This window comes from Phalangium opilio, unplaced genomic scaffold (assembly GCF_054372755.1).
Source record: "Phalangium opilio isolate 3A_F unplaced genomic scaffold, DU_Popi_V2 ptg000038l_1, whole genome shotgun sequence".
Lineage (NCBI taxonomy): Eukaryota > Metazoa > Arthropoda > Arachnida > Opiliones > Phalangiidae > Phalangium > Phalangium opilio.
In genome coordinates, this window is record NW_028324161.1 from 2,411,200 (window position 1) to 2,474,551 (window position 63,352).

Consider the following 63,352-nt stretch of genomic DNA (forward strand, 5'->3'; position numbering starts at 1 on the left):
GTATTAAAAAATCCAGAAGTCGTCCAGCAGCGTCCGGTTTGGGGTATTTTGTAATGAAATTTTAAAAACGTTTATTTTTGAGATTCAGCAATTACCACATGAGAAACCTCTTAATATCATTTAAAAACATAATTGAATTATATCACTGGTCGCAATAACATATATAGAATTTTTAAACGCATTTTAAGCAAACTTGAGTTATCCTAGAAATAGTAAGCCTTGGCTCTAAAAAGACGTCACTGATTCCTGAAACCTGTCTCTTAGCCTCTCGTATACAAACTTGGTAAAGAAACTTTCACCACGTGACTGGTGCCGTCTGTAACTAAGCCCAACCCAAATCTTACCCAGATGTTAGAAAGGGTGTTACCATTGTATATTCATTACTGTATAGATTCAGGATATTACTCCTTAGTTTTCATACCTATGGTTTCTGACTCACGAAAGCCAGTTCTAATTTTCAAACAACAAGTTTTTTGACGAAAATTATGTTTTACTTAGTAACACACCTTCATTAACGTATCTAGTTGTATGCAACACTTATATTATATATTGGATTGTTGGCCAAATAAATTGTGATGAAACCACAAGATATTGAATTTTCGGAACGGAAAACGTACTTGAAAGAGAGAACTTGCGAGAGAGATTCTAAAATATTGAAGTCCCTTCCAGAAAATCGAAGATTCCCTTCGTTACCCGGAAATCTGAACGCCGAGTGCTTTGGTCAGTGTGATTAAATAATTTGAATTAATATTTGAACTGCGTATAGTACAACTTTCCTTTATTCTTAAACAATTTTAATGAAATAAATAAAAAGGTCGCTCCCATCTAAGACCATCTACAACCCCCGGGACTCGCAACACAATAAGATCCTAGTATTGAAATTTCCGCCTCTAGGAGTTACGGCTGTTTTCGCGACAAGGGTGCCACCAAGCGGCAACGGATAGAAACTTATAGGGTGTACAGAACTTCCGGTTCGGGATATCGCTTAAAAAGAAGATATAAGATCGTTTTCTTCTAAATTCGGTGGCCGAGGCCGCAACGGTTTAACTACAATAATGCCCAATGTACAGTTATGATAAAATAGACAAATAATATATCGCTAAATTTCAAAAACATACACATTAACATTTTCATTCTCATCTTCTTCGTCGTGATCCGCCATTTTTTAATAGCAAAGAGGAACCTGTAAACCGGAAATTCGGTACACCCTTAAAATTTCCCCAAAAAACCGCAAGGGTCGCTAGGATCGCGCGTAACAGAAAACCACGAAAAGTAGAAAGCTTGCGTTGCGAGTCCCGGGGATGGTTAATGGTCTTAGCTCCCATGAGGGTGGCAGGACGGAAGCTATTTTGAGTCGAAAAGGTTCAACGACATTTTGCCACAAAGCACAAACCCTAAGGATTCATGTAATTTTAACAGCAGGAGTAGAGAGCAGAGTAATCTGGGCACGCATCAAAGTCCACGTTCCCCTTCTTCGGGACCGGGGGGGGGGGGTATTAAAGAAGAGGCGGGTCATAGCGACAGAGATAAAAAGAACTACGTATTTTTCGCCGTCCCCGTCACCAACGCCATCAAAACGTAGTTTAAATGAGCCAATAATATAATTAAAAACTCTCGTTACATGTTGAAGGGAGGGGTTCTATGAGTCGGACTGAAGTAAAGACTAACCGTTCCTATTCCTGCTTCTAAAATTACATCGATCCCTGCCCTGGAAAAGTTATGATTAGTGTTTTATGGTTTACCCCATCATTAAATTAGAGTTGTCTTTCAGTTTCTTACTTAAATTAAAGGGTTCATCCGTAAAACACTGATGATAATTTGTTTAGGGGTTTTCCCTTGTGGCAAAATGTCATGGAGTATATTACAAAGACAATTCCCTTACGTGTATGGCCGCTACGGTAAATGTTTTGTTCTCACACATTTTAAAATTCTACGTTTGAACGTAAACGAAGGTTGAAATAGCAATTTGAATTAGCGTTCTCTTCGAAAATAAAATACCTATCGCAAATAAAACATCGTAAACTATATTCCCTGAGTTTTCAGTCATGCGAGGTTCTACCGTTCTATCGTTTTAACTGAACCGATGTTCCCAAAGCATAATAGTACATAATATAAAGGCCAGAGGATGTTGGCCAATGTATCTTTCTGTTGTGGGTGTTGCCCGGTAATTTTGCTTTCATAGAAAATTTCCAATATACATTTATAGTGTCAAATGTAAACAACATAATGGGAAATAAATAACGTATGATGGGTGAGAGTTCATAAGCGGAAAACTACGCCTGAAGTTTTTGTTTCACTTAATTCGGGTTATTAATTATTTACAGAAATTCATAAGGTGGGGCTCTTTCAATAGCACGAATGCAGCATGGGGTCAGTTTACGTTCAAGAAACGGACAAAGACAAGACCTAACCAATCCATAGTCGTGAGCGCTTTAGTTTCGCCGAGAAACGGCCATAGAAAAAATGGTTTTTTGAATTCCAATAGCAAGATGCTCATGTACTGGACAGTTTTAGAAAAACTTTTGAAACGCTACTTACAATAAGAAAGATACAGCACCATTTTTTCGGTAGTCAGGAGTCCATCATTGACTTTATTTTTTGTCAATTTATTCATAAAACGTCTGTACCTATTGGCTTCTAAAAACCACCATCTTCTGGCCTTTGTCCATCCCACATGGATACCAATTTTCGCACTGCCTTCTACTAATATTAATTGTGGTTAACATATTCGCGGCGATTGACTAGGGTTACGAGAAACGTCGACCCTCCCAATGGCGGGGCTTCTACCAAAGGTTCACGCGAATTTTAATTTTTATCACTTTTTCTTATCATCGGCTATCTAACACCCCCAATTATTAGTCAATTCCGATAGGCGTTAAACGCAATAAGGTTCAAATAATGTCAGGAAGAATTTTTTTAAAACGATTTAACTTAAATAATTACAAATTGGTGTGTACGTGGGATAGACAAAGACCAGAAGAGGGTGGTGTTAAAAGTCAATATACAGAATCGTGTCTACCTGGGAAAGACGAGGACAAAGACTAGCAGATGCTGATGTTAGAAGCCAAAAGACTAGTGGCTGTAGAGAGGGGTGTAGACCGTGTATCTCTTCATCTGGGCGCGGTCTGGTAAGAGGGGATAACACTGAGCTAAGAAATAGAAGGGTATGACGTTTTCCTACGTGGTACTGCCATTACTCTATAAGCACAGATTGGTGTCTATGTGGAATGGTCGACGAAACTAGGCATATTAAGGAATAGTGTTCAGTAAAACTGCACATTGGACTCAAGTGGAATAACTAACGTAGTGAAATACAATTTTGGAAGTTTCTGTAAACTGTCATAGCGGTCCGGAAATTGCAAAAACGTTTGCTTCAATTTATAAACCACGAACGCGCTACCCTGGTTTGTAACAACAGACACGCACAGAATCGAGGACAGAACCTCTGAAGGTTAAAATTTACTACTAAAATTGATGATAATATGGTGTTAACGATCACGTTGACAAACTTGATTACTATGATTAAATACGATTATTGGGCTATGAAACATGGCCTCAAATTTAATGTGGATAAGTGTACTGTACTGCACCTGGGTCACTCTAATTCAAAATTCACCTATTACCAGAAGTGAGATGAGACTAGAAGTGAAGGGCTCTAGCATCGATAGAAAATCCTGGCACTAGTGAACAAATTTGAGGATTTTATGCCGCTTCCCACGCGCTAAAACTAGAGAGAAAAAAATTAGTTGAGTTCCAAAAACATTTCCTACCCCCTTCCCCTCAACCTAAAGCCGCGAAACACGGACGCGGGTGCTTGAATCTAGTTCGGTCGTCTACCACCGCGAGCGTCTCACGTTTTGGAGGGGAAATTCTGAAACCGCCAGCAGAGGGCCAACCGTTGGTGTGTTATCAAGAATATTCACTTTCGCCGAGTGAAGAATTTGGTTAGCTCAGTACTTCTGGTCTCATCTCACTTCTGCTATTACCTGTATGGTCGACCGCTACGTACCACTCTCTCTGAACGTGACCTCGCAGTTCACATTGACCCTGATCTAAAATTTTGAAAAACACATTAACAATATTTGCAAAAAACTTCATTCCATCACTGGCCTGGTTAGACACAATTTCACGCGCCGCTCCCCACAACTACTACGTACCATATACAATGCCTTAGCTCTACCTAACATAGACTATTGTTCATCTATATGGACCCCCTCTAGTAAAGGAGCTCTGTCGTTACTACAAAAGGCTCAAAATCGCTTGACTAAACTTTCCCCACAACTAGAGAAATTTCCTGCCCTTATGAGATTAACCAAGCTAAACATCATCACCGTCCATCAGAGACGTCAAATCAACGATCTGTGCCTTGTTCACTTTTTTAACAACAAACTTGACACATTTTTTGAGTCCTCAAACTACACCAATACGCGCGGCCACTGCCATAAATTATCTAAACCGCGCGCTACCTCTACCGTTCGCCAAACCCATTTTACCCACAGTATTATTAACCTCTGAAACAATCTCCCAGCTGACATAGTAGCGATTCAAGATAAATCTTGTTTTCGCAAGGCCCTAATGTTACAGTACGACCCAAAATAACTCAAAATGTTCCCCAAATATTAAAAGTTCCTAATTATACCGCGTACTGTTTGTCCCTTTTTTATTTCTTTGTTAAATCTATTTAAATGAACTGTACTTGTTTAAGTATTATTCCCTTTCCACGCGTGATACTATATATTTTTATGGCTAAAACTGTGATTACTGTAAAAGTTTTTATTTTTCTCTCTCTCCAACGTATGTTTTTTTTCTGTATTACAAGGCGGTCCCCACAAGTCATTAGCTGACTTTCTGTACCAATAAACAACTAAATGAATTTCATTGAAATTAAATCAAGATTTGGAAATAATTATTAAACATTTCAACTTTTATTCGTAAATATGAACTAATGAAAAGTAGAAAATTACTTTGGTTTCCCAACTTGCTTTAATTAACAATAAATTTTGTTAAGATTTACCAATAGGAAATGAGTCAAAGCTTTTAGTTTCATCCAAAAATAAAAGCTAAGGGCTGTATTATTATGCGTTAGATTCTCCAATTAAAACGATTCAACTCTAGTGTTAAAAAAATTCCTATAGGCTAAAGCAAATATAATTCTTGAATACTTAACGCCTTACTATGAAACCCCTTATTTCTCATCCATCGCCAAATATAATAATACCGCCGAGGCAGAAAGGACGGAAATTTCCCTGACATTAAAGCAAATGTCGAGACTCGCTTCCAGTGGCACCTCTAACATGCTGGCTAATCTTCTACACACCAATTTTACCTTGCCAAAGTCAGGAAAAAACTCAGACTTTGTCCAAGTGGGCGAAGCTAAACTAGCGGGTCAGTCAAGTTAGTCAACTCCACTCCTTGACTGTACGAGCATCTAGTTGCATTTGTTTAAACAAACCACAGCCAAAACTTTCTTTAACGAGATTTGAGGACTCGTGTCCCATTGACAGTATCTAATTCGACCAAAAAAGAAAACAAATGTGTCCCAATGAGCAGGAATCCATAACGACCATTGAACATAAGTATGTACAAAAGTGGCACTCTCCCAATGAATAAAAATTAAATTATTAATTTACTATTGGAAGAACAAAAGTAGCACCAATTATTAATTTACTATTGGGAGAACAAAAGTAGCATCAACCCACTGCTATAAGAGAAAGTTTATTGTCCCATTATTATTTGGGCATATATTTTGAAAAGGATGTCAATTATTTATTAGGCATAATACTTCGGAAAAAGTGACAAATAATTATTAGGCCCAATATTTTTGGAAAAGGTGAAAACAAATTAACTGTCATATATTTTGGAAAGGGTGGCAACTCATAAGTAATAGGTCTACCGGAATGCAAGTTTACATATGTATATTTAATTTTAGTTCACAAACTTAACCTAACCTTACCTCATCTCTCCTGTCCTAATGATACAGGGTTCGTACGAAATTTTTATATTGAAAATCCCTGACATTTCCAAGTTATCCCTGACCAAATTTTGCCAATATCCCTAACCATTTTAAGGCGTTTACGAGGGCCCACTTTATGACACCTGACCCCTAACTAGAATGGCTCCAAGCATATGGTTTGATAAATCGAACGAAATCCCTGACGTTTTAGGAAATTCAATTAAATCTCTGGCTTTCACCCCCTTTTCCAAATCCCTGACTTATTCAGGTTATCCAAGTTCCGTACGAACCCTGCTGATAAATCGGAGCCTCCGAGAATCTAGGCCCGTGCGTGTCAATTTTATGTGGGAAGTATAGAGTTTCATATTTTTACCCAATAAGTGTATTAGATGGCGCTTTTATTTTAGTTGTGAAGGGGGTCTTCCATAAATTGTCGTTGATATTTTAGGGACCAATTATAAAACTTTTATGAAAGAGAAAGGTTTCACCCTTAAATTAACGTAATTGTTTTAGGGGCTATTTATTTTTTATGGAATCTTTCGGTTAGATTGTGTGCACAACAAAATAAATTATGATATTTTAACATTGTTTTTTAGTAAAACAAAACTTCTTGAAGTTGCTAATTCACAGTTTTATTTTACCATAAGAGGAATTTTTTACTCCTTCGTAACCATTCATTTTTTTAACCTTGCCTTTTCTATCCTTTACTTCTTTGGCATGATTGTTTAATAAAGGTCTTCGGAAATTTTCTAAAACATTTTCTTACTATCCGCGACCTCGGCTTCACCGCTTTAGGTCTATGCCTTGCCCTAATATTGTAGCAGTCGCGAGGCTGAACTTATTTTTATTTTACGGCACTAAAAGCGCCCCCAAGTGAGAAAACACGGCGAACTAAATTAGTTAAAAAATATTCTCGCTTCCCAATAGGCACGGGCCTAGATATCTCGGAGGCTCCGGATAAATAAATTAACATAATTACTTTTGGAAATTAACATATAATGACGCATCATTTGAAATATTTTCCTTTTGGTCGTTTGCAAATCTTACCTCCCCTGTCTTAATGTAAGTTGAATCTTTAATGTTACACATACTAGCTTAACTAAGATAATTAGGACACATTTATTTTCCCCGGGGTATAAAACCAGGTCTCTGAATTGGAAGCTTTACGCTTTACCACGGTACTGTGGTGATTAGAAATTCCAAACTAAAACTATTACAACAAATCCGGTTTCTGTCACTTAGGATCGAAGTTTCGTCCAAATGGATTAGTGTCCACTGGAACATTTCTTCTTAATGGATTCCTGTCCATTGGAAAATTTCGTCCTAATAGGATTTCTGTCAACTCGGAATTGCAGCGAATGGAATTTCTGTCAACTCGGAATTGCAGCGAATGGAATTTCTGTCGACTGGTAATTCTAGTGAATTGGATTTCTATCCAATGGGTTTCGGTTCAATACCGTTTGAGGATCTGATTAATCAAGGATGTATTAGAGGTTACAAGTACTAGTAGCCCCATTAGCTATATCTCTTGTGTTCTATAGAAAATTTACAACTTGCACATCATAAACGCGTGTAATTCCTCAAAGCACGGATGTGTATTGTAGAAGGGGTAGAGACTAGGCCTCTAGGGCCTAGACATAAGCGTACTAGTGCTCCGCGCACAATTTTCGCGCATACCGAGGCAATGTAAACAATCTCTGACGTCACGTGTATTAAAGAAGGCGTCCGTTTTCTTCTTTCCCGGCTTAATTCTTTGAATATTTTCCATATTATAATTAATATAAATATAAATAATAGTAAAAATAAAAATTTAAATATAATTTGCAAACCGTTCAGAAACTCCCGTCACTCGGACTCGATACACAAAAGACCGAGGCTTAACCCTCCTGAATGTTCGTAGCTCGCGCCCATCTTTATTGTTTACATTTGCTCGAATAGGTTTGGAGGGAGGGTCAAAATTCATACCCCCTTTTTATGGACAAATAAGGTCTAGCTTTTTTTTAATGAGAGGGGAAGCTACGAGTCTCTACTCCTTCTACAATACAGCTCCGTGCTCAAAGCATGTGTTTCTTCTTTATATGCTGCCTAAGGTTATGTGGTTGATTGTATTTCTTCCCGCAGCTAGGTTCAGGGCAAACAAAGACCTCGCTAGAGTGTGTTTGCTGATGCCTACCTAAAAGAGATCTCGTGATAAATGTTTTCCCACATGACTCAAAATCGCAAACATAAGGCCGCACTCCAGTATGAGTCGTGACATGGACATTGAGGTCCGTCTTACGGCTAAATGCTTGGTCACATCCAATATAGTAACACGAATAAGGCTTCTCGCCAGTGTGAATGCGTTGGTGAATTCTCAAAGGACCTTTGGTTTTAAATCTTTTTCCACAGAATGGAAAGGAACATTGAAAGAGCCTAACAGCCGAGTGCGTCAACATATGTTCTTCAAGAGACCCTTTATGTCCGTATGATTTGTCACATCCTGGAAACTCGCATCCGAAAGGGCGCGCGTTAAGGTGCGTTCTTTCGTGTATTATTTGTTTCGATTTATGAATAAAACCCTTCCCGCAAGACGGTTCTGAACACCTAAACTGTTTATATTCCTCGTGTTGAGCCTTGTAATGTTCCGCCAAATACTTGGCAGTTTTAAATATCCGTTGACAAACATTACATTTCGAACTTGAAGGGTTAGGAGTTTGAGTTGATTTGGTGCTCTGGTTCATCTTGAACCTTGAATCACCAACTCTGACAGTTTGGATTGACTTATTGATTCGACGGGGTTTAATTTGAGTGGCTTTGGTGACGCACTTTCCCCTATAACTTATTTTGCTTTCGAAACTATTTAGGAACCCTTCGTTATCATCAACAATGTTTGAATTCACAGAATTTGGAGTTATCTCAACATCTTCTGGTACGAGCACCGCATCACCATTTATTTTGGAAGATAAGTTATTGTCCGAATTAGGGGTAGCTTCTTGATAGTCCAGGCTAATGCCTAAGATTTCAGACGGGGAATTCGGGTCAAGTGTATAATTAAACAATGCCATCGATTGGTCCATCGTTGAAATTGTCGCACTACATATATTTTCGACACAACTTGTAATAGAAGATAACTGATTCATATGAAACATTGGGACTTCAGAGGATGTACTTGGCTCACTTTCCCAACTAGAAGTTAGAGACTTATCGGTGATGGTGACCTTATTTGCGTTTCCGTCAGACACTTTTAGTATTCGGGGGAGTTTGGACTTGTTAACTTATTCAAAGACGAATACTATGATACATCATCAAAGTGCTGAGTGATGTAGTGAGCATTTTGCGGATTTTCACGCGTTGTTCTTGAGTTAGTGCCACGGCAACAGTTTTTTGAGCTTGAACATCGCCTTCTTAACAGAAAATCGTTGGCAGATACTATAAATTTCACAATATGTAGTTCGCTATTTCCCGATTCTCCGCTGATTGAATCTGCGGAGAAATGAATTTACAGTAAGTAAAACGAATGCTCTTAATTATTTTTAAAGGCAGAACAATGAAAAATCAGTTTGAGTTACCAAACTCACTGACCTAACAAAACGTAAAATTGCATCTAGAAACCTAGACTAGCCAAGCCCAAGTCACGTGGCTCCCCTACAAGTTGACTTTAGTTACGAACTTCAGTTTAGGCTTGGCGAAAACCACGTGATCCGCGCTTCGGTTTAAAGCAAATTTATTTTTAACTGCGCCAGCTTTCACAAGCTGAGGCGTACTATGCGAGGTCCAACGCATACAAGGTTCAACGCGTAGTGAGATAAGTGAAATTCGTCTTGCGCAATGATAATCAGGCTCCTTCCATAAAACACAAGCATACAAATTGACAAAATGACAATGATTTAATGGTAGCCTCTAGAGAGCTGCATGGAAACGGTAAATTTCCATTTACCGTGTTTACCACAGAGTAATGGCAGCTTTGACTGTATTAGACTATATATGGCAATATAACATAAGTGCCACTACTACTCATCTCACTTAGTTACTAGCTAGCTAAGCTAACAGTACCGTCTTCTAGCTTATCCTCCTATTACTTTAGCAATCGAGATTTACGGCTATTATAGCTTAAGTCCATTGTAAGTTTTCAAGCCAAATTTTCGGAATAAATATTTTGGGATGTGACTCATGCTACTTGGCGACAGGCGATCCGAGCAAGAGGCCCTCAGTCCAGTCAGTTTTCCATAGTTGTTCAGCCCCCTATTTTTACTAAAATTCCTGATAAACTGGTATTGCAGTGGTAATTTTGGGCCAAACCAAGACGCTCAAGGGTTATATCAGAAGTTTATAATTATATCAATTATAATTATAAACTTCTGGTTATATTCTTTCGAACATTATGGTATGGAAATGGTTTTCTGCTATTGTTCATTTCGGTAATGGTTGGAAATGCAATAACATTTCTTTATTGGGAATGGTTGGTATTTGGAAACCACGGATCGGTAACGGAATGGGGAGGTTGATGAATTCTATGGGTGGTATTGGTAAACAAAAATACGAACAAAGATGGTATGGGAAACGTTTGAAACTGAAATGCAGCTCTCTAGTAGCCTCTCTTATTTTAAGTCTTTCTCAGTTGAGAAATAATATTTTAAAACTAAAGCTATTAAGAGTACTATATTTTACCAAAGAGAATATACCAAGAGGAGCAGAAAGTCTAGCCTTTCACAAGGCTTTTGAAAAGCCTGGCAACGGTTTTGGAGTAACTAGATCCGGTTTTTGTTGATTGGCTAAGCAGCGACGCCTTTTATTGGTTAAATTATGTCGACCGCTTATTTTTGGTGGTGGCAAAGCCTGGGTTGATCTCTGGGTTGAACGTTGATGTACGAAAGGTAATTTTTAAGCAGACAACACGGTCACGTGAACAACCGGAACTAGTTTTTCCAAATTCAGAGCCGGTCCCTATTTACAAAGTTTCTGCTCCTCTTGGTATATTCTCTTTGATTTTACCATGTTTGGCAAAAAAACACTATAAATTAGAAGGAGTTCATCGAGTAGCTTAGATACAAAATAATTATAAATTTGTTATTGCTTAAAAGTTAAAACTCATCCGAAACGCCATATCAATATTACATTAATAGAACATGGATTAACTAACGCTAGGGATTGTTCGTTCCCCCTAAAAGATTAAGCATGCATGTTCCAAACGCCCCCTAGCAGCAGCTACTATCCCTAACCGGAAGTTACAAGAAAATTGGACCAAATATCACGTGTCCTATGACGTCAAAATTAAAATCCCGCCTAAAATTGGGCACCGCCATCTTTAAAATCCGCAAATTCTATTTATTTTGCCTAGAGATGGCGCTATATCTACATCCGTTTTGGTCCAATAAATTGGGGGAATCAAGGAATAATTCGGAACACGTAGCTGGCGATATTAATACATGGGAAACACTGTTAGTAAACAATCCCTAGCATTAGTTAATCCATGAATAGAAACTGCCTTAGATATTTAAATATTTCAGTTTTAGAGACACGATTATAAAACTTTAAAGCACAGTGCGGCTCCAGTGGATCCCCTACAAGGGGACTTTACTCCTGAACTCCGGGTTTGGCTTGGCAAAGGCTAGTGGGCGGGATTTATAAGTGCACTTATAAATCCCTCTCAAAAATGCCTCCTGCCTTCGCCAAGCCAAAACTGGAATTCGCGAGGAAAGTAAACTTGTAGGGGAAACACGTGACCAGTGCTTTTCCTTAAAAGTGATAGCTATTCCAATGAGTATCCTATGTAGTTTCTTTTATTATCTGATTCAGAAGATTCTGATTTCAAAATTTTACGCGTTCAAATTTGTTTCTCAGATGATTGAGCCAACACTTGGCGTACGCAAGGGCTCATGAGTTGTGCGACAAAGCTTCAGGAGTGGAAAATATTACGTGACATAGTATATTGAGATCATAGAGATGTAAGAGGAACAGTTGAGAGTCAGTTTTGTGACGGCTTTAAGTCATTCGCCCCTTTGCATGTGTGACGGGGTGAAAGACTGGTGGCGACCCTACATGCGGCCAAGGTAAACAAAAGAATACGTTTTCAAAAATCCAGAAATTGCAACTTGGATTTCCCGCGCTTTAGTTTTTTATTTAATAACTCCTTCGCTCGTCCATAGGGGGGGGGGGGGCGCAGCCAGTCATTGACCCTGTCACACACGCAAAGGAGGAGAAGCGAAAAATCCGTCACAAAAACGTTCAAGGGCCGCTTTCCCCAATAGTTTGTCTAGGCTTTAATAGTGTGTTATAATGTCTATGATCAGGAATGTATGAATGGCTAAGGGGGCTCTCGTTGTACCCTTGACGGTGGAAACATAAGGCGAGTCCTTTTTTTTTTATTTTGAGAAGTGTAGCTCCACCCCCTAAGTCTGTTTAGCTGTCTACCAAAGGCGAAAAATGTCATGACTCGTTAAAAAGGGTTGACAGAAGTGACCTTTTCGATTTTTTAAAGTTAAATGCGCTGATTCGCCGACGTTCGCGTTCATATTCAGCCAGGGTTCGTACAAAATTTTTGGAATGAATTTCCCTGACTTTTCCAGGTTTTCCCTGACTAAATTCCACAAATTTCCCTGACCTTTTGGAATAACGTACATGGCGAACATATATGAAAATCAATCTAAAATCACTCGAATCATTTTTGAACGAGTTGTTATTGTTATAGTTATAAAAATAAGTCGACTACCTATTTGGTTTAAATTTAACTTAAACCAGAGCGAGCGAAGTGAGCTCCGCGAATTTGGGGCTCTGGTCAAATCTCAGACAACACATTCTCTGGTCACCCTGATACTGTTATCCAGACTTTCCCTCTAATATATTTTTCCCGGACTTTTCCCTAACCTTTGAAGTCCATTTCCAATTTCCCTGACTTTTCCCTGACCTTTGAAGTCCATTTTCAATTTCCCTGACCTTTGAAGTCCATTTTTAAAATTCACTGACTTTTCCTTGACCTTTTAGGCCTATTTTTAATTTCCCTGACTTTTCCCTGACCTTTGAAGTCCATTTTCAATTTCCCTGACCTTTGAAGTCCATTTTCAATTTCCCTGACCTTTGAAGTCCATTTTCAATTTCCCTGACCTTTGAAGTCCATTTTCAATTTCCCTGACCTTTGAAGTCCATTTTTAAAATTCCCTGACTTTTCCCTGACCTTTGAAGTCCATTTTTAAAATTCCCTGACTTTTCCCTGACCTTTGAAGTCCATTTTCAATTTCCTGGACTTTTCCCTGACCTTTGAAGTCCATTTTCAATTTCCCGGACTTTTCCCTAACCTTTTAGGCCTATTTTTAATTTGCCTGACTTTTCCAGGTTTTCCAGGATTTCCAGGTAGTGTACGAACCCTGTCAGCCTAGGCAGAGGACAGGACCTTGGGTAGAGGGTGGAGAATTATAACAAACAAGTTTTTTGGGCAGCCAATGAATGAATGAAAATAATTTAAGTGGTAAATACGATTTTTACGTCAGGCTATGACGCCACTAGCGTACATTAAGCCACGCCAGTTGTTTCCAAGATCATTTCACGCCGACTAGGATTTGACCTTAGCCATTCCAACCCCTCCATACATTCCTGCTACGATTGAGATAAACTGTGAGCGTGGGGCTACACCCAGATATGCTTCCAGTGAATGGTTGTGTCACTCAGGAATCCAAAAAATACAAACCTGTCACTCTGATAACCTCTTGGCTTTCGATCTCTTGTTGGCGCTGACACGTGAAAGCCAGAGACGTCCCCGACTCGGATATCAATCAATGGTACAATTTATGAAAACCTTCACCATGTGGCAATGGTGTTACTTTCATTTCCTGTATCGGGCTTCCAGATACTAGGGTGTGAAGCGCCCCTGATGAAATATTTGCAATGACTGCTGACTGCTGACGTAATTTACAAATTTTATAATATGTTTTAACTAAATTTCCAAAATAAAAATGTGAATTACTAAAAACACCTTTCGAGAAACGCAAGAGGCTCTGCCTTCTCATCCCACCACCACTACGGTTTTTAGTCTAGGTCTCAACTGTTAAAAGGGAATAAGAAGCGCAAATTAGTTAATTGTTAATTGGCAATCATTGAACATTGTAAACTGTTACTGTAAATATGATTAATAAAATTTCACACGTCAATGTTTGTGGTAATATGATAAATCAATGATCAATTCAGAAACAGTAGCAGACGACACATCTATTGAAAGATTTTGGACAGCATGGGAAATAAGGCGGTGGCAGACGGCAGTGTGGCACAGGGCAAAATGCAAATAATGAGCAGTGTGGGAAATAAAGAATTTTTTAAAACTGGACATGTGGCCAGTAGAACCTAGGTAATTTAATTAAAAAACTGGCCATGGTGCCACCCACCATTTTTAGCCTGAAAAATCAGGCTTTCGTAATTTATGGCCAAATTCTTCTTGACAATATGTGCTAGGGCATAGGATTAGTATGTTAGTTTTTATTAGGCCTGTGCGGGTAGTGATTTTTGGGTTTCGGGTCGTGTACGGGTAGTTGAAAAAACTTCCAATCGGGTATCGTGTCGGGTACCCGGATTTCTAACTGGTAATCGAATAATTAGGCCTAGCTAAACTACCATTAGTCGGGTGCTTTTCGGGTAGCAAAAAATCATATCGGGTACTTATCGAGATGAAATACTTTTATTTGTGAAAAAAATAAGTGTCATGAACGACTTGGATACCATTATGGAGAAAAGTACAAAAATAAGACGCTAAAGGTGGAATTCATAAACGTCGGACGCAACGCAATTTAGTACAGGCAAAGGCAGGGCGTCGTGCGCAAACTTCCGCCTTTTGCGCACGACGCCCTGCCTTTGCCTGTACTAAATTGCGTTGCGTCCGACGTTTATGAATTCCACCTTTAAGCTATTAGCGAGGATTGAAATAATGAATAATACTGAGCATTGTGGAAAAGTTTACTCAAACTTAAGTTCTTCTAAGTTCAAGAAACTTTGCCAAACCAATACCCGATTGTCCTAAGCCTTGTCACGGGTAATGAGCGGGAAAATCCAATATTCGAATAATTTCGGGTATTAAGAAATTAAGTTTTCGGGTACCGGGTACTCGCACAGGCCTAGTTTTTATGGGTATGGGTATTTCAAAATACTGGAGTCTTAAATTAAGAACTATATGTCTTTTATTGAGTAATTTCAATTTAAAAAATCTGCTTCGATCTGCAGATGTTGGATTTGTTACCAGTTAGACATTAAATATTTGAGATAATATTGGAAAACAATCTTGAAAGGAGTTGACAACTTTGATGAAAGGCTGCCTTTCCCTATAGGGAAACAGCACGAACAATTCAGTGACGTCACCGGTTTGTAATTTTTTACCGCCCGATTTGAATTTTGAATCGGCCGCCATATTGTATGTGTCGCCCTCTACAAAAATACATTGAACTCTCGAAAGATGGTGCTATACTGTTGCGTTTTTGAGTGTAAAAGCAAAGCTGTTGCTGAAAGTCGTGAGAAATTCTTTAGAATTCCAAGAATAATAAGAAATCAAGGTAAAAAAACCTTGGATTTATCAACTTTTGGGACGTTATGGCCGGGTAATCATTTAAGCCTTGGCTCCAATTTACCGTATTTTTACAGTAAGGATCCTCATAATTAACCAATGAAATTTTTTCTATATACCTTTTTTTAGTTGTTTCGGCTAAAGTTTCTAAATAATCTGATTTATCGAAATTAATTTGTTGATTTTCCATGTCTTCCACTATATTTATAAGGTGCTTTTTACCAATAATTCACATACAACATGGTGGCCATTAAATAAAAACAAATCCAGAGGTCGCGGCTTCCGGGCGTGACGTCACTAGAAGGTCAAAAACCGCTTCATGCTGTTTCCCTATAGACCAGACCCAAACATGACTACCGAGAGAGACTGTTTATCTTATCTTTAGTTAACTGCAAAAATCACTTCATCTACACTGTGTAGAGTGTAGAGACATACGAAACCCACCCATAATCCCACTCTCACATACAAAATTTAGGCCAAGCAAGCACACAGCATCAGACTTAGAAATAAGGATAATTTTTAAACTAGTCCTTGGGACCAGTGACCCCCCCTAGTGTCCTAAATAATAAACTGGTCTCCGGAGCGGTCCCAGTCTTAGTTCTCCTATAGATTTGCAATTAATAAACTGGTCCCGAGGACCAGTAACCCCCACTTTTTGAATTAAAAAAAATAGTCCAAGCAATTAATAAACTGGTTTTGGACCAGTGGACGTGTGCTATTTCTAAGTCTGCACAGCATATAAGCAAAGACGAGACAATTTTAGGGTTTAACATAGTATTTATTTAATGAAATCATGAGGGGGTAAACTTTGAATTAATTAAGTGGCCACCAGGGCCAGTAGACCCCAAAGCGTTTAATTTTCAAACTGGCTCAGGTAATTTTTAAACTGGCCACTGGCCTGTGATAGTGCCTTATTTCCCACACTGATAATGAGAGTGGCTAACTGGCTATTCCGTTCAGTAGGACACTGCCAACAGCGCTGACTCAGCGCTAAGCTCTGCTGAACGCAGCCATAGCCTCCTCGATCACGCGACTCGTGGACGCAGGCTGCTCGCGTTATAGAAGCCCGTCAAACAGGGTGGGAAATAAGGATTTTTTTAAAACTGGACATTGGGCCAGCAACCCCCCTGGCCTGGAATAAATAAACTGGTCCATGACCATTGACCAGGGCGCGTCGTCTGCTAAACTAAAGAAGTGGGTAATTAAAATAGTTCAGATATTGTCTGGACCCTGGTTACCCTAGAATTTTCTTAGTGGTCCCGTGGACCACTGACCCCCCTCCGATTTAATTTTTAAACTGGTCCAGGCAATTTTTAAACTGGTCATTTGCCCTGTGCCACCGCCTTATTTCCCACGCTGCTGTCAAATCGTACTAAAAGTATAGGTAGCGCACTGTCAATCATACTAATGGAAGCTATGGAACATATTTGATAAACTTATGGTGGTAGATGAGTATACTCAGGATTCAGGAATACATAGATTTACTACTTGGAATCTTCAAGAGGCCATTTTATTTGCCAGGGTGCTTGACTGAAAGAGGAGGTGGTGTGTAATCCCAGAGTCCCGACCAATGAGATAGAATATATATATAAACCTAGAGTCACAACGTGGGATCTCGAGATCGACGATTCGCGATACACTTTTTGTCGAGCATGAATCTTTATCAAATACGGGTGGCGCCGCCTATTAGTCACTTGAAGAACTTTTTTATTACCGTCTGCTGTCAAAATAGTTTTTTAAACGTGTTAAATAAAATAAGCAAGTTAAATAATAAAAACTCTAGTCCTTTTTAATCTAATAAATAGATGAAATAAAAATCATAACGATGTTTCTGATTGAAAATAAGCGAGTAAAAGTTGTAATTAGTTCCGCTAGAGGCTCACAGGTGGCGCTGTCATGTTTTGATAAACTTGCTTGATAAAAAAAATGTGTATCGCGGTAAGCCGATTTGAATTGGAACTCTATCTATCTCATTGGTCCCGACCATTTCCAAGTTAAATGATGCAGACGACAGTCGACAGCTTAAAAGGTCATGATCTCGATCCGTCCCACTCCCACACATCCGCATAACCAAAAGTTTTTGGCGCTTCCCCTCACAGTCAATCAGATATTTGTGAGGGGTCTATGGCCTCTTAAAGATTCCAATTAGTAAATCTATTTATTCCTGGTATACTGTATGAATTTGAAACTTCAAATAATAATGTATTGTCCTTTTAGAAGATAGTTCATACATGAATGGTTCGTGTCATTTTTACACAGAAACAAGTTACAACACACTCCTGAACTTCCTGAAGCCGAGTTCGATGCATGAAATTATATTGTCAAAGGATTTCTTTGTAAGCTTGATGTATTTTTAGTGTCACATTTGCCCAGTTTGGATATTTGGCTGAAACATACTTGAAAATTTTAGATTACTGAGAAGCTTTTAAGTCATTGGAAATAATTTATGGGTAGGATTATACTTTATCCAACCATAGCCCACTTGATCACGCTGGCTGCCATAGCTGTCCGCGCTCACCTCAATTTAGCGAGCCCGAGCGCGAATTGAGCGAGGCTCTTCGAAATAATTGATAAAGTCACGAGCCCGAGCCGAGCCCGAAAGTTTATGAAAAAGTTTTCTGAGCTTGAGCCCGAGCTCACAATACGTCACAAACAAAGTGAGCCTTGAGCTGAGCCCAGGTTCAACTGTAAAATCAACGAGAGCTTGCGCTGAGCTCTCTTACAAATGTTTTGGCTTTCCTGAGCTCGAGCGAGGCCAACTGAAAACTATGAGACCGCTCATTTTGAAAGGGCGCTCACTGTTTTGAGACTGCGCTCAGCTTGGCTCAGCGCCGTATTCAGTGCCAATAGAAACTAGCGTAACTCATTGGTAGATGAAGTTTTAAAAAAACATTTTAAAACAAATGTAGTGCGAGTCATTTCGATAGTAAATATGTATTGTAGTTTTGCATTTATCGCGTAAAAATAGCTGCAAAATTATTTATTTCAACATCTACACTGTTTGGAAGAAATATTCTCCGGAAATATGAGACCAAGCTCGAGCTTGAGCTTACTAAATTGAATGAGCCCGAGCTCGAGGTGAGCCTTAAATTCTATCGATTTTGAGCCCGAGCTGAGCCCGCGAAAGATATTAGAGAGAGCTTGAGCTCGAGCTTAGCCCATCAAAATTATGCGAATGAACCCGAGCCCGAGGCGAGCTCATTTATAAAAACTAACTGAGCTTGAGCTCACATTGAGCTCTAAGGAAACATTGTTTCAATTTTGAGCTTGAGGTGAGCTCGTTGTCAATTTCTATAAAGTAACGTGAGCTGAGCTGAGCCCAAGCGATGGTGGACAGGTATGCTGGCTGCACGCGCTATAGAAGCCCGCTCAATCGACCCTAAAAATGAGAATAACATAGGTTTGGTCTAAAATTCAAACCCGTCTGGTTTTAACATGGGCGTCTATGGGAGGGGACCAGTTTTTTTTTATAAAAAATAAAAATCATCACATAGTAGAGAAATTGAAGGATTTCTCTACTTTCAATTTCTCTACTATGTGATGATTTTTATTTTTTATAAAAAAAAATATTATAGATGAAGACTTCAAATTTTACAGGATAATATCAAACCTTTCAATACACGTCTCGTTAAAAATTCAAGAGATTTGAACCAGTGGATGCACTATTTGGGCCAAAAACGTTGAAAAAACTGGTCCCCTCCCATAGACGCCCATGTTAAAACCAGACGGGTTTGAAAGTTTAGACCGAACCTATTCAACGCGCCGCATTCGCGAGTTAACATGTAAAAAAATCGTTTGGACGGGCTTCTAGAGCGCGTGCAGCCAGCGTGCGTGATCAAGTGGGCTATGATCCAACTAACCCAACCAACACTTGATTCTGATTAATTAGACCACGGGGAGTTCGAAAAAAAAAAAAAAAATAGTGAAAAATTCTAAAACCGCCAAAATCCTATCAGTTGACCATAGGATTGCGAAAAGAAGGGGTTCAATTATTTAAGTTGTCAGCCAAAGAGGCATTTCAAATATTACACTGTCCGTAAGTCTTCGGGAATGAGGTACTTATTTAAAAATGAATATTGAAATAATCAAAATTACCTTAAATTTTAAGTTCTAAGATAACGTTATACGCTTCCAACTTTGCCCCATACTGTTTTACCCCAAAATTATTTTTGCCGAACTATTTCCGAATTACCCCAAATTCGAAAATAAAAAAAATTTCTATGCGTCGTCTGCTAAAACATACTAAATGACATTTGACTTGGGCATGGAGGAAGGATACGAGCTATGGGCTCTATAGGAGAGGCCAACTAATAGGCGCGCGAGAAGCCAAAAGGGGCCACTGTGGCGCCGCCAGACGGCGAGTAAAGTAACTAAAGTTTTAATGAAAATTCAAAACCATGTGGGGAACAACAAATCGAAACATGTGTTTAATAATTGATTGCAGCGCTCCTAACTGCAAAAATAATAAAGGAAATGCTAGAAATTTGTCTTTTTTCCGATTTCCCAAAAATACCTGTTTTTTACATGTTATAGAGCAATAATTTGTTTGAACTTTAGTTACTTTACTCGCAGTCTGGCGGCGCCACCGTGACGCTTTTTGGCTTCTCGCGCGCCTATTAGTTGGCCTCTCCTATAGAGCCCATAGCTCGTATCCTTCCTCCATGACTCGGGCTTCAGCTTGATGGGGTAAAATTGTATACGTTTCGGCGCAAAATTGTGGGGTGAAATTTAAAAATACATCACAATTAAACCAAGTTACTTATTTAAATCCCTTAATGAAACTAAATCACGTAACTGAACTACCCTCTCCCCTTTCAAATTAATTAAGTACAATTAACCGGAAATTAATCTAATATCGCATTTTTTAGTGAGAATCAAGATAATTCAGCCCAAGTCAAAAGTCATTTAGTATGCTTTAGCAGACGACGCATAGGAGATTTACTTCTAGTTTAGAATTTGGGGTAATTCGGCAAAAGTTCGGGTAATTCAATATTGGGATAAATAGTGTATCATTAAAGGTTTTAAATAAGTAACTTGCTTTAATTGGGGTGCATTTTTAAATTTTACCCCATAATTTTGTGCCGAATTGTACACAGTTTTACCCCAATCAAATCGAAGCCCGAGTCAAAAGCCATTTAGTATGTTTTAGCAGACGACGCATAGAAGATTTACTTCTATTTTAGAATTTGGGGCAATTCGGCAAAGTTCGGTCATCTCAATATTGCTGTTTATTAAAAGTCATTTAATATGTTTTAGCAGACGACGCATAGGAGATTTATCATGAACCGGTCAAAGCAAGGTTGCTACGGTTATTAGACGTCTGCTAGGGATGCGGTCAAATTAGAATTAACAAATTAAGGTGGGGTGGCGTAGCGGTTAGCGCTTTCGCCTCGCAGCAAGAGGATCCCGGGTTCGATCCTGGACTGTGGCATCGGGTGAAAATCTGGGAACAAATCCTTCTGCGTAGAGTTTGCAAGTTCTCTCCCCACTTGTTAAAAAAGGAGTTTTCCTCCGCGGTCTAACCCGGTTTCTCCTTTCCATCAAAACTTGCAGAGGTTAATGGTAATAGTTAGTATAGGGCGCTGTCGGTTAGCTGTGGCATAGGGGCTAGCCACCACCCCTCTATGCATTGTAAAGGGACCCACCTGTAAATAAGCCACAGGCTTAGTCTGGAAATCCCTTCGTAGACAAAGCTTAGATTATTATTATTATTAATTAGTCTATCAAGCGAGTCCCGGCTGTGGTTTAGATAAAACCAGTTCGACTAGATCCTGCCATAGTCGAAGGGTGGAGTTGACTGGCCCTCTAAGCTTAGCAAAGACTAGTTTTAGCTTGGCCCTCATTGACAAGCAAAGCGCAGGTCCAGTGGATCCCCTACAAGGTGACTTTCCTCCTTTATCTTGGCGAAGGCTAGTGGGCGGGATTTATAAGTGCACTGGACCCGCGCATTGCTTTAAATTTAAAGAGTCAGTAAACCTTAGAGTTAATATAAGAAATTGTGTAGCCATTTCCTCAATTCGTCTGCTTGAATACACCTCAGCTGTTGAAAGATATCAAAACATTCAAACCAAAATTAAAGGGTCTGTAAAGTTGTTATCGCTGGATGGGTTAAAATTATTTGAAATACGTCACATGCACGTGACTGAGGAAAGGCGTTCTTCAAAGAAGCTTAGTTGGTTTTCTTTCAGAGTAATTTTAACCCACCCGCCGATAGCTACTTTAAGAGTCCCTTTAACATGGGGGCTACGGTGGCACTATGATTCTTTTAGCTGAGTGGATTTGGTACAGTTAAAATTAGAGATGGCCGATACCAGGCTTAACCCGATACCGATCGATACCGGTACCAACATGAACCGATACCGATATTTACTCACTATGATCCAAAACCCGATACTTCAACCGATACCGATATGGTATCGGTTCATCCCTAGAGTAGTAGGCGCGTACTAAGAAAGATTTTCGCTTATTAGTTGTTAGACAAACTGAATTCAGGTACTTTTTATATAAATGAGAACTCGTCACGATTGAAATTCATAGAAATGAGATATTATCACCACCATTACGTTACTAAAAGACCTAAAAATGTCATGTAGCGCCATATAACGCATTTTAAACGAGTATCGGTTTAGTATCGGTATCGAATCAACCGATCCGATACTATCGGGAAACCCCGAGTATCGGTGCATATACCGATATGGTATCGGTACCGGTTCATCCCTAGTTAAAATTCATTTACTTTTACGTCGTGTATTTACGATTTCTTAGCTCAATGAGTTTGGTATCTGAAACTGACTTTCCATTGTTCAGTCTTAACAACAATTTAGAGCATTCCCTTTACTTACAATGAATTATTTCTTAGCAGCTTCCTTCAGCACATCATTCTAATATGAATACGGGAAAGATCGGACACCACAAGTTGTGAAAGTTACGTGTCCATTATAGTATCTGCCAAAGAAACTATTTTAAGAATCCAATTCTCAAGAGCAAAAAACTGTAGGTGTGGCTCACTACATCACTCAGCACTTTGATGATGTATCATAGTATTCGTATTTAAATAAGTTAACAAGTCAAAACTCCCCCGAATACTAAAAATGTCTGACGGAAACGCAAATAATGTCACCATCACTGATCAGTCTCAAAGTTCTAGTTGGGCGAATGAACCAAGCACCTCCTCTGAAAATCCAATGTTTCATATGAATGAGTTATCTTCTATTACAAGTTGTGACGGAAATATATGTAGTGAGACGATTTCAACGATGGACCAAGCAATGGCACTTTTTAATTACGCGGTTGACCCGGATGCCCCGTCTGAAATCTTAGGCATTAACCTGGACTATCCACAAGCTTCCCCGAATTCGGACAGTACCTCACCTTCAATAATAAATGATGATGCGAAGCTTTTATCAGAAGATGTGGATGATGTTAAGTTAGCTTGCTTTTCAGCTTCAGTGAATTCAAACAATGCTGATTGCGACATAGAGGTTCTAAACATCTTCGAAACCAAAGTAAGTTACAAGCCAACGTTGGTCACAAAAGCCACTCAAATTAAACCGCGTCGTGCCGATAAGTCAGTCCAAACCATCAGTGTTCGGTCCACAAGTTTCAAGATGAACCAGGGCACCAAATCAACTCAAACTTTTAAGCCTAAAAATTCGAAATGCAATGTTTGTCAACGGGTTTTTAAAACTGCCAAGTATTTGGCGGAACATTACAAAAAAGTTCATAAAGAATATAAACAGTTTATGTGTACTGAGCCATCTTGCGGGAAGGGTTTTATTCATAAATTTAAACTAAAACAACACGAAAAAGAACACCTAAACGCGCGCCCATACCGATGTGAGTTTCCAGGATGTGACAAATCATTCGGATACAAAGGAACTCTCGAGGAACATGTAATGAGACACTCGGCTGTTAGGCTTTTTGAATGTTCCTTTCCATATTGTGGAAAAAGATTTAAAACCAAAGGTCCTTTGAGAATTCACGAACGCATTCACACGGGCGTGAAGCCTTATTCTTGTCACTTTTTTGGATGTGACCAAGCATTTAGCCGTAAGTCGGACCTCAATGTCCATATCACGACTCATACTGGAGTGAGGCCTTTTGCTTGTGACTTCGAGTCATGCGGGAAAACGTTTATCACGAGATCTCTTTTAGGTAGGCATCAGCAAACACACTCTAGCGAGGTCTTTGTTTGCCCTGAACCTAGCTGTAGGAAGAAATACAATCAACCACATAACCTTAGGCAGCATATGAAGAAGAAACACATGCCTTGAGGGATTGCATGTACAACTTATAAATGTTCTGTAGTATTACTACTTATCTTCGACCGTACAAGAGTTGATCTTTATGAATAAAAAGCCAACGTATAATAGTTAATTAATTATTTAGCAATCACGATTTTTTGTTTTTGTTGTTTTTTATAATTATTCAGAATCATTTATCCATTTTTACCCGTTTGATCTTTACCCCAGATTAAATTCATTTATTATCCATTTTTATAGTTAATTTTTATCAGTTAGGACTGATAAAATATGCCATTAGCAAAATTGGAAGAAATTTAGATTATGGATTTAAATTTTGAACATTTTTTTTTGACGTGATTAATCGGTAAAATTATGAATTATTTGTTTTATCATTAACACCAGTTACATTCATTTAATATATAATTTAATCGTATTTTTACTTTTTAAACAATTTCAATTCGCCCAGGTTGCGAATTTTAATTTTTTTACGTGACTAATCAGGGAAATATTTGATGTTTTTACAAATGGTGACAAAATAAAAAACTTTTTTTTATATAATAATAAAAAATTTGTTGCTTTTATTTTTCAAACCTGTTTTTGAACTGGGTTGGTCCTTGGAGATTATTAACTGAAGAATTGCTTACAATCTACATCGTATCCTAACCTTTCTGTTTAAATTTTTTTTCTCGCAAAGGGTCAAGTGTACTAAAGCTAGTGGTTTGGGTGAATTAGATTATTATTAATAGTCATCAATTTAAAAATAAAAATATATTTGACATGGATATCGCCATTTTCCCCTGTCTCTAAACTTCACTGCGGTGTTCGGTTAGTCCCGAATGATTAACTGGTAGGCTTGTAAAGCTTACTAGGCCTTAGCTATAGACCATTCCTGTAATGCCATTGGAAAAGCAACCAGCACAGGGCCCAAGCTCCTAGAAGCACCGCAATAGGCAGTGTAAGTCGCCTAGTCTCCCGCGTGGAGCGAACGCGAGCTCCGTCTGGCGTTGTCTCTTGGCGAGATTGGGGAGACTGTTATGGCGCCTCGCCCCTGTGGTTGGCAAGTTGGAATGGTCTATACCCTTTATCACTGGTTTTTACCTAGGAGGCGGTACCGACGTAACGTGTCGTCATTCTAATGCTATATTAAACAGCTGTTTAGTAGAAGTATACGTTCTTTCCTGCGGGGAGGGATGTGTCATTTTTACTATCATGCTGGCAAACTAAGAATATTGTTGTGATATAACTATAGAAAATGTTTGTACGCCAACCGAGTTGTAAATACATAGTTTACAGACTAGGATCGATACTATCAAAAGTACGGGAGGGAGGTTTATTAGCTACATCGTATATGCGATGGGCTATTAGTTTGACCTGGTGTGTAGAAGAAGAAGAAGATGATGATGATGATGATGTTTTGTTCGGTATTTTTAAATAGTACTTCGAAAAATCACTACTAGGTGGCGCTGGCTCCATGTTTTTCATGTGAACAATTTTTAAATTTAAAATATTTATTTTTTTCTCCACCGCCACCGGGAATCGAACCGGTCCGAGCAGGCGAGAATTCTAGAAGCGCGCTTTGGAAATTTTTTGTTTTCTTCTTAGCTACAAGGTATCGATGGGACTAATAGTTTTACCTGAATAGTAGTGGTAGTAGTAGTAGTAGTAGTATTAGTAATTTAGTAACGGGCGTTGGCGATATTTGATTCTCTTTGCCAAGCAGCCATTGAAAAATTATCCCCTCTGACCTGTATATTAGGGGATATTTCACTAGAAGTATATTTATTGTAGTAGGGATAGCGAGAGTACGTAAACGATGTGGCTTAATTATGGGCTAGACCATCTTGTTAAATTACTTCTGATACTATTTACACCAGGAGTAGAGCTCGGCATTATCTATCCATTATTCACGTTATTTTACTTTTGTCCATACTCGAAAATTATCCACAGAACTTACATGTTAAAACGTATTATATCCACAACTTTGTTTATAGATAATCGGTTATCCACAACTTTGTTTATAGATAATCGGTTATCCACAACTTTGTTAATAGATAATCGGTTATCCACAACTTTGTTTATAGATAATCGGTTATCCAGTAATTTGTGGATAATGGATAAAAAATGCCGAGCTCTAACCAGGAGGCCAGGCTACTTGGTAGTTGGTACTCCAATTTATCCTTCAAGTAGCCTGGCCATCTGGTGTAAATGGTATCAATCCTCCTAGTCTGAAAACTATGTATAGAAATTAGCTTTCTAGAACGCTTGAATAATTTAGTACTATAATTTTAACGCATGCAATTGCTTATCAATAAAGAGCAATATTTTCACATTTAGTTAAGTAAGTGAGACTCGACGTAATATTTTGGTTTCGACGATGACGTCACGGAGATGTATTACCGCGGACGTATCTGTCACCGCATTCGCAGTTGGAAAAATGGAGCAAACCTATGTTCGAGATTTCCTGACCGCGTTCGTATTTCTTTGAAATTTGGAATATTGTATTCATTTCGTTAACTGTCTCGCTTAAGAGGCACTCATTAACTAGTCATTATACTTCCACTGGGTAGCTAACATCCAATTCTATCACCCAATAGTTATGGTGCATATCACTTTCACACTAATCTGCACCCTGCACGGATTGGTTTCTAACAACACCTCCATGCACTAGTCATTCGTCTATACCACATGGACACCAATCTGTACTTATTGGCGCAACAACACCACCTGCACCATCTACAGATCTTCCGTCTATACTACACCAATCTGCAACATTGGCTTCTACTCCATTATCATAATTAGCGTTAAGATGTAAGCGGCGATCGGCTACCGTTACAACTTACGAGAAACGTCAAGTCTACTAATTGCATTGCTTCCACCAAAGGTTCAGGCAATTGCGCTTTTTCTTATTCCTGATTGTGAATCAATCGCCTTATACCCTAAATTACCAAAAATTGTGAAAAAGGTGAACATTAGCAAAAGTATATAGATGTACTTCGTTGAAACATGCTGGCGCCGTGTAACCTTCGTCTTTATTCCAGAATAGTATCAACCCCCCTCTGCGTATGAATACCTTCCCGACTGTGGCACAGGGAACAAGCCGTGAATAGGCTCACAGAGTAGCAGATGCTAGTTCTAGTACCAAAAATTAACGATTGGATCAGGGATAAGGGAGTCAGATGGATTGGAAATGATGATGGGCGACCTGCGGCACCATATCTCTCCCAGTGTACCTCGCGCACGCCCCTACCTTTCCGTAGGCGATTGCTAAGTGCTGCCGCGTAGCGCCATTTTATTTGAATGAGAACTAGCTTCTATTTTTGAGATAGAGGGAGCGTCCTTTACAATTTCGTCCGGCACGACCCTACCTAACCGCTGGGGATGATGGGAGGACTATGGTGCCGTAGGTGGGGGTACAAAGGCAACGCTTAAGGTATGGGGGTTTCCACTCCATTACTCTCTCCTTCAAGATTGGATCGCCAGCATCGTGTACTATTTTTTTAAACCTATGACGTCAAGCAGCTCTTCCCTGATTGGTTAATTCGTGTAGGGGGTTGAGAGGAGGGTAGTTTGCTTCTCAGTTTACATTTCGTCTACCGCCAAAGGCAGGGGAATTGTTAATGAAGTATACTTTTTGTTTTTATATTTATACACTTTTGACAATAGCTCTGTTTCTTAAAACGACTTAACTGGATATATGAGTACAGTCGAAACACTGTACATGTACGCATTAGAGTAAATATAAAGCAAGCAATTAAGACAAGGATTCTAGATGTCCCTTATTAAGACAGTCATGACTACAATCAGTTCACCGCGGGTATAGATCTGATCGGGCAAACTTCCATTTTTTGTTGCATGTTCTCTTTATGAGCGGTTAGAGATAGTTTATCTTCAGTATGTTAAAACTTTAACAATTAGGGGGATAACTAAGAATATTGTTGAGTTGTAAGAGAATTGTAGTGTTTGCAGACTCATTGAATTGTCAATGGAAATCTTAATAACGCCTGAGTAATTCATTATTTAATATTTTAACGCCTGTATGCTTAACCATAAATAGCGATAGTCGCATATTCAGGTAATTAAATGGGTAGTACCCCTGTCTCAGTTCAGAGAGGTTTATTTCGGTTTCCCAACTTGTTCCTTCTACAGGTATATATTAACCATTCAGGTGCCTCCCTCGAGTCTTATCGTCGTCACACCATTGTTAAATATTGTTGAATTTAATTTTTTCTTACTGCTTGATTTTACGCTTCAGGACCTGCTTACTAGCCTACTGCTCCGCAAGCTCCAGGGTTCGAAAGAAGCTCACTATGAATAAATAATGATAGATCCAACAAATTGGGATTGAAAATTAAACTGTTGTTAAAAATTAAATTGAGGTTTAAAATAACTGTATTTAGTTCATTGATGCTGATTCCATATGAGCATAAATTCATAAGATATGTTCCATAAGTTTGTCACTGGTTACTGAGAGCTTGTCATGAAGTGACGTAGGTGAAACGTCATAGATTTTCGCAAAGTAACGCCTGGTGAGGCACTGTCAAAGGCTTAGTACAGACTAAATAAGAAGATGAACTGCATAACCGAGTGTAGTCAATTCTCGCTTGTCGTTCTCGAGCCAACTCTCACTAAATCTCAAGCACTTGGAAGTGTCATACTTATGGAACATATCTAATAAACTTACGATATGATGTAATAGTAATGAAATCGTAGTGAGAATTTTGTTAATAAAAGTGCATTACATTGCAGCTATGCTTCCGTAAATATTACTCCATGATGTCACATTGCTTAGGACAAAGAAAATATACGCTCCAGGAATGGAAGGTATGTCTGGGGGTTGGGTTAACCAAGGAACTTCCGGTCTATGTAATTTCAATGTAGCCGGAAATACCTCGGTCAACCGAGCCTGCCTTTGGAGTGTACTAGGAGGGGCCAGACAAAAATTTACACTAGAGGAAGCTACACTTTCCATTCCTGGGGCGTGTATCTTCTTTGCTTAGGAAGAGAGATATGCATTCTGCTTTTCCCAAATTGGTAATCTTTATATTTTTAAAAGTACTTCTCCTACAAACATGTTTTTGTTGTTGTTGGTTTGTTTTATTTTTTATTTTTATTTTTTTCGCATAAAAAGGAAGTATGTAAAGGAAAATTAAGTGATTTTTTTATCGATTATTCTACTAATTTTAAGGGCAATTTGTATAGTGAAACATACAGGAAATACCTCCGAATGATTTTAAAAATCAAATTAGTTCGAGATTTCATTGATAATTTTAAATAAGTACTGTACCTCCGACAAATCGCGTAACTCCCTGCCTTTTTGTTAACAAAATTCTCGTGGCACGCTCCATGTTTCGCGCCACGATGGTCATATCGCGCGCATTTTTTATCAAATCTCGCAATAAATTTCATTCGACATGGAGCGTGCTACGAGAATTTTGTTAATAAAAAGGCTAGACGTTATACGATTGGTCGGAGGTACTTATTTAAAATTATCCATCAAGTTTCAAACTAATTGTAATTTTAAAATCATTCGGTGTTATTTCTTGTATGTTTCACTGTGCAGATTGGTCTTATAATCAGAAGAATAATAGATAAAAATCACTTAATTTTCCATTTCACCGTCCCTTTAGGTTAAGTGGTTTTTTTATTGCTAGAGTAGTAAATCTCTTTGTAAACGGAACTGTTGAGCCTTCCGGTTCTAAGATGCTTTGCCGAAATATTTGTAAAAAAACCTTATCACTTACAGTCTTTGAGAGCCCGAGTTTTCTTAAAATACCGGTTGAAATATCGTTGTTTAAAATAAGTTTGTAAAATATTTGGACTCTTCATAAATTTAATAAAAAAAATAAAAAATGTCACAAAATTATTTTTTATTTTTCAGAAATTCCAATCATTGGCTAGTACAAATGATATAAAAAGAGGTCTTTCCTTGAGAATTGCATCATTGTGATTTAGTAATTATATCGTGATAGGAATTGAGTATCAGTGAATTTTCAACTTAATAAAATAAATACGATGGTATAAACAAGTCATCGCAGTGTGTCTTTTTGTTCTACTAATTCTTGGTTTCAACAGGAAAACGGGTCTGATAATCCTTCATCATTGCACTTGGCCATGAAGAATGCTGGTATGATCAAGAAAGTATTGCGTATTCCGGCTTACGATCTTGTTGCTCAGAACTCTCCTACATATGCTACTCCTGGTAGCCCGAAAGCGGCAAGTAAGTAGTTACAAACCTAGTACAATTTCTTTTTTGTTACATAACAAAGTGTAACTCTAGGTTATGTCTTATTTTAAACTTTGGTTCCATTGTCTAATTAACTAATCAATTGTTATTCAAAGAAAAAATTTCTCGAGAGTCTTTAGACATGCTCAAAATTTCCATGCCGTTCAATGGGAACGACAATGTCGAAGCTCGTGAGCCAATCAGGAAGAAGAGATCCAGATGCGTTCTCAGCAGGCCAATGAGTATTTGCCTTCTCCTTCTCGCTTGTGTCGTAGTCATTGGAATTGTTATTGCCATAGTCAGCGCTGAAATATTTCATCCACGTGGCTATTTCACTCCTGCACGGCCTACCGACTCCCCCATTCCGGTGGAAGATGGAATGTCTAAGCAATCCCCGATAGCTGTAAGTATATTTAACTTAAAACCGCCGACTCTCGAATATAGTCGGTGGTAAAATAGCCTAGTGTCTGGCTATAGTTTCTGTAACACAGGCCAGCTGGTATATGGATGCAACTTCGTTACATATAGTCTCAATTAATTGGACTTCCGTTTTAAAACCAATCTAACGTCTTTGGATCCTCATACCGATGTTCCTTCTTAACCCTATACGTAGCAGACGATACAGCCGCCCCGTTTTGATAGGGTCTGTTACCGATGTTTGAGACAGTTTAGTAGATGGGTTCAAGTGTAACAGTCAATTAAATATAACTTGGCCTTGTTTTTTGCATTGAACCTGTTAGTTTTAACTATGGATATATAGATAGTAGGTCATGAATTACTGTATCTTCCACAGGAACCTCAAGAACAACTTTCATCGGTTACTACGCCTATAACAGCTACTACCACACTACTTCCTCCTCTGCGACCAGCCACGGTGCCCGTCATTCAAAGTAGTCCACTACTTCCGGTTATCGCACATAGTAATTCCTTCCTCCCTGCCGTGAATGGGCCGCGTTCCAACTTGCAGGACGCTCTGAGTGTTAATGGACCTTTACAATTCTTTGGTCGATAAATTCATTTACTTATAGGCTTTTAATTTTTAGAATATATTTATGGTGATAAAGATTGTAATTTCATATAAAACATAACTTTCTAGTGCAATAAAATTTGGTTTTTATAATAAATGCCACAATATTTCTTTACGATGATGACTGTGAAAAAATGTTTATCCTAGCGTTTAGCGACTGTAAATTCAATACAGTTGTAGGTGTCAAGGCACTTTCGAGGATATTACTCCTTGTGAGTTGTTTCTCTAGTGCTACGTAATTTTAATAAATGGGTAGCATGGAGTGAACCAAATTAGCCAAGGAAAAGTTCCAGCAAGACAGGCCGAAAGTATTTATCCAGTGTATTATTTCTGGTAAAGATTCTCAATAAAATAAAACTTAATTAACTTAAATAGTTACTTTAGATTAGGGAATAAAATTGGGTGTTTTATAGATTCCACTCTTTTGGCGAAATATTCCTCTAGCTCTGAATAACTAGCAGGTAATAGCAAACGGAATACATTTTTTATCTAATACAAGACTTATGAGGACCAACAGAAAATTCAATGCTTCGTAAAATAATTAATACCCCATAAAATGCTTGTATACTAACGGCGTGTGTTCAGATTACGATGTTTGGGATGTTTTTTTAGTGGTCAGCCAGTCAGGCAAGGATCGCGTTGCTTCCGCGAGCATCTTGTTATTAAACTTGATATCGTTGCGTCAGTCTCACACGGTTATTTGTTTTGGCCGATTGAAACTTAACGGAGAAATATAGATATTGTACACGGATTTAAAATGAATAGAAATAAGTTTCATCAGGGATTCATGTAATTTTAAAAGAAGGAATAAAGAACGTAGTCATTTTGGCGCGCGCTAAAACTCCTTTTCCAGGGACGGGGGTTTGAAAGAAGAGGCGGGTCATAGTGACAGAGGTAAAAAGGAACAACGTATTTTTCGCCGTCCCCGTCAGCAACGTCATCAAAGCGTAGTGTAAGCGATCCAATAAGATAATTTAAATTTTCATTACGTGTTGAATGGAGGGGCTCTATACTGGGCTATGACTGAGTCGGACTGAAGTAAAGACTCTATTCCGGTTTCTAAAATTACACAGATCCCTGGTTTCAGTAACGTTCTAGAGATTTTTTTTATCATTCCAATCTCTATAAATTGAAATAGTTTCACCCCTTTATGCTATACCGGTGAAGGAATGGTTTTTATTATCACTGCATTTTCCTTTTCACTCTCTCATTCAATCTTTCTCAGATTATTAATAAATAAAATCGGTAAATTAAAATAACAATTATGTCACCGCATGAAGGTTGAAAATACAAACTCACCGTTCTCTGGCACTGGAAAAAGTTGTAATTCCAAGAAACAGCGTTTTTGTTAAAAGCAAAGGAGATGAACACTAAAGCTGCGTTTTCACGAGAGACTTTGAAACCTTTTTAGAAAGGTTGAAACGTAACATTTGGCTGTTAAAAGTATAGATCTTTCATAAAATGTAATTACTAATCTTGAATATGGATTAGGCCATTCCAAAACGGTTGAATAGTGTCTCTTCTGAACGCGGCTATAATAGTAGTGTTGACTTTTCATGCAAAGACATTGTCGAGCTGAATGAGCGTGATGATTCTAGGAGAAATATTAATGAACAAATTAGGAACACTTCACCCACAGAAGCGGGCATTCCAACAGAGAGGGAAAATACCCATCCAAGATAAGAGTTCTGCAATGCTTGTATTGCAATTTTTTGTTTAATAACATAAGCAACTTCGTAGCCATATTACAGTAAGATATTAAGTTCACGATTGCGGAAGTTAAATTGTTTAACGGACGGCGGTATCCTAATTTGAGATTACAGAAACTGAGCATCCCAGTCACGAGTACAGTGGTTTGGATTGCCCTTTAAAAATTAGATTAGCATACTCATAAAAGGGCTGCATGTAAAATGCTGGCAAATTTCTAAAGAACCACAAGGAAGATTGACCTATGGAAGCAAGATGTAGAATCGTACTATCTGTTGCTTTAAAAGTAACGCTTAAATTTTAAAATGTTACAATACTGCCATTTATTAAATTTATGCAGAAAGATAGATGGAATGGAACGAAAAACATCAAGGATGATTGGGGGAGGATGCGAAATCTGAGAGAAATCGGTGCATTAACTGTGGTACTTCTCAGGTTGGGTGGAACGCCAAAAATGGGGTAGAAATAATCGGACTCAATTGTAATTGGTGAAGAAGGGCTACAGACGAACCAATTACAAATGAGTCCGACTATTCCTTCCCTTTTTTGTCGTCCCACCCAACCTGAGCCTTTCCACTGCTAACTCGCCGATTTATCTAATATTTCTCATCCTCACCTTGGCCATTTAAAGGGCGTGAAAGCCCACATCAATATGAAGGACAGCCCAACGCCAAGATACTGCAAGGCGAGATCCATTCCCTACGCCCGGAAAGACGCGGTTGAGTCCGAACTCCGACGCATGGAGAAAGACGGAATTATAGAGCCTGTTCCCTTTTCTGAGTATGCTTCTCCGATCGTTTCAGTCCAGAAACCTAATGGGGGTATCCGCACATGCGCAGATTTCAAGTCAACGATAAACCCTCAGCTTCACATCGACCAATATCCCCTGCCAAAGGCGGAAGATATATTCGCCACCATGGCTGGTTGTCAATACTTCACGAAGCTCGATCTCAGAGAGGCATACAATCAGATCGAACTTGATGAGACGTCCAAGAAATACACGGTGATAAATACCACCCTTGGTTTATTCCGTTTCAACCGACTCCCTTTCGGTATTGCATCCGCGTCGGCCATATTCCAGCGCGTCATGGAGATGGTGCTAAGCCGAATCGACCGGGTGACTCCATTCCAAGATGATACGTTGGTAGGCGGCCGGACGAAAGAAGAGCACCTCCGTGTCTTGGACACGGACCACGGGCTTAAATTGAAGCTCGAAAAATGCAAGTTCCTGCAAACAGAAATAGAGTTTCTGGGGCTCACTCTGAACGCGGATGGAATACACCCACAGGAGGGCAAAATGAAGGCCATTATGGAAGCACCAGAGCCTACAAACGTTGAGACCCTACGTTCCTTCCTTGGGCTTTTAAATTATTACTCCCGCTTCCTCCCTGATAACGCTACCAGACTCGCGCCACTCTATCAGCTGTTACACCTCAATACGGACTGGGAATGGGGCACGCCCCAACAAGAAGCATTCCGCGCCGCCAAACACACGCTCCTTGCATCAAAACTGTTGGTCCACTACGACGTCACAAAGCCTATCTCGTTGGCATGTGACGCTTCTCCTGTAGGAGTAGGAGCCGTGATCTCCCACCTTATCGACGGTAAAGAACAGCCTATCGCGTTCGCCTCTCGGAGCCTCACACCAGCGGAGAAAAATTACTCGCAGCTTGAGGAGGGCCTCGCTATAATCTTTGCTGTTAAGAAATTCAAGGACTACCTTTACGGTACGATATTCAGGCTATATACGGATCACCAGCCTCTCGTTACGCTTCTGGCGGCTGACAAACCCGTACCTCCGATGGCTGCTGCCCGCATCCAGCGTTGGGCTCTAATCCTGGTGGCATATTCGTACGAGCTCAAATTCCGCAAAGGCTCCCAAAACGCTGACGCGGACGCTCTTAGCCGCCTGCCCTTACCCATCAAGACGACCAGGACTCCTGCACCTGCGGAGTATGTTTACGCGGTACAGGCTATAACAGCGACGGGCCCTGTAACCTTTCCGCAACTGGACGATGCATCAAACGCTGACACTACGCTCCAGAAACTGCGTACCGTCTTGCAAAAAGGTTGGCAACCGTCAAATATACCGTCCGAGTTAAAGGTCTACTACAAACGTCGGAATGACCTGTCCAGCTATCGCGATCTACTTATGATGGGTAATAGAGTCATAATACCAGAGCTGCTACGCCGGACCATGCTACAGGAACTCCATAGTTCCCATCAAGGGACTGTCAAAATGAAAGCGGTGGCCAGATCCAGGATTTGGTGGCCCAATATCGACGCCGATATTGAGCATTTATGCGAAACTTGTCAAACTTGCCAGCAACATACTCCGCTACCAACCAAAGCGTTCCTGCCCTGGCCCTCTATGTCCACACCGTGGATGCGTGTCCATATGGACTTCGCTGGGCCCATCGAAGGTGTTTACCTACTCATTGTGGTTGACAGTTATAGCAAATGGCTCGAAGTGTGCATCACTAAAACGCAGTCGTCCCATGCTGTAATAAAATTCCTTCGAGAACTGATCGCCCGTTACGGAATAATGCCTACACTGGTGACAGATAATGGCACCTGCTTTACCAGTACCGAATTTGTCACATTCGTAGCAGGAAATGGTATTCAACACCTACGTTCTGCTCCTTATCATCCTGCATCCAATGGCACGGCGGAACGCAACGTCCGCATGATAAAGGATAGCCTCAGTAGGGTCACATCTTCCACCCATGAGGCTTCCACCTTGCTAAACGCCGGCTTCCAAGTCCACACCTCCGAATCACTCGACGAACGTTTGCAACTCATATTAATGAATCACCGCCGTGCACCGACGGTTAACGGCAAATCTCCCGCGGAACTCATGTTCGGCCGTAACATTACATCCCGTATCGACCTATGTCACCCTGACCGTACTACACATCACGCGGCCACAGAACCAGCGGCCGCTCTACAGCCTTTCCCCGCTAGTCGCCTCTTCCAACTCCACGACAGCGTCTACGCTTTCATGTTGGAAAGGGAGAAAGGTGGTTCCCGGGCACCATAAACAGTGCACTGGGTGGCATGATGTACACTGTCATGACAGCACGAGGTGAACTCCGGCGCCATAGAAACCAAATAAGGCGTCGCACCGACACCACCGTGGAGCAGAAACAAACACTGACCCCGGAACTGGATCCCGCCATATGGGAATCTGCCTTCGGAGAGGCCCAACCGGCTGTTCGAACGCCTACGCGATCGATAATCACTACCAGGTCCACCCCGAAGCCTCCAACGACGCTAATCTACGATGCGGCGAACCTGGCACGAGTCAAACCCCACTTGATCTCATCGCTATCGCGCCTGTAACCCAAACCCCGGGCTCCATAGCAACATCCAAGACCCAACGACAGCGGCGACCGGCCGCTCGCTATCGGGACCCGTAACTTAATAGACCAAGAAAAAAAATCCGCCTGTAAGTTGTTTTTCCCTCAGTAGTACTGGATTTTGGTTTTGAAATCAGTTCGGTTCGGTTCATATTATTCTCGATTCTACTTGAAATCCTACAGCTACGAAGTTTTCATTTTATAATATTTAGTTGTCGTCTGCTTAGAGTCCTCGTTGTTATCAGCAACGCAGTTAAGGCTTAGCACCTTTTATATTGTTATTTAAGTTGTTGATTACTAGTTTCAAATAAGAGGCTATGCCTCGGTCACACCGGCCTACAGCTCTACAAGACTCACGAGTATTTTATCGTGACCCTTCTGCTTTATCCAGAAAAATACTTAAAACCTTATTTCCCTGCCTGGTCGGAAAACGTTATTTTTGACGGCCAACTTGTCATAGCGTTATTAGTATAAAATGCTCTACTAAGTTGCCCATATATTCTGACCAATCATGAAGGTCCACACTTTTGAGCCTCTGGAGACGGTGTGTATTGTGGTAAAAACAACAAATAGGCGAATATTTTTCTTGGTCTATTCACCGGCGCACGTCCTTCAACATCGCTGATCTCAACTGCGGAACTACTTCATCCCTTAGACAATCCTCTCACTGCTATCTCACACACACACATCAAAAACACACACAACAAAAAAAAAGAAAAAAAGAGGTATTGTTAGTACTCATTAATAACGATACCAGAAATCGTATTTCCCGCCTAAAACAACAATATGTATTTCCGACCACAACTAGAAGATGGCGCCACTGCACCACCTCTAGGGATTAAGACTTAGCTAAGGGGCACGAGGAGTTTCGCCATTCTTGTTCCGGACGTAAGCCAGTAAAGACATTCAATCATTTTGTAACTTGTACCTCACTTTAATTAACCAGTATTAAACTCAGTTTTATGTTCTAAACTAAATTGTTATTACTCACATACATAACAATGTCCGATTTGGTCGGCCATCCGTCTCATCTCAAGTGGTATAATAATTGTATAGTCTAAACAGAGGCGGAGCGCATTCGCTGCAGAGTAACCCGGCATTGAACATTTTTTCCTCCTTCAAAGATTTCTCACGACAGCTCTTCGTGATTTTTACTAAGCGCGAATTTACCTCTTGTGTCTGAGAGAGCTGGGGGGTTCTGGAAATTCTCTTACTTATTTTTACCTCTCCGAGTGACGATGACGTCACGGAGAGGTATTACACTGGACGTGTCTGTCTGTCAGACCTCACGTGACCGCGTTCGCAGTTTACAAATCGGAGCAAACGAATACCCGATTTCCGGACCGCGTTCGCGGTTCACGGAAATTTGGCCATTGATCTGCCAACACCAGTCTTACTAACTGGCTTCTAAGGACCACAATCTGCTAGTCTTTGTCCAACCCACATGAACACTAGCCTGTGCTTGCTGGCTCGTAAGCACCACCATCTTCTGTTCTTTGTCAATCCCACATTGACACCACCATCTTCTGTTCTTCGTCAATCCCACATTGACACCACCATCTTCTGTTCTTCGTCAATCCCACATTGACACCACCATCTTCTGTTCTTCGTCAATCCCACATTGACACCACCATCTTCTGTTCTTCGTCAATCCCACATTGACACCATCATCTTCAGTTCTTTGTCCATACCGGCTTCTTCTCCATCGTTATCGTTTGGTTTTAAGATATACGCGGCGATCGGCTAGGGTTACGAGAAACGTCTAGCCTCCCAATGGCAGGGCTTCCACCATCGGTTCACGCGAATGCGTTTTTCTCTATTATTATAATGGAAACGAATCGTATATATACCCCAAAATTTGAAGAAAGCGGGCAAGAGGGGTACCCTTCACTTTAAACGTCAATATTAGCAAAGTTTCGAAAGATAATAGGAACAACTTTATTTTAAACGATTTAACTATTATTAAAGTTATTTACTGGCGATTAAAATAATTAATATCATTTATATTTAATTAATTATTTAAGATAAACTTATTTCTATGTAATGACACAAGTGAGAGTTTAAATAAAACGAGTAATGAAGATTGCATCCGAATCGAAACACTACGCGCACATCAAAGTTAATATAAAACGAGTAGGAGGATAAGATCTCTTACAAAACGATAACATTTCCTTTTTGCAGAATATTAAATGGAAATATTGTAAATATTTTTCGCCATTACGATTCTTTAAGTAGTTGTGTAGCTATAAAGCTCTGTTTCATTTTAATATTCCAAGAACGTCTTTTGATATTAACATTTCAAATTTGGTGTTTACTTTTTAATTCAGCTTTACTACATTTATATATAAGGTAATCGCATTTTTTATATTCATTTGACAAAATGGATGTTAATTCTTCATCTATTCACAAGTGTTGAGACGATTGGGTCTGTGAAATAGGAAACCCTAGATTTAAACTAGAAATAACCTTGTTTCGCCTCCTCTTATAGGAGGTGTTAACGGTTCAGAGTGAGCCGAAAGTTAAATACACCCTTCAGTGATACATTTTAGGTCCTCATTAGAATTATTGAGGATACAAAGGAAATTGTTAAACGCTTAAGCCTTTGCTAAAGACCTTGGCAATATTTCGCCAATTTGAGTTATGAATTTCCGGTTTTTCTCATTGGCTGGTGGACCTGTGTTTAGAAAGTAAATTCGTCTCGGCTCGGAGAGGTTTATTTTGGTTTCCCAACTTGTTTCCCCTCAGTCCTTCCTCTCTAGCCTACCCGCCTGTTTTAGTTTGATTCCCAACCGTTTGGGAGCGTTATCTCAGAGCTCGCGTCTAGACCACGACCGGCTTAGGATATCGGTCGTATCTGATTTTGAAAATTATTTTTCTCTCCCACGAATTTGACGAAAAATTCGGAAGGAGCCCCTATACAAAATCTACGTCACATCTAGCAGAACTAGATGTTTTTGCTAACAGATGCGCTTGGGCCCTTAGAGAGATGATGTCCTTATGGCTTTGGTGTTATTTAACGTTAACAATCATGTTGGCAAAATAAGAATATTGATGAAGTGAGACTAGACGATAGTGTTTACACTGCAAACCAGTTGGGAATGTAGCTATGAGTATATAGGGTAAATAGCTGAAGCGTAGACAATTGGGCCTTTACAAACACATAAAGGTTATATCTCTCCAAAATTTATACACTTCATTTCCTATTCTTTTCCTCATTGACTGATTTCCATGTGTCCAAGATTTATCCTTATTGGATGTAAAATGTCGTCCGCTTTACTGTATGTTCGCAATGCTTGGAATACTGCTTCAATAATTCGTAAATTTTTACTTCAAAAAAGAGAAATAATTCCATATATAGGTAAATAAGTTTGTAGTAGTAGACCTCTTGACTCGGAGAGCTAATATTTTGGTTTTTCCAACTTGTTTCTTCAAATATCTAAACTTTAAGCAAAGCATTCAGGAAACACAACAAAAGCTAGGCTGTAGTCGAATGAGCAAGAAATTTTCAAGAGTAGAGCTTATCAGTGTTGAGGTCTACCACTGAATTAAAAACTATTTTTGGAATAATATAACTGTATTTTGTGTCATTTATGGTACATGGTAACAAGTTCAATAAATAACTATCGTCGCAAAACCTTCACTGTGGAGTTTTTAGCCACATACACGAGAGAGATTTCTTTTGTAAAATCCAGGCCATTATCAGGAGGCAAAAATTGAAATTTTTGTATCAAGGTTGTAAGTGTGATAAATCCTTGCACCAAAGCTAATTTCTCACCCGGACATTTTCTTTGACCTGAAAACCATGAAAGAAAAAAATCAATCATAACGTATTGTCTGGTGAAAGAATGGCTCCAAGGGAATCTAGTTAATAAAGATCCAAGTAATCGGAATTTTGTGTCTCGCAATGTAAGGAGTCAACCAGTCGATATAAGCTTTTGTCTTTTGGGTTAATAGTATATCTTGTATTGTGGGCAAATTCATATAACTATTTCAGAGAAACATGCACATAGGACAAAGGTATGAAAACCCTGGGAAGATTTATCACAGTCCTTATTTATGCTTAAGAAATACCAAGGGACACTCCTAAATGCAGAGCTAATTGGGATTCATCCTGCTCATCTAGAGTTGCCTTTTGGCATTTCTTTTATGGCCCACATATCTTTATGCACTTGTTTGACAGAATATAATATTGTTGAAATAAATCCGTTCTCAGATATTTAAACTGTGAGGTCACTGACCTAGACTGATAAAGGTTCTTTTGTTCCCACCCCATGTGGTGATAAGATAATCAGCTGATAGCCAGTTTTGGTTTGTATAAGATTGTTGAAATGTTGGCATCAAAGAAATGTAGTGTTGGAATTATGAGAGACGAAATTTGATTGAATCCTACCCTATAGGTGCCAACTGCCACGCGTCCGCCGGATGTGACTTAACTCCACCACCTCCTCCGTCACCTCCCAAGTAAATCTCATTCCTTCCCTGATTAATCACGTCCTGAAACCTGACAAATCGCATCCTTGCCGCGGACTAAATGGACCAAATTAAATTATGATTGTAATTTTGATAAAAGTATTTAAGTAATAAATATAACCCAAGGCAATATATATTTATATTAATAAAGTTACAAATTTTATATGAAATATTGAGTACACGTTATGCAACCGTTTACACCATAAATATTTCAACATACAGTAGCAGAGCGTGGTTGCCAACAAGAATAGACAAGTTCAACGAAATGTCGGATTCTTAGAAACAAAGGACTGGCGAACTGGTTATTAGTGAGTGAGCCCTAACGTGGGTTAACTGTATTATTAAGAATAGACCAAGGCTTATGTAGATCACGTAATAAATGATGTGCAGAGATAGACCTAGGCTTATACATAATAAGAGTCATACCATGAGTTAATAATATGTTAGCTCCCTATAAGTTGCTCAGGCTCCATAGGCGTAATGTATCCAGCGATTTCTTCTCATTTCGCCCGCGCCTGATGAGGCACTGTCAAATTCTTAGTACAAACTAAATCGACAGCAAAACCGAGAGTAGTCAATTCTCAAGTCGTTCTCGAACTAGCTCTCAGTAAGTCTCTAGCATTACGAAGTATAGGATGTGTAATACCATGAGTTAATAATATGTTAGCTCCCTATAAGTTGCTCAGGCTCCATAGGCGTAATGTATCCAGCGATTTCTTCTCATTTCGCCCGCGTGGGAAAAAAATCCGAATGTTGCGCTCTCTCTTGACGAAAAAAAACCCCGCTCGTTCGGCTCCTCGACCTCGAGTCGTCGGCTGCTTTTTCCCAAGGGAGTGTTTTAGTCGTGAATGTTTATGTTTTAAAAATTTAACATTAAATCATGGCGTTGTGTCAGTACTGAGACAAAAAAATGCAGGAACTCAATGCAATTTACCGATATTGATAAAGAATTCTAAAGCTAAGAGTTGTTATTGTGACTTGAAACCAGAAAATTATACAACTGAGCTGAATCCAATACACTGATCTGTTAACTGTTTCCTTAACCGAGGCTACTGAGCGAAATATTTGGCTGCTTAAATAGCTCCGATATCATTGGCCAGCTTGCACTACACGCGCTTCCGGGGAAAAACCGGAATGAAGAGTAAATAAGATTTTCGTTCACGTGGCGGCCGCAGAGCGTCGCATATAATTGGGAAGCCGGCGGCGCGGGAGAAAACGCTGGAGTATAAAAATGAATTGCCTGAGTAACTTATAGGGAGCTAACATATTATTAACTCATGGTCATACTCATAAGAAAGAATAACCATAGCATGACCATAGTTTCAAACTAGGATTAGCAATAACATTGTGTATAAGCAGAAGGGGATAATAGAAGAAGGATGACACTCTGTATCCTCTTAATGCTTTAGTTATGTAACGTCATTCTTCCCAGGCTCACCATTTTAGTTTGCTTTCCCGCTCATCAAACTACAAATGGGCATCGCACCGTAAGGTGAATTTTATAATTGTTTGGCACTAAATCCCCAGAAGTCATCCCATAAACCTCGTCTTGACGTGGGACAAAAATGCACAAGCACGTCTTGCCAAATAATTCAATGCTAATAGAGTAATGACGAGGGAACTATTTATCGTGTATGTGATTCGGTTTAGTAACCTTGCTCTAAATGTTCCGATGTTGGGAAGAGTGACGTTACACTTACCCCGCTTGGTGGTACACTTCTCTCGAAGAGAAGTATTATATACTTCTGGTATAAGTCATATTTCTATTCATTGAAGCTCGATTGAAGCCCATGGGGTAATTAATAGGACTTTTTTGGTTTATTTCAATATATTAAGGGCATAGTGGACGAGATTTACGCCTATTTTTACATTTCTCATCAACTCACCGTAAGAAAATGGTATGAAGCTCTCAACATTTTTGATACTTTTTCCATCGGGACTAAGAAATCTTTCAGGATTGAACATTTTGGGTTCGGGCCAGACTTCGGGATTCATATGCACGCTCCATAGATTTGTCATTACATAGGTGTTTTTTGGTAGATCAAAGTCGAATATTTTCGTCTCCTTTTGAACTCTGTGTAAGAAAGATATTTTTCTTACATTATATCAGAAGCCGATTAGGCTTTACACATGAAGTACGTAACAGGTGCCTGGGAGAGCTACACGATATTCTCTAAGCTCCTAGGAAAGAACCTCCCCTTACGCGGAGGAACAAAATTCGGTAACGCGGCTCTTTCGGATCCTTCGATCCTTCCGCCTTAAGAACCAATTTACCTGGTACGTAAATTAGGGAACTACTATAAAGACTGAATAGGGTGTCTAAAATATTCTTTAGATAAAACTATTCACAATACCAAAGATTATTTGGGAGTAAGGAACAAAGATCTTATCAATCTGGGTAGCTTTTGCTTGGACTATTTAAGACGCCGTGTATCTGTTTTTTACGAGGAATTTTTTCTGTTCTCGCGGTTACGGCGAGCTCAGCCGCCGGCGGCTCGGGAATCGGGATAGCGCTGTTACCTAGCCAAGGCTTAGTGTAGTTTTCGTCGAGTCTACTATAATTCGCAGAGCTATTTTTCTGTTGAAATTAGGGTATCACTATAAATATTTTGTAGAGTGTCTGAAATATTCTTTAGTTAAAACTATTCACAATACGAAAGATTATTTGGGAGTAAGGCACGAAGATCATATCAATCTGGGTAGCTTTTTCTTGGACTTTTAAGACGCCGTGTATCTGTTTTTTACGAGGAATGTTTTCTATTCCCGCGGCTACGGCGAGCTCAGCCGCCGGCGGCTCGGAAATCGGGATACCGCTGATCAAGGTCCGTAAAATCGCAAAAGCTCGACCGCTGATATCTAGCCAAGGCTTAATTTAGGGTAGTTTTCGAGTCTACTATTATTCGCAGAGCTATTTTTATGTTGAAATTAAAAAAAATCTTATAATATTTAGTTGAAGACTTAATTAAATTACTCAAAATTTTCGAAACTTGAGCTTTAAAACGTTGAATATAATATAACAACTAACGAACGATTACGGTATTTTGCCTTCCGAGCTTTCCGGTTATGTCGACGGCGAGGTCGAGTCGAGGTCCCATGCAAGAAAATAGTAATAGCCGTCGCCGATTGGTCTGGCATTAAAGCGGTTATCTACGGTTAGGGCTTATGATTGGTTAAAACCTTTTTGTTTTCGTCTGCTTAGTTTTACTTCGGGAATGTCATGAAATCCATGGCCAAAGCTATGGAAAAGTGGGACTTACGTACTTTATGTGTGAAGCATAATCCGCTTTTGATTATATTCATTATTAATAACAATGCTAGTACGTAACAAAAATACCAGATCGACTAAATTTTCCAAAGATTGAACCTAATTTTAAATTGGGTTAGAAGACAGCAATTTCACATTGTGACAAACTTATCCCCAGCCTAGCAAAAATTAAAATAAAGCCAAACAAAATCCAAACCTTACTATAGCCTAAACCTAAACCTAACATAAACCTAGCGAGTGCTAACCAAATCTAACCTGGATTAACCCAGCCTAACCTAACCTAAATTAAACTAGCCTATACTAAACGAGTCTGGACTAACCTAACTTAGGTTAAACTAACCTGGACTAATCAAACCTAACCTGACCCAACTCAAATACCGAATAAATTTCCTTCCAGACAAAAAAATTTGATTTACTTCCGTTCCTTGTCTCACCGTAAACATTGGCAATGTTCAAAAGGGAAAATGCTTTACATTCGGATCATTGCGATTTTAAACAAGTTAGGAAAACAAAATAAATCTCTCCAAGTCGAGACGCAATTAAGAGGTTTTCTTAAATAATTAAATAAATTTAATTGATATTAATAATTTTAATCATCATTAATTTACTTTCATTCTAGTTGAATCGTTTTAGGAAACGTTATTCCTAAAATCATTTTCAACATAGCTATTGTTGATGTTTGAATTCAAGAGTATGCCTCTGGAAAAATAGGGTATATAAGGCAATTGATCCGCAATAAATGATACGAAAACCCGCAATTGCGTGAACCTTTGGTGGAAGCCCTGCCATTGGGACTTTTCTCATCAACATAACCGATCACCGCGTACATCTTAACCCTAACGGTGATATTGGAGTGCTCCGATTTGCACACTATGAACGCAGTGACCGACACACATTGACACGTCAAATGTAATACCTCTCCGTGACGTCATAGTCACTCGGAGAAGTTTTAAAAAAACCATTGATACTTCATTGGGACGATTACACGAATTTTATGTTTCTAAACATTTATACCTTCTAGCTATGGATAATGGACCAGTTGATTTCCTTCGCAATGTTTCCATTAAAACAGCATAGTTGTAAGGCAGTGAATCCCTGTCTTTCCATGATATTTCCTTTTCTGGTCCGATGGTGTTTACTATTTCCTTGTAAGCTCTATCTTGACAATCTTGGTGCTTTGCCAATAACATTATACTCCACTCGATGTTACTTCTACCTGTCTCGCTTCCACCCAATAGAAAAAATTGCGAATGACCATTTAGCACCTCGCCTGTGATAAAAAGAAACATTTAAATGAAATTACATTCCACGAAATAAAGAAAATCAAATCGGCCTCCAGGCAGCTTCGAAGGTTATTGGGAAGCCAAAGCCGAGCCCTGTAGCTCCGTGCGTGCACCTTTTGATTCATTTCAAAGATAGTAAGGATTTGTTATTCTGCAGGGCCGGTAGGCGCTTGTAGATATGACTTGATACCGTTTTGTAACGTTGAAGAAAAATTCACATGCTTTTGCTAAATTTGCTATGGAGATTAACATGGGGTTTTTCGTGATTTTTCCTCACCGCTAACTTAAAAACTACAGCGAAGTTACTTTTCGGAATAGTCTTAAATTAACAATTAAGTATTCAGGGTGTGCTAACGGCTAGTTTCATCAAAACAATTAAGTCTAAGTATGTTAATTTTAGTTATTTACAGAAGTACGGCTCTTGAGCTAAACGTCAGGTTAACCTGTTAGCGCGCTGATACCCATTTGTTCAATTTTCAAACAGAACGTGAACAAGGGAGGGCCTATCTTTGTACCTGATAACAAGTTAAATTGACATTTTCAGTTTGTCTTAATTCTGTGGATGTTGAACTTGTTTTTGAGCAGTCGACGCTTGTTTAGTATTTTACCGCCTTAAAGTGTTTATTTCATTTTATAAATTTACTGTAACACTCTTGCTAAGAAACACTTTGCTATCAGGTCGAAATTTGTTGAAAAAAGCAATCCAGTTATAAAACTAAAGGTAATTGATTCATTATATTATTTGATACTGGTTTTTGGATGTTCTTTAAGACCAAGGCTTAGATTTCTTGGGTATTTTATCTTGATTTTCGGGCTTTTGGCCCTCTCGGGAGAACCTAGCTCCAGAGCCTCCCGTTTCGTCTAGTTTGGCTTAAGCTCTCATTTCTTAAGTTGAAGGAATATTCCATTTCCAACATTTTTGGTTTTCAGACTTGGATAATTTAATAATACTGATGCTTTTTGATGTTTACTCTTCAGGATAGTGACAGTATGCTGTAGAAAAATAGCTGCACCTTGAAGGACTTATCTTTATTTTATTCTAAAAGTATTATTAAAATTTCAGAAGATCCACAGCCGTTACAATAACTGTCTCTAGAGTAGTTAATTCAACATTCCCTTTGATGTTTACAGGGTTTTATTGTTTGTTAATCTCACTAAAATGCTACTAATTGTGAAGGTGTGTGGTATAATTCCTGAGACTCAACAAATGTAGAGGACCACATCATTCGTTAAAACAATTTTTTTCCTTTTGAAACACTCCGTATATGATATTACGTTTTATAAATTATTTGTTACCAAAAGTGGATTGTTTAATTCAGAAATAAAAGTAACAGGAGAAAATTGTATTTACGTAATCAAAATAGTCGAATATATTCCATGCGGAGATTTTTTCAACGTAACCACGTGGGAAGCCGAGGGTTACGTTCGCTATTTCCATAGTCCTCATTGCCGTTTGTTTATTTGTCAGAATTGCTATGAATTGTTTAGGTATTTTTTTTTAATTACTGGTATTTAAGCCAAACTATGGAATCACATCATTCATTAACATATTTTATTGTTAATCTTTACCACAAATTTAGCACGGAGCATGATAAATATTTAACGCAATGTGTTGGAACTAATCAAAAACTCATCTAAACATTACAATTAAAATGAATTATTTATTGAAGCTCATTTTATAAGCTAAATCAATACTGCCAAACCACAATCGTTCATTAATTTCAACTTAATTAAGTATAATTAGGGTGAATTTAAACATAAAATATACATATTTTGGGAAAAACTCGAATAACTTTTAAATGAACTACTTAATTAAGATTAAAACGGTATAAGCTGTTGATAAAGCCCCATATTTCTATTTCACACATAAGTTAATTTCAATTATCTTTGAAGTACATTAATAGGCCCGAAATTCAAAAGTTTAGGGTAAAATAGGAATCAAAAACTCCACTAAAAATGCAATTAAGGTGAATTATATATTAAACCTCATTTTATAGCCTAAACGAACACTGCCCAAACACAATCCTATTTCAACTAAACTAACTGTAATTAACGTAAAATTAAACCAAAAATTACATTTTTTTGGATAAAAACTGAAATATCTTTTAAATTTAATTAAGATTAAAACTACCCAAGCCGTTGGTAAAGCCCCATGCTTTCTATTGCACACTTAAATTTAATTTAAAGTACATTAATAGGCGCGAAATTCAAAAGTGTAGCTTTAAATATGAATCAAAAACTCCATCAAAAATTGCCAGTTTGAGGAATTATATATTGAAACTCATTTTATAACCTAAATGAACACTGTCGAAACCCAAAACACGAATTTTTTGGTTAAATTCATGGATACCTTATAATTAAACTAAGAAATTAAAAATAAAACTACACTTATCACTCACCCGAGCATTTTTTTTTCATATTGAAAAGAGAGCCATTGAAGAGGCTCAAAGTTTAGAATTTAGGGTTGTTCCGTAAGAATCAAACAATTTTTTTGTTGAAGCTCGTATAATAAACTGAATTAACACTGGTAAAAGAAGATAAACCTTCAATTCCAACTTAATAACTAAGCAGCTAATTAATAGAATTACAGAAGTTAGTCTGGTTTCCTAGCAAAATGCCAACCTATTCCAACCAAGACTAATTGGAGGATGTTTATTTTGGGTGAAGGTCGCGGTATCGTTCAACTAGCGGCAGTGCTCTATGCCAAACGGTTTCGGCACCGACGACATCCGGTGCGAAGCACCTTTACCGACATTGGCGATCACCTTCGTGATTTCGATATTGAAAGATCGTGAACGTAGAACAGACTGTATAGCCTGTAATGAACCAATCTCATTCTAGTAGTAGAGCGGTGGAACATGAAGCTGCACTAAGCCATTCTACTGTTCTTGTTAGTTCACAAGGGCATCATTAACGTCATTATCATACCCCCTACATCAAGCCTTAGCGGCCGAGGATTACCTAAGACGGCAATTACATTAGTCTTACCACGCGTCATGAGTTTAGTGCTTGCAAATGTATTGAAAGACAAAGACAGTCGTCTGGAAGAGTGGCTCCATCACAATGGTAGACGCGTCGAATATTTACGTTGAGGTGTTTACCAGACAGTTTAGAGGTTGTAATTTAAGTTCTAAGACTAATCGTAGGACTGTGCTTCAAAATATTTTGTTGCATTCAGGCATATTCTCCAGTATTCTTTTGGTACCTTGTCACTCGTTGTCACTAAAACATGAATTCCAAACATTTATTTACACCCTGTATAATTTAGTATGATGTCACCCGTTGGCAGTATTGGTGGTTTTACATAACGGAAGGTGTTGGTCTGATCTCGACCACACTGTATATGTATAGAGTGCACGAAACATAAACATTTTTATTCTATATTTCAAATACTGTAATTTTAAACTTATTTCCTAAATAAAGTTCAACATTATATGCTTATCGAAATCGATGTTATTGGATAAGTTAAATGTAATTAACGATACTTAAGTACTTCTTTAAGCTATTATAAATAAATCAACCCCACACTCAAAAAAATTATAGTACGTAAATAGTGTCGTAGTGGTGTAATATTTGTTCTGCACTATTTGTACACCTTGACAGGGTGTTGAAATGGTATGAAAAGAGTGCGATATTTTATTAACACCATTAGCTAAAATGAATGGTGTAAAAAAGGGTTAAAAAATATTCGATAAAAGTGCTCAAATTATGCCTAAATGGGTTAAAATAACACCTTCGATCGTACCATTAAATGGTGTTAAAATAATTTGAAAACGGAGCTAATTTTTTAAAAATAATTTGATTCCATAAATTTGTAAAAAAGGGAAAAAACTCCATTCGTTAAATCGTACTCAAATGATACCTAAATGAAATAATATAACACCTTCGTATACCACAATAAAACGTCTTAAACTATGTAGAAAATGAAGCACCATTTGTTAAATGAAATTGCAACAACGCATCAATCAATTCACGCCATTTACAAATATTAATGCAAGTAACAGGAATTTAAGGAAAATTTTTACCATATTTTTCAGGCAATCTGCCGAACTGTTTAATCTTGTTGAAGATGGGAAAAATTGAGCCCAGTATGTCGCATTGCTAAACCAAATGGAGTGAAATAGGTGTTAAATATTTAATTTTCCTATAATTAGCACAGTTTTTTGGAGTAAAACAAACCCATTTATACACCATTTCAAGTCCATATTTACACCATTGCAAACCCCTATTTACCCCATTTCAAGTCTATATTTACCCCATTTCAAGCCCCTATACACTATTTCAAATCTCTATTTACACCATTGCAAATCTCTATTTACACCATTTCAAACTCTAATTACAACATTTCAAACCATCATTTATCCCATTTCAAACCATCATTTATCCCATTTAAAGTCCCTATTTAGACATTTCAAACTCCTATTTACACCATTTTTCAAATCCCTATTTATCCCATTTCTAGCCCCTATTTATCCCCGTTTGAAGTCCATATTTAACCGCATTTCAATTCCATATTTACCCGCATTTCAAGTCCATATGTACCCGCATTTCAAGTCCATATTTTGGCGCATTTCAAGTCCATATTTACCCGCATTTCAGGTCCATATTTACCCGCATTTCAAGTCCATATTTACCCGCATTTCAAGTCCATATTTCCCCGCATTTCAAGTCCATATTTACCCGTATTTCATGTCCATATTTTCCCGCATTTCAAGTCCACATTTACCCGCATTTCAAGTCCATATTTACCCCCATTTCAAGTCCATATTTACCCGCATTTCAAGTCCATATTTTCCCGCATTTCAAGTCCATATTTACCCGCATTTCAAGTCCATATTTTCCCGCATTTCAAGTCCATATTTACCCCCATTTCAAGTCCATATTTACCCCCATTTCAAGTCCATATTTACCCGCATTTCAAGTCCATATTTACCCCCATTTCAAATCCATATTTACCCCCATTTCAAGTCTGAAATGGTCTTTACACTTGCTAAAATGATTACGCGTAATACGTAACCGGTGTACAAGTAGCGCCAACTATGTGGAAAGGGGTGGTGACGTTTCAAATGAAGACTGAGCTATGACCAAGAAATTCTTATGTACGGAAATGGAAGTTCCAGTACAACTTTTCCTTCATAGAGGGGGCAATAGAAATGTGCTGCGTTCAGTAACCGGCATCAAAAACATCGATGACTAAAAGATGACATCGATGTCTTACTGAACGGTTTTTCGCGTCTTTGGGCGTGAAGTCATGATGCTCATCGGATGCCCATCAGAAAAATCGGCTGTGAGAGGAGGTTTTTTTGATGAGCATCGGATTCATGCGTAAATTTCGTCATTTTGCGCCGCGATAATTAAAATAATGTAGAATTGACAAATATTATCCTTATCGATAATAATACTAAAAAGCAATATATTATTTCGGTAAAAAATGTATTCTGACAGAATTTTGATTTAATTGATAAATTGAAGTACAATATCTTTGTAAATATTTCGGATTTATTATTTAAGCCTCTGCAGTAACGTTATCATAATATCGTCGCCATTTTGAAAAGCATCGATTACACAAAAATGTGCCGTTCAACAACTGCAACGTCATCATGACGTCAAAAGAACACCGATTTCATTTTCCCAAACATCGATGTTTTTCCTGATGAGTGTTACTGAACGCAGCCGTAGCATTTCGATATACGAAATTAAATGTATAAATTCGCGCAACACCCTGGTTTGGCATCTATAAAATATTTACTTTTTCCTTTCGAGTTATGATATAGTTCGCTTGCTGTTTTTAGACATCCAGTAGAATATTTCGAATATTCAATACTGATCCCTCAGCACGTTCTGCCTTCAAAATAATTAATTTCATGATAAAATGTTTTCGGAAAATGTAATTGTTCTTGAAAAAGCGTAGATATGTAATTTTTTCAATTAATTTGGAGGGTCTAGATCGATTAACAGTAAAATCAGTTGATTGAATTAAATATTGATTAAGGATTGAGTGGATAAAAATCGTTTGTTTTTTCGGCCTTGGTCCAAACCAAGACTTTTTTATAAGCCTCTGTGATATTGCAGATCGAACAAGTTGGGAAAACCAAAATATTACCTCTCCGAGTCAAGACGACTACTTACCAACTTATTTACCCAGATATGGAAATGTTTCTTAAGTTAAAATTTATGAAATATTAAAGCAGTGTACAAAGCATAGCAAATATACTGTAAATCAGACGACATTTTACATCCAATAATGATATACTTGTACACATTAAAATCATCCGATGGGGGAAAAACGGGAAATGAAGAGATAAAACTTTGGAGGGATATTACCTTTACGTGTTTGTAAAGGCCCAATTTTCTACTCCTTAAAGGAATGGTTCACCCATAAACTTTTTTTGTCTCTTAGCGTCAATAGTACTTTTATAAATATAGTGGCACTACTGAAATTAAATTATTAGAGATAGTTTTCATTTTATAATTAAAAAAAAATTTTATATGGACAAAACCCTTAACCCCTATCTCTAAACTTCACTGTCGTGCTTTTCCAGACCTGCCAGATGACTGGCTGGTTTAAATAGCGTTTAGCCAATGAGATTTTAACACTCCAAGCAGAAGAATTTAGGTCGGGTTTTTTTTTAAGTCTGACAATTTCGTCTTCAAGTATGTTTAGCTCTCGTTAGTCGTTTCGTTGATCAATTTGAATCAAAATTAATTGCCGAAATGCCGAGTTGTATTATAAAAGACTGTCAGATTGTTAACTCTAGGTGTGCGGTTAGTTTTTATACTGTTCCCGATCACTGTAAGTACCCTTATAGTGCATCAAAATCACGATTCGCTAGCGTACTAGCTAGGCCTTTGCTACGGCGGTCTCTACGGGCAGGCTTGACTACGGCTCTACCGGCGCTACCAAAGTACCTTGTCGCCGGTCTAGCGCTCAACCGCGTAATAGTCGAGTTTACTTTTTAGTAGAAGCTTGTCCTATAGATACCTCGGCCAATAAGATGGAGGACTGAATTAATATATGAGAGTGACGTATCGCAGTCTCTCTGGCTTTGCGGAAAAGCACCATACAGGCGCTATAAGGTCCTCAATGCAATTAGTTTTTCTGATTTAATTTAAAATATACTTTATGGAAAATTTTTTCAACTCTCGAAATCTTAGTTTTGGGTGTAATTAAAGGGATTACAGCAAAAAAAGTTTATGGGTGAACCATTCCTTTAACTGTATGCCCTCTATGTTCAAAGCCATATTCACAACAGGGTTGCCATGTAAACACTATCCTCTCGTTTCATCTCAACGATTTTCTTAGCTTGTCAACATGACTGTTAACGTTACATAACACCAAAGCTTATTTGTGGCTACACACACTGAAAGTAAATGCGTACCATAAAAAGCATGAAAACATGAAGCTATTATCCGATTACGATCAGACCTTTCACTGGTCTGGGCTGCGTTCAGCAGAGCTCACCAAAAAAGACAGCGGATTTTGGAAATGTTTACCGGTGAGGTCTGTCGTCATAGCTTTTCTCCGGTCATCGGCGATTTATAAATGACGCTAGCGCAATAAAGCGTGCAAGGTACCAAGGTTTAACAAAAATTGTATGATAACATATTTATAGAGATAGATAACAACTTTTATAATTAAAATTAGAAACTAACATATCTCTTAAAATTCTCGCGTGATCAACTGGTTTCACGCCAATTAAATAGCTATAGTCCCATAGAGCTATTTGAATTAATTCCTCCATGGTTTTTTCGCCAAGCTGAGAACTACGCGTTTTACGTCACGTTATTCAAAAAGCCGACTATTTTCTTTGAAGACCGCGCTAGCTCAGCGCGAACCACCGTGACGTCAAAATGTAGGACACTGCTATCAGCGCTGGGCTCTGCTGAACGCGGCCCACATTTCCACCATGATTATAAAATCTAAGCCTAATTATTTAAAAGTGTATTTAACTTTCGGCTCACTCTGAACCGTTAATGTTTCTGCATTACAGAAACGAAAACCATACCCAAGCGTTTACTTTTTGGTTCACTAGGCCTATTGACAAATAAAAGTTCATTCGACCAACATAGTAGCGTTGTGCTTGTATTCACTTTAGAAAGGATTATGCTATAAAGAGATGTAGTATAGCTTAAGTAATATATAAACATCCATTTTAAATAATAATATTAAAAACAATCTTAGGAATATCAAAATGAAATAGAGCTTTAAAGCTACAAAAGTACTAAATGCATCATAATTACGAAAAATATTTCCACATATTCACTTTATATTAAGGATAAAGGGAATATTATGGTTCTGTAGGATTTCTTTACACATCAAAACAAAACGAACTTCTAACGCAGCGCACTACTGTAACAACGGACGGACACACACAGACAAAAACATAGACTGCTTTTTAACTCTTTCCGTATTAATTTTGAATTGAGAAACAAGATTATCTTAAATATTAAAATAAATATAATTAATATTTAATATTTTCTTCGTTAGTTATTCGCCTTATTGAACGTTACATCGTTTTTAAAAAGAACAATTAAACATTCTTGAGAGACTTGACTAATGTTGGCGTTTGAAATGAAGCATACGCCAGTTGCTTCGCTTTACTCAAATAGGTAGTATATAAGGGTGTCGAACTACAGCTAAAAGCAAGAATAACCGCAATTGCGAAAACCTATCGTGGACAACCCACCCTAGGGAGGCTAGACGTTTCTCGTAACCCTAGCTGATCGCCGCGAATGTCTTAAACCCAACGATGACGATGGAGTAGAAGCCAGGTGTGCAGACTGGTGTCCATGTGGGATGGACAAAAACAAAGACCAGAAGATGGTGGTGTAGAAGCCAGGTGTACAGACTGGTGTCCATGTGGGATGGACAAAAACAAAGACCAGAAGATGGTGGTGTAGAAGCCAGATGTACAGACTGGTGTCCATGTGGGATGGACAATGACCAGAAGATGGTGGTGTTAGAAGCCAGTATGTACAGACTGGTGTCCAAGTGGAATGGACCAAAACAAAGACCAGAAGATGGTGGTGATTAGAAGCCAGTATGTACAGACTGGTGTCCAAGTGGGATGGACAAAGACCAGAAGATGGTGGTGATTAGAAGCCAGTATGTACAGACTGGTGTCCAAGTGGAATGGACGTTGAGCAGAAGATGGTGGTGATTAGAAGCCAGTAAGTACAGACTGGTGTCCGTGTGGGATGGACAAAGACCAGAAGATGGTGGTGTGAGAACTCAAGTAGAGGAGCCATTTCCGAACCTGTGAAAGCAGTTCGGAAATGGCGAACACGTTTGCTCCGATTTGGAAACTGCGAACGCGGTCACGTGGGTCTAACAACAGACACACACACAAACACACACACACAAACAGACACACACACAAACACACACACACAAACAGACACACACGATCGTTACAGAACCTCTCCGTGACATACGTCACTCGGAGAGGTAAAAAGTAGCAGAAAACAAGTTGGGAAACCAAAATAAACCTCTCCGAGTCGAGACTAGGGCTATCTCCCTACTTAACTCTCTGAATATGCAACTATCGCTATATATTGATAAAAATTTTACAATGAATACTTCAAGACTAATTAAGAGTTCCATTGACAATTTGATTGGCCTGTAAACACTACCCACTACTAAAAATATTCTTAGTTATATTGCATGTTTGTTAACATTTCTATAAAACGAGAACATACATCAAAGAATGGTAGCTTGGACGATAAGACCAATAACCGCGGCGAATTTATTGTGGTCACGACTCATGGTTCTATACTTCGTGAAAAGAATAGCTACATGTTGAAAACGTGGTTAGCATTGTCTTAATAACACTGTCCGGCTAGGAAAGCAGACGACGCTTACAACCAATAATTTCATCTCTTACGAAGGAGAATAAACCGGAAGTGAATAGAAAAAATTTGTTGTACTATTGCCATAAGTGTTGATAATGGTTAGAGGGGTTCTACTCTTCTTTTAAAGACCTTATACTATTTACTTATATGTGTATTTAACTTTCGGCTCACTCTGAACCGTTAGGGTCTCCTCAAAAAAGACACGAAACAACGCCAATACTGGCTTTGGCGTCTTTCTCTTCAGTAATAGATCCAATTTGAACCGATACGATACCTGAGCAATTGCAGGATTGTAATACAGCATAACTTTCAATTACTATATATAAATGTAGTAAAGCTAAATCAAATATAACAACTCATTTGAAATATTAATATCAAGAGATATTCTTTGAATTTCGAAATGAAACAGAGCTTTTCAGCTACACAACTTCTGAATGAATCGTAATGCCGAAACATATTAAACATTTTTCCACTTAATATTTTGCAAAATAGAAAATATTATGGTTTTGTAAGCATTATTTTCTTGCCAGCACAAAATAAAAACAAGAAGGGAGTATGAACCAAGGAGTAGAAACTGTAAACTTTTAAAAAATTATAAAATGTTATAGCTTAAGCATATGCTTTGCATGTCATCAGTACCTTAAATAAGCTCTAAGTGTATCCCAATATAGCTTTCGTTGTTGATTTAATTTGTCCAACCGTCTCTATCCTTTATAAACATTGCTACACTGTTTTTTTTAACGTTTCGTGTCAACAATGTCATTACTCGTCCTTTACTAACTTTGAATAGTTCTCATGGTTTGTATTAGAATGGGAGACATCATAATTACTCGCTTTATATTAACTATGAAAATATTACAAATTATAAGTGAAAATTACATTGATAGAATCTAAATTAAAGTTCTGATAATTCAATATTTCTTTACCTGAAGAAACTCGTGGTCACCTATCATTTTCCGAAATAGATTTTTGAAATGCCCATTACATTAACTAAACGTTAAATTTAGCCTATTAGGCTATTGTCATTATTTATTTGGTTTAGGTTTTCCATTTTTAAGCAGCAAGAAAATAATTAGGCTTAACGTGAAAGAAAATCTCGCGCGCGATCTCCTCGAAATTCGCGCTAAATGGGAACGCCGACTTTGGCGAATAAATAATCGTCAAGAAGCTGCAGCCGGCGAATACATATTTCGCGTGTTTTTTTTCGCCAAGTGGGAACCAGGCTTTAGAATACAATGAATATTAGCTATCATTGGGCGTATTTGGGTTTATCTTCATGTATTGTAATAGAAGTATTACAGCTTGTCCATTCCAGGTCTAAATAGTGTTCCTTTTCTTTCTGTTATAGTTTCGTTTATAATCCTACGCCTTTGAAATTTAGTCATTCGGAAACATTACATGATAAAGAGATAATGGCATAAGCCAATTAGAAGCGTCGTGATTGCTCTGACCAATTTGGGATGGAAAAAAGCCAGAACAGGGGTTTTTATCGGTTATAACCGGCTAATTAAAAACAACCCATTTTTCTAAGGTCGTTCACATTTTCAATGTGAAAATGGTGGCACATAATGGGTCGTAAAGAAAACTAACATTCCAAAGCAACGGAAGAGTTGGGCCACTTAGTTTCGTAGCTTCTAACGTGTCATGCTAGTTCAGCTGGTCAGGAGAGAATTTTTTCAACATATGCACTAGTGTGGACTAAATTCAATTAGGGTGGCCGAATTGGTTATGAAAAGGCTGAGAAGCTAGTACAGATTACTCGCTGCTTAAAGATGAGGAATAAACGAGAAAATATTCCTCTATTATAGAAAACCAGAAGTAGGATGAGACTAGAAGTAAAGAGCTCTAGCATTGGTAGTAGATCCTGGCACTAGTGAACAAATTTGAGGATTTTATGCCACTTCCCATAGAGAGACGATTCCGGCCACGGACCCCTAAAATGTAACGATCTTTTTAGGTATCGTTGACATTTACTACTACTACTAATTAATAAGGTAGCCTGGTTTTATCCCTTTCTTGAAACTCTGAATATTTGGGAGCCAATCCTTGGTGGTTACCTTTTCCACTCTGATTCCAAAGGTCCAATCAGGTGGTGTCCATTGGGTCATTGCCCCAAAAGCTGGGAAAGATTTTACTGTCCGGTGACGTAGGCACGATTGCGATATTTCCCCGGCAACGATGTTGGGGACGGCGCGAAAACCCGTGACGTACGCGCGCATTGTTTGAGAGATTCGAGATCTAGGCATTGGCCGGTTATAAATTTGCCATGGTCGAGTTTTAAGTAAAAATAGCATGCACACTCGCGATATTCAATTGTTACAATTTGTCATTCTTTAAAACTTTCAATGGATTATTTTCAATGGGTTCAGGTGGTTTCTATAGAATAGTTTTGCTCACTAGAGCTTTTATACTTATAACATTATTCTTGGCATGGCAAAATGCTTTTTTATAAAAAGATAAAAAGGGGTTTAAAGGTCAGTGACGGGGTCAGCCTTATGCTAAACTGTAATGGGCATTTCCAAAACGATTGAAAGCTGGTTTCTATATCAAACTAAAAACCCTAATAACAGCCATAATTTCGATTGATGCTATAATGGTGTGAAAATATTTACTAACTATAAAAATATTTCGCTACAACACTTGAGAGAAAAAAATTGGTCGAGTTCCTATAAAATTTCCTACCCCCTTCCCCTCAACCCTAAAGCCGCGGAACACGGACGCGGGTGTTTGAATCTAGTTCGGCCGCCTACCACCACGAGCATCTCACGTTTTGGAGGGCAAATTCAGAAACCGCTACCAGAGGGCCAACCGTTGGTGGCTTATCAAGAATATTCACTTTCGCCAAGTGAAGAAATTCGTTACCTCAATACTTCTAGTCCCTCATCCTACTTCTGAGAAAACCAAAGACAATACACCAAGAGGAGCCTACACTTTGGAAATAGAGAGCGGCTCTGAATTAGGAGAAACTATAGTTCCGGTTAAAAATTACCATTTGTAACGGTCAACCCAGAGTACTACCCTTTGCCACAACCACAAATAAGCAGTCGACCTAATTTAACCACTTTACCGGATCTAGTTACTCCGAAATCGTAGCCGTGCTTTTCAAAAGCCTTGTGAAAGGCTAAAATTTCTACTCCTCTTGGTATATTCTCTTTGAGAAAACAACTTTGTAGACAATTTCAATAAATGCTTTAAAAAACAAGTTGGGAAAACCAAAATATTACCTCTCCGTGTCGAGAAGATTATATAAACAAAATTATCCAATGAAAACACTTTTGCCCTCATCCTTTATATATATAGGAGGCAATGAATGAAATATATCACAATGCACGGGCCTTGATAGATACAGGAGGCAATGAAGGAAATATATCGCATGCACGGGCCTTGGTAGATATAGGAGGCAATGAAGGAAATATATCGCATGCACGGGCCTTGGTTGATACAGGAGGCAGTGATAATCTCTCTTTGTACGAGAGGTTTATCTTTAATATTTAAATAAATATAATTATTTTTAATTATTTTAATCTTCAATAATTAACATTAATAATAGTTAAATCGTTTAAAATAAAGTTATACCTATTATCTTCTCAAACTTTGCTAATATTGACGTTTAAAGTGAAGGGTACCCCTCTTCCCGCTTTCTTCAAATTTTGGGGTATATATACGATTCGATTCCATTGTAATAGTAAGGAAAAAGCGCAATTGCGAAAACCTTTGGTGGCCGATCCCACCTTAGGGAGGCTAGACGTTTCTCGTAACCCTAGCTGATCGCCGCGTATATCCTAAAACCAAACGATGATAATGGAGTAGAAGCCAATGATACAGATTGGTGTCTATGTGGAATAGACGGAAGACTAGTAGATGGTGGTGATTAGAAGCCAGTGTAAGTGCAGACTGGTGTCAATGTGGGATTGACAAAGAACAGAAGATGATGGTGTTGGAAGCCAGATAAGTACCAGGCTGGTGTTCATGTGGGATGGACAAAGATCAGAAGATGGTGGTGTGAGAACTCAAGTAGAGGAGCCATTTCCGTGACTGTGAAAGCAGTTCGGAAATGGCGAACACGTTTGCTCCGATACGCAAACTGCGAACGCGGTCACGTGGGTGTAACAACGGACAGACAGACAGACACACACACAGACAGACAGACAGACAGACAGACACGGCCGTTACAGAACCTCTCCTGGACTACGTCACACGGAGAGGTAAAAAGTTAAAAACAATAGTAGCCACATCGTACCGTACTTAACAGGTGTACATAAAATTAGGTGAATAGCCCCTCGATGCGCTACTTTTAACTGTTCTAAAATGATTACCCGTAATCCTTGCTTCAATAAATTTATTTATATTACTAGCTGTTACCCGCGGCGTCGCTCGCGTGTAATAAGAACTTCCATCAAAATGATACAAAGAATGGGTAGATTTTACTGATGACTAATATTTTTGTAGCACCCTCGGAGCGAAGGCACTCGGCGTTGCCCGTCAGCCCGTCGGGACATTTTTTATTACTTTTCACGCGGACATTATTCCATAAAGAAGGGTTTTTTAGTTTTTGGCCGCCATTTAAAAAGATGGCAACAAATCGAACCCAAAAGACCATTCAGTCCGTCTATAGCTTAAAGGAAACCCGTGTACTAAATATCTGTGAAATCGGTTGAAACTCGCAGACTTTGTTGCATAGAGAAGAGTTTTTACATTTCTGGGCGCCATTTTTTAAGATGGCGGCGGATTGGAAAAATCTTTCTTAGTACGCGCCTACTACTTATGAGTAACGTTCCTGAGTAACGTTCGAGGATGCCCATTTCCGCACAATTTTCGAGAATAATAGCCCAATTCCGCACATTTTTATGGCCCATTTCCGAACAGTTTTTACATTGAAATTTTACCATAACCCATTTCCACACAGTTTGCAAATAAAACATTTTTATTTTCTTGTGATTAGGTTAGGTTCGGTTCGTTTAGGATTAGGTTTGGTTCGGTTAGGGTTAGGTTATGCTACAATAGAGGCATGCCATTAAACTTGTGATTTGACCATTGCAATATCACTATAGATATAGTTTAGGGTTGGGTTTTGTTAGGTTCGGTTAGGGTTAAGTTAGATTTGGTTCTGTTCCGTTCCGGTTAGGGATAGGTTAGGTTAGATGAGATTCGGTTAGGTTTTGGTTTTGTTAGTTTAGGTTATGCTACAATAGAGGCATGCTATTAAACTTGTGATTTGACCATTCCTATTAAACTTGTGATATGACCATTGCAATTAAACATGTGATTTGACCATTGCTATTAAACTTGTGATTTGACCATTGCTATTAAACTTGTGATTTGACCATTGCAATATCACTATCGATATTAAGTTTAAGGTGGCTATTTTCGGTCCAATGGGCCAGCAGCATAAGTTTATGGTTTTCAAAATGAAATCAACAAGAAAATAATAATGTTTTTTTTTTTTTTTAAAAACTGCGTGGAAATGGGTTATGAAAAATTGTGCGGAAACGGGTTTAAGGCTTTTAAGGTGTTAAAAATAAAACTGTGCGGAAACGGGCGACCACCTTAGTGATTACCCCCTTGATGATTCAGTTACATTTAACAGTGCTAAAATGACTACGTACCTAACGCTCAATTAATACACGTACAGAAAGTATTAGTTTGCAACATAGACTTATGTCGACGCATAATTTTCGCATCTTATTAATTTCTAACATGAACTTATGGCCAGAAGCGTTTGAAAGAGAAATAATTCGGTAAAACACCCAATAATTGTAATATCCCGGTGCCTTAAGACAATTCTAAAAATAACGTCAGTAACTACTTGCTTTTGCTTTCAAAATTTCTCTAAATTTCTTTGAATGTTGAAATAGGGGAGCGGTATTGAAAGCTTGAAATCGTATTTTTGACGGGTGAGAGGAATTTTAAAGGGAGAGTATATAGCTTAACCTTACTATCATAATTCCCTTCCTTTTAAGTAGACGAACGAAAAATATCAACTTCACCACAAATCTCTCCGTTTCACTTTCCCTTCAATGCAAACGAAACATTTTACACTGCCAAAGCGGTAGTCTGGCAGAACGGGCACTACAAAAACAGGGCAGGTCAATCTAAGAGACTCATCGTAGATGTACATCATACGATGTGGCTTAAAACCCGGATTTTTTCAGATGGTTAAAACCACATGGTTAAATCCGGTATCGTTGTTTCAGTGCCAACCCTGGAGCAAAGACGACAAGTATCTAGGGTTGTTGTCGAAAACATCCACACATCATATATTTTGCTGTATTGAACGTACGTGTATATCCGTTAACTCCATTTGTTCTTTCTATCTGAAGTAAAAAGTGATCCATGAAATCAGATGGCTCTGCAGGATTGAGATGGTCCTCGTGCGATTTTATTTCAGAACTATTTAAGAAAATATGTAATTTCATTTTGCGTAATAGCTATTTAATTAACGGATGACCCATAGAAGGTTCAAGGACTCATATAAAATTTTAAATAACTATATAAAAACACGTACTTTAACAAGTTTTCCATATTGTTCGTTGCCTTCTTCACCTCCTTGTAAAAGGGCAGAAAACGAAGTATGGGTTTCAGCCATGGTAAATACAAAAGTGTTGAATTCATTGCAAAGTATCGCATACATTGTCGTTGAAACTCATGAAAAATTTGTGATTTAGGATCTTCATCTGGTATAGTTTTGCCGCATATCATAGAGAATATAACATTATCCGCTGATATGCAAACTACTTCTCTCAAATAGACGTCTTTTTTCGCGGCTATCTTCGCGTCTATTTTCTTGATCGTTATTTCCAGTTGTTCCTAATAAACGAGTTTTAAGTGCAATTCCATGTTTAATATTTAATTAACACAAAGAACCAATTAAAGGGAGGGTGAAGTAGAAAATCAAGTGATTTTTTATCGATTCTTCTACCAATTTTAAGACCAGTCTGCAAAGTGAAACATTCAGGAAATACTTCCGAATGATTTTAAAATTCAAATTAGGTTCAGATTTAAAGGATAATTTTAAACAAGGACTTCCGACCAATCGCGTAACGCCCTGCCTTTTTGTTAACAAAATTCTCGTGGCACGCTCCGTGTCTCGCGCCACGATTGTCACGTCGTGCGCCTAATTTTATCAAATCTCGTGATAAATTTCATTCAACGCGGAACGTGCCACGAGAATTTTGTTAACAAAAAGGCAGGACGTTACGCGATTGGTCGGCAGTCCTTGTTTAAAATTATACTTAAAATCTGAACCTAATTTGAATTTTAAAATCATTCGGAAGTATTTCCTGAATGTTTCACTATGCAGGCTGGTCTTATAATTAGTAGAAGAATCGATAAAAAATCACTTGATTTTCTACTTCACCCTCCCTTTAAGGCTTTCTTTGGAGCATGCAATGCTAATAATAGGGGCTCAAAGAGTCGGTTTGAAGATAAAACTTATTAAAAAATACAAGATGACTTGAGTGTTTTGTTAAAGGGAGACTCTCAGCTGAAAATCTTAGTGCCATGTTTTATTTTTTCCTGGTTCGTTTCAATTAAATATGAAGCCTCAAATTTTTTCTGATTTTTCAAACAATTTTTTCAATGAAAATTCAATTTTTTAAAATTTGTTAGGCTTAGCAATGGGTCTCGATTTTAGCGCACTTACCTACCGGCCAATAAAAACATATTTAGGGATAGAGCCAAATCAGCCAATCCCGTGAAGGTTAGAAAATATTAAGTCGTATGTTGTCTGCTTCAAACAGTAAAAGCTGAGTTCCCAAGGGCGGGAAATAAGTATTTTTTTAGAGAGGGCTCGTTACCAGTGACTCCGCGGGGCCCGTCGTCTGCTGAAGTTTGAGGAGGATAGTAATTGTGTTGCAGCTTGACTCTGCTCAGTCTGCTGAGGTGTTAAAGATGGGTTTTTAATTTTTTCTATCCCGAAAATCACAAAAAATAATAGAAACAATAATCTAAGAACACAGATCTTCCCATTCCAAAGGCTAATAACTAGACACTCAAGATATACAAAAAATACGACCCGCCACATTTTAACATAATAAAATTACGAGAGTAATTTGAGTTTAAGTGAAACGTAATAGCATAAATTTGCTAATTACTAAAGTTCCTAAACCGCTTATCGTTAGACGATCGAACCGGCGTCTTTCTTTCGAGTACTAAAAAGTAGAATAGATATTTCTGAACCTAATGCAGACGACGCAAATGAGACTCGCGCGAGAAAACCTTTGGGGATGGCCTCTTATAAATCGCGGGCGCTCATTGGCCGGTAGGTCGCTTTACCAAAATTCAAATGCATGTTTTGGATACAAAACTTCAATTACTGTTTAGTACTATAAATAGCGCTTCAAAAAAATCAGAAAAAATTCAAGGCGGCATATTTTAACATAAGGAATCAGAATAAAAATACTTAATTTTTGCCAATAGTATCCCTTTAATACTTGTCCGTTTACACTAATGCA

General features: G+C 38.5%; 4 protein-coding genes across 23 annotated transcripts; 2 read left to right on the forward strand and 2 right to left on the reverse strand.

Moving 5' to 3' along the window:
- Positions 1-4,903: 4,903 nt before the first annotated feature.
- Positions 4,904-14,131, reverse strand: LOC149682629 (uncharacterized). Of its 7 annotated transcripts, none has more exons than XM_089834286.1 (6): positions 13,899-14,131; positions 13,614-13,821; positions 13,093-13,522; positions 12,907-12,975; positions 9,515-12,865; positions 4,904-9,415 (listed from the first exon to the last, which is right to left on the reverse strand). In XM_089834286.1, exon 6 carries the CDS (start codon positions 9,079-9,081, stop codon positions 8,008-8,010), a length of 1,074 nt encoding a protein of 357 aa, XP_089690412.1. In that variant the 5' UTR covers positions 9,082-9,415; positions 9,515-12,865; positions 12,907-12,975; positions 13,093-13,522; positions 13,614-13,821; positions 13,899-14,131; the 3' UTR covers positions 4,904-8,007. The 7 variants fall into 7 exon arrangements, with proteins under 7 accessions (XP_089690412.1, XP_089690413.1, XP_089690415.1 ...); XM_089834287.1 differs by having other exon boundaries at positions 12,896-12,975; XM_089834289.1 differs by lacking the exon at positions 12,907-12,975 and having other exon boundaries at positions 9,515-9,775; positions 13,412-13,522.
- A 2,292-nt stretch (positions 14,132-16,423) lies between these two features.
- On the forward strand, positions 16,424-24,281 carry LOC149682630 (uncharacterized). 14 transcript variants are annotated; one of them, XM_089834282.1, is made up of 5 exons: positions 16,424-16,914; positions 16,992-17,618; positions 17,688-17,806; positions 22,333-23,519; positions 23,625-24,281. In XM_089834282.1, exons 4-5 carry the CDS (start codon positions 22,562-22,564, stop codon positions 23,741-23,743), a joined length of 1,077 nt encoding a protein of 358 aa, XP_089690408.1. In that variant the 5' UTR covers positions 16,424-16,914; positions 16,992-17,618; positions 17,688-17,806; positions 22,333-22,561; the 3' UTR covers positions 23,744-24,281. The 14 variants fall into 14 exon arrangements, with proteins under 14 accessions (XP_089690408.1, XP_089690402.1, XP_089690401.1 ...); XM_089834271.1 differs by lacking the exon at positions 16,424-16,914 and adding an exon at positions 17,881-17,920 and having other exon boundaries at positions 17,016-17,618; positions 22,330-24,281; XM_089834272.1 differs by lacking the exon at positions 16,424-16,914 and adding an exon at positions 17,881-17,920 and having other exon boundaries at positions 17,016-17,618; positions 22,333-24,281.
- Positions 24,282-28,392: 4,111 nt separating this feature from the next.
- Positions 28,393-31,054, forward strand: LOC149682631 (uncharacterized). Its single transcript, XM_089834291.1, has 5 exons — positions 28,393-29,513; positions 29,592-29,728; positions 29,786-29,930; positions 30,053-30,339; positions 30,730-31,054. Exons 2-5 carry the CDS (start codon positions 29,726-29,728, stop codon positions 30,946-30,948), a joined length of 654 nt encoding a protein of 217 aa, XP_089690417.1. The 5' UTR covers positions 28,393-29,513; positions 29,592-29,725; the 3' UTR covers positions 30,949-31,054.
- An 8,595-nt stretch (positions 31,055-39,649) lies between these two features.
- Positions 39,650-44,954, reverse strand: LOC149682632 (cytochrome P450 2J4-like). Its single transcript, XM_089834204.1, has 3 exons — positions 44,779-44,954; positions 42,386-42,573; positions 39,650-39,822 (listed from the first exon to the last, which is right to left on the reverse strand). The coding sequence occupies exons 1-3, from the start codon at positions 44,952-44,954 to the stop codon at positions 39,650-39,652; spliced, it is 537 nt and encodes a 178-aa protein (XP_089690330.1).
- Between the last annotated feature and the right edge of the window lie 18,398 nt (positions 44,955-63,352).

Bases quoted from the DNA above. Each gene is read 5' to 3' on its own strand.
- LOC149682629 (XM_089834290.1), bottom strand. From the start codon at position 9,081: ATGTTTCATATGAATCAGTTATCTTCTATTACAAGTTGTGTCGAAAAT.
- LOC149682630 (XM_089834276.1), top strand. From the start codon at position 22,562: ATGTCTGACGGAAACGCAAATAATGTCACCATCACTGATCAGTCTCAA.
- LOC149682631 (XM_089834291.1), top strand. The intron at 29,931-30,052 runs GTAAGTAGTTAC...TGTTATTCAAAG, and splicing joins TGGTAGCCCGAAAGCGGCAA to AAAAAATTTCTCGAGAGTCT. The intron at 30,340-30,729 runs GTAAGTATATTT...TATCTTCCACAG, and splicing joins CTAAGCAATCCCCGATAGCT to GAACCTCAAGAACAACTTTC.
- LOC149682632 (XM_089834204.1), bottom strand. From the start codon at position 44,954: ATGTTATTGGCAAAGCACCAAGATTGTCAAGATAGAGCTTACAAGGAA. The intron at 42,574-44,778 runs GTATAAATGTTT...TTTCTTACACAG, and splicing joins CCATTATCCATAGCTAGAAG to AGTTCAAAAGGAGACGAAAA. The intron at 39,823-42,385 runs GTGAGTTGATGA...CATGGTTTTCAG, and splicing joins CTTCATACCATTTTCTTACG to GTCAAAGAAAATGTCCGGGT.